Source organism: Triticum aestivum, chromosome 4A, assembly GCF_018294505.1.
Source record: "Triticum aestivum cultivar Chinese Spring chromosome 4A, IWGSC CS RefSeq v2.1, whole genome shotgun sequence".
Taxonomy (NCBI): domain Eukaryota; kingdom Viridiplantae; phylum Streptophyta; class Magnoliopsida; order Poales; family Poaceae; genus Triticum; species Triticum aestivum.
The window spans coordinates 70,247,423-70,318,890 of record NC_057803.1 but is presented as its reverse complement, the minus strand read 5'-3'; the positions used below and the strand labels follow the sequence as shown (position 1 = coordinate 70,318,890).

The following is a 71,468-nucleotide window of genomic DNA, read 5'->3' as shown; positions in this document are numbered from 1 at the left end:
GCTGTTGATTTACTCCCCTGCATCAAGCCACCCTCGTTCCTAAGTCGCCGACACCGCGAGTCGTCGTCTCTGCTCCCGCTGCAACACGCTTCCTCGAGTCGGCCTTGTACGGCCGTACCTAGCCCGTGATTCAGAGATAAACTCGGTTTTCGCCGGACCCCGCTTCGTCAAACGCCGCCTCCGCGGCGCTTGAGTCTGAGCCGCCACATCGTCGGCTATCTTCGCTTCCACGGACCCTCAAGTCGCCGCCTCGCGTGGCGGGCCCTCCGTCGCGGCCGCGGTTTTCCTTCACCTGCGGTCTACCGTCGGGTTTCTGTGCCCCGCGCGTCGGCTCACCACTGCTGTCAACTGCTGCTGTCCACGCACGTCGGCTTACCTCAGCCTCCGCTGTCCGAGCCACCGCCCCGACCTTCAAGTCGCCTTTGCATGAGCCGCCCTCGCTGGAGCAGGTGTCGAGCCGCCGCTTCTACCACGGTCGGCGCGCTTTGCTCCGTTTCACGGCAGGCCTCCGCTGAGTCACCGAGCTCTCCAGCCGTTGAGTACTCCCCTCACATGCCGGCGCGCCAGACAGCACGGCCCAAGTCGCCTCGCTGACTCGTCTCCACTCTGAGCTTCTTCGGCCTCGGGATGCACCTAGCCAAGCCACCGGCCACCGTCGTTGAGCTGCGATGTTAACTGGCCGAGCAGCCTCTCCGCCGGAGCCAGTGGCCTTCCTGAGCACCTGCTCCCCGGCATCTCTCACCCTGGCGAATGCGCCATGATTCGCTTGGCCGTCTCTGAGGCGCTTGCCTCGACCCGCCGTCCACATGCCCGGACAAAGTCGTTCTCCGGTCGGCTCCGGTGTACCCCGCTCGGCCTTGCCTCTAAGCCGTCGCGCCCAGTGGCTTCAAGCCGCCGTCTCCATCACCTGACTCGCTGACGCACCCAATGAGGGGAAGCTTTAACCCGGGGGAATAAAGAAAGAGTCAGGCTGCCAAAAAAATCCAATGGTCAACACGACCCGGAAGGTCCCTTCTGAGCCGCCCGATGCCCCGTTAAGTCGCCTTGCCACTACCAAGTCGCCATGCCTGTGGTCCCGAGCCGCCAAGTTGCTTTACTATTCGCCTGCTCAGCTGCCTCCCCGTTGCCGGTTCTGCCCACACTGCTCTGCTCTATGCTCTGTGCTGCTCATCTTGTGTGGACAAGGAAAATAAAGGAGGAGGAGGAGTTGACCCGGTGGGTAAAGAGAAGCTGTGGCAATATTTGGCAAGATCCTCGAGGGGGTCAACGAGTAAAACTACTCTTGATTTATATGGATCAAAGGGAATTTAGTAACAATGTTGAAAGGTTGTTTACGGACGTTACATATGGATCATCTGTCGTCCGGACAAATCAGGTGATATCCATCTAAGTCTATTTTATTAGTACATATTATTTTTCTTTGAGAACAATTACTCTCGTTTGTGCAATTTCTTATGCAGAAAAATTTATCATTACAAAAGAGGCCATCAAGCTATGGCCCTTGCCTACACTGGATTGGTCAATGGACAGGGTCAATTATAACCCGCTGAGATTCAAAATATTCCAGCAATCTACTGGTCATAATCATGGTCAAGTACGGAGAGTCTCAAGCCAACTCCTCGAGTAGTCTTAAGACTCGGGGGCTACAATGACATGACTCGGTGGAATTGGCCAGTCTTAGTGAATTCAAGAAGCCCGGGTCATTGGAGGGAAAAGTAACCTAGCCCCGGAGACTACTGCTATATTGATGAAAAGAATTAATTTCTCACAAGTTCGAGTTCTCAGAAAAATTACAGGGACCAAAGAGAGTTGGATGCATAGCACAACTCAAACATAGGTTCCCGGCGAGCATAGCTCACAAATAGGTCATTTGGGGGCTTCCTGTTCAAACATAGGTCGTATTCGAACCAAAGAGAACATAGCTGTCGGTACCCTCTTGATCGGCGCAATGTCAAACCCACTAGGGGGCTTCTTGATCATATTCGAATCATAGCTTAACCCCTTTTGGGTCCGACTTTGATCGTATTCGAATCAGAGTCGTTAAAAAACTCTCAAGGTCATTTGGGGGCTTCCTGTTCAAACATAGGTCGTACTCGGACCAAAGAGAACATACTGTCGGTACCCTCTTGATCGTCGCAACGCCAAAACCACTAGGGGGCTTCATGGTCGTATTCGAATCCTAGCTTAACCCCTTTTGGTCCGGTTTACAGATCGTATTCGAATCAAAAGCCTCATATTTTCTCTGTTTGGCTTAAGTTTTTTGAAAACAATCTTTGGTTTTGTCTTGAGACCTTTTTGTTCATATCTGAAGCATATATGTGGTTTCGATTAACCCGGCTTGACTTTGGATGATAAGTCGCCATATATGACAATCATAAACATTTGGAAGTTTTGGCTTCTAAAGATTGGGTTATCACCCTTACTGCATAGTATCCTAAACCGGTAGTATTCAATATCACAGGAACCGGTTTTCCAAACCGGATTATATTATTCAAATATTTAATAGCCAACATGGCTGGATTTTTATTATGGTTATCAATATCCAATATTATGATGGGTGTCTTCAAAGTCACTTCAGCGCAATGGTTATTATTTTATTAATGGACATGATTTATTTTTACAATGGAGGGAATAGTCCCGAGTCGCTGCAGGCTTACGACCCGGCACTTGGGGGCTACATTATTCAAATTGAGATTACATCAAATATGCAAGTCCCATGTCACTGCCAGCATGCACCATGGCACTTGGGGGCTAATGTAAAGTCATTTTTTTATCAACTTACTGAAGACCCTGTCGGATCACGGGTTCTGGCAAAACCCTTAAGGTTTGAGCACTGGGGTGCGCACGAAGATCTCCCCCAACCGATCCGCGTCCTGGTTCAGCTAAGATCTTACGGACTAACTCGACGAACTCACAGCACAAAGGACACAAGATTTATACTGGTTCGGGCCACCGTTGTGGTGTAATACCCTACTCTAGTGTGGTGGTGACAGATTGCCTCTTGGGCTAAGGATGGATAGTACAGGGGGAGAACAGCCTCCTGAGGTTGAGGTGTTCTTGTGCTTGGCGAACTTGTGTGTGTTCTGGTCTCTCTCTATCTCACTTTGAGGCTTCGTTTCCGGTCTCCCTCCCTACCGATATGGTGGTGGCTAGTCCTATTTATAGAGGCCCTGGTCCTCTCCCCAAATATTGAGCGGGAAGGGAGCCAACAACAGCCAATTTGAAAGGGGACAACTAGTACAGCTTATCCTGACAAAAGTGGTCTTTGCCTACCAAAGGCTCTAGTGGTGACGCCGTCTTGAGCTCCACGGTGACCTCCGTCTTGCCATCTGGCTGGTCTTGGTCTTGTTGCACTGATATGGAAACCTTTGCTTGACGCCTCGGTACCCCGCGCCTGCGCTTGCCCCCTTAGCACCAAAGAGGAAACAAGGACGATGCGTGCGCTGGCGCCCGCCTGGTCTCGATCGTCATGGCTCACGTCACGAGAACCTCGCGAGGTTTGCCTGGCCTTGAACTCTCCGCCCCGCGAGCCAGCTTGGTGAGGCTGCTCTTGAGGAGGTCTTGCGTCGTCCGCCTCGCGAGGGTCTTGAGTGCCTTGTTGATTAAGATGGGTTGTACAGGCCTGCTAGCAAAGCCACGCCATGGGCCGCAGGCAGGCAAGTCTCGGGACCCCCGTTCCCAAAACACCGACAGTAGCCCCCGGGCCCAAGGCGCGCTCGGGCTTGGCTTCGAGGTGAAGCCAAAGGTCAAGTGCGGAGCACCGCGGGCCCCAATAGCTTGCGGCCTTGGTCAACGCGTGGCCGTTGATTGGACGTGGGCGTCTCCACTTCCCCATGCTGCCTCGGCAACTGCCCGACTTGACAAGTCCCTGGATTCACCTCCCGCAGTTCTTCGCCGCTGAGATGCCACCGAGGGGCCTTCGCGAGCTTTGGATGCAACACGCTGACTGCGACGCCCCAGCGACTGGAGTGGAGATTGGAGCTGTTGCCTCCAGGAAGATCTTCATGACCCGAGGCTGGGGCGAGATTGCCCGAGTCTGCCACGCGGAGGGCGCCCTCGCGATCCAATTCGAGTACGACGGCGCCTCCGTGCTGTTCTTCAAGGTCTTCGACGAGGAAAGCCGCCGCCTAGAGTGCTGCCCTGACGAAGGTCACTAGGACGACGCTGCGGCGGGCGCTGGGCCTGCCGCAGGCCTCGCCTGTAGCTCCCCCAGCGACAGCGACGACTCCTGGTGGTCTAGCAACTGTCTTGAGCTCGTGGGGTCTTCGGAGACGAGCGATGACAGCTACGTGCCCCCGAGCTCCCGCCGAGCCCGGAGCAGGGCTGCGGCGTCCAGCCGCTGATCTGGATGGGGTTGGCGCCGACATCACGTGTCCCACTGTTGATGATGGTGTCGGCCTGCATTGACCGTGCTATGTCACCACTTCAGAGTGCCGAGCTCTTTGCTCCACCACCTCGGGACCGGCTTGGGGGATGGAACCTTGTCCCACATCAAGCTCGGACCGCGTCGTCAATACCGAACACATTAACCAGCTAAGTTGCCTTCATGCTCCAAGTTTTAAATTTTTAACTTGTGTTCGGTTCGACCAAGCATTATACCTTTTTGGAAAAAAAGTTGCTTGTAAAAAATTTCCATGTCCAAACTTTGTTTGTGACGCACAAATTCAAATACCCAGTTCACTTGGGGGCTTCCTTCATGAAGCCTTTCCTCTTGCATATGATTATACTTGTACGGCTTCGTTCCTTGTTCGTGTATTACGCCACAATATGCACCATATTGACTTAAGCGATTTGCAAGCTGGGTTGCCTCGCTCATGTGTTTACCCCTATGTTCCCGATTGTTCGGCTAGGGAGTAAAGGGAGCACCTCTGCGATTGTCACGATCGGGTCATCCGAGCCGGACCTCAGACTGGGTGAAGCCGAAAGCTAGCGCTCTTATAGTTTTCAATGATGGTCGACACACAATGGAACTCATGAGTACAAAAAATCTGTTGCACAAGTCTCATAGTAACAATGAGCACCGAAGAAAGGTATCGGTGGGGGTACTATTTTCTTCAAAGATGCTTCTTACACTTCGAAGTAATATAGCATAAGTTCCCTGAGCGCGCTTTGTCTGTTACGGCCTTATGGCCTGATTGCCTGGTTATTGGAAACACCGTCGATATTCTCGATAGGTGGAGTACATAACACTTTTCGGTCCTTGACCAAAGAGGGAGAAGCCGACGGTCGGTTAAGACGCATTTAAAGTTCGGGTGAACATAGACATGATATAAGTACTTCGGTACATGCAATCATTCTTTTACCCAAGTCACTTGGGGGCTCTTAAGTTTATTTGAGCCGTTTTATAATAAGTGTTTTTCTTCTTAGTCGTTGCAAAGTTTTTATTATTATTATTGTTATTATCTATCATTCCTTTTTTCGACACAAGTATGTGGTCACTAGCTGAGGAGGCTAATTTTTGTCTTGAAACGCTAGAGTTTAGTTTGCTAAACTGGCCTAATGAGAAGTACCCCGCCTTCGGGATAGGAGGTTGAAGCCGTAGGCTGACCCACTTGAAGTCTTGAGATAGGATGTGTCATGTTAAAGCACGGCAGAAGCACTTTTTTTTCAAGTCCAATTTTCGGATTGGCACCGAACACTTGATCTAGTTCGAACATTAAACTTTTGAATAAGTTTTTTGGCTTTTCGAGCCTATGGCACTTTTAAACTATTTGTGCGTTTCCAGCATTAGTCTCGCAGTGCAACGCCGAACACCTTTAGGGATTCGGCAAAAACATTCTCGGATATTGCTATATATGCATTGATTTCGAATGGTGTCTTCGGTCAATAGTTGGGTTGCCCGGCTCCTGTGCTTGCCTCCTACGTTTCGCTTTGTTCGGCTAGGTGTGCAAAGGGAGAACCACTGTGATTGTGCTTCCAGCTCGCAGGGTCAAGCACGTCAGTGGAGAAAGCCGAAAATTGACTATCACAGTAAGCGTAAACTGGTCAGTGATCCAAGGACTATGTTAAATTACGGGCCATTCATAACATCGGCAGAAGTGTTTACGGCTTGACCTCAGATGTCGCCGAACAGTAACCGGGGGCTCATAGCTAGCATCCCCAGTTTAAAGCTCCTATGACTAAGTGAAAGTTTTAAACCCTGCATATCTGATTGCCTCGTTTCCGCTAACACAACTACCTTCGGGCACCGAGACGTCGGCTAAGGGTTGCTTTGTTATTGCGGAAACACCCTACATAGTATCTACCAAGGGGTAGAAGACGATGATGGGCCACTTTCAACTGATAAACGGTCACAATGGAGTCAAAATAATGATGTAAAAGTACTTGCATACATAGAATCATTACACATAATCTGTGATTTTACTCTGGATATTGATCCTTAATTCGGCCACTCGTGCCCACATTAAGGCTCGGGGGCTACTGGGCTTTGCACTCATTATTTACAAATATTAAAGGGGCACATCGATCCCCTGATCTGGTGTTGCCACCCGACCAGTGTTTCGGGGGCTACTGCATTGCCTATTCAATGCAGAAAATTCAAAGGGCTCAGTGTTCGGTTTGATCAAACTGTGGGAAGCACGTCTTCGGACAGCAATAAGTACCATCTGGACCTATCTGGCATCAAGCTATATATCACGGTGACTTCTCACGACCCTCTCTTAGGGGCCCGTTCGCCGATCACTATTATCTCTAATATATTACACTGTGTTTTTATTCCTATGTATGCTGCCGAGCTAGGAGTTGATCCTCAGGCTGATTTCGCGCATCGACCTGAGTCTTAGGGGCTACTAGGAACAACGGTTTTATGCTTGCCTTCAGGTGCATCTCGGGTTTTAGACTGACACACACCTTGAGGGCTACTGGATATACATCGGTAGAGAATAAACTGCACCAGTTAAAAATATTCACAATAAATCAGCCCGCGGTCGGGGTGGTGCACCACCTTGGAAGCAGTCCGGCATAAAGCTCGGGCGCTAGCGGCTAGCTCCATAGAGGGCATTTCCGGCATTAAGCTCGGCTAAACTCCTTTAACTTTTTTGGACCGAGATGATCTATGACATCTTGGATATAATTCGGCGTTGGAGCTTGGACACAGTCCGACGTTGGAGCTCGGATACATTTCGGCATTGGAGCTCGGAAGCAGTCCGGCATTGGTGCTCGGCTGCAAAAGATACCTCGAATGCTGTCCGGCATTGGAGCTCGGACGCAAGAGGACACTGCCTCCCGGGAACAACTTCAAACCCGAGGTGTGGCATAAAAATAACGAGGCATTGGTAAAGGCCGGAAACTTAAAGGGGCTCCTCGGATACCCGACGTGTAAACTCGTCGAATGCATTTCGGCGATCCTCAAGATCGAAGATGAGAAGATTTGTTGAACTAGTTTTCAAAACCGACAACCAAAGATGAAGAACAGTTCGGAAGAATCGAGGAGCGTCCCTAACTTGAAGACCGGTTCAGGGGGCTACTGACGGTGTCCTGGACTAGGGGGTACTCACCACGTCGTCTCCCGATCTGTTAGATTGGGCCGAGGACCCCCATGGCCGTATACTCATGGGCCAGTTCGGACAGTTGCTGCATACAAGGAAGATTCCGCAAGACTTGGCGATCAAGACAAGGACTCCACCCCACCGGCGTATTCGGCTAGGACTCTTGTTATCCTAGGCCTCTGGTGCATTATATAAACTGAGGCCAGGCTAGTTGATAGAAGATATACAACAATCATTCCATAGGCTAGCTTCTAGGGTTTAGCCTCTATGATCTCGTGGTAGATCAACTCCTGTAATACTCATATCATCAATATCAATCAAGCAGGATGTAGGGTATTACCTCATCAAGAGGGCCCGAACCTGGGTAAACATCGTGTCCCCTGCCTCCTGTTACCATCGATCCTAGACGCATAGTTCGGGACCCCCTACCCGAGATCTGCCGGTTTTGACACCAAGAATGATTGTGGAAAACTAACAAATAAAGACTCAAATAATACAAGATGCTCCAAGCAAAACACATATCATGTGGTAAATAAAAACATAGCTCCAAGTAAAGTTACCGATGGTAGTAGACGAAAGAGGGGATGCCTTCCGGGGCATCCCCAAGCTTTGGCTTTTAGGTGTCCTTAGATTATCTCGGGGGTTCCATGGGAATCCCCAGGCTTAGTCTCTTGCCACTCCTTGTTCCATAATCCATCAAATCTTTACCCAAAACTTGAAAACTTCACACCACAAAACTTAAAGTAGAAAATCTCGTGAGCTCCATTAGCGAAAGAAAACAAAACACCACTTCAAGTTACTGTAATGAACTCATTCTTTATTTATATTGGTGTTAAACCTACTGTATTCAAACTTCTCTATGGTTTATAAACTATTTTACTAGCCATAGATTCATTAAAATAAGCAAACAACACACGAAAAATAGAATCTGTCAAAAACAGAATAGTCTGTAGTAATCTGTAGCTAACGCAAGATCTGGAACCCCAAAAATTCTAAAATAAATTGCTGGACGTGAGGAATTTATCTATTAATCATCTGCAAAAAGAATTAACTAAATAGCACTTTCCAAATAAAAATGACAGCAATTCTCGTGAGCGCTAAAGTTTCTGTTTTTTTTACAGCAAGATTAAAAAGACTTTCCCCAAGTCTTCCCAACGGTTCTACTTGGCACAAACACTAATAAAACACAAAAACACAACCAAAACAGAGGCTAGATAAATTATTTATTACTAAACAGGAGCAAAAGGCAAGGAATAAAAATAAAATTGGGTTGCCTCCCAACAAGCGCTATCGTTTAACGCCCCTAGCTAGGCATAAAAGCGAAGATAGATCTAGGTATTGCCATAATAATAAGATAGATCATTAAAACTCATTTCATATTCTCTATGTTTGGCAGCAAGTTTTCTTTGAGGCAAGCAAAATTAATCAAAAGGGCTAAATTTAATGGGACAAAAGTCCCCAAGATCAACTTTGGGAGGTATAGGTTCCTCCTTTGGCCCTTCGTATTGCACAACCAATTCATCATTATAAGCATTTTTTGACAGAACTTTGTGAGCCTATACTCGAGAGAATATCCTAGTTCATTATTTCGAATAGCCAAATCATTATTAAGTTCAGAAATTCTATCAACTAGAACATTGGTAGGAACCCTTTTCTAAGATTTTCATTGAAAGCAACAGAGTCTAGAGATTGAAAACGCATTATTTCTTCTTGATCAAAAAGGATAGCCTCTATGGGAGGATGGCAAGCGTCCACCCTATAATGCGCAAAGATTTCTTTGGCCTCTTTTATTATAACTCTAAACTCATGAGCCAAAAGATAGTAGTGGCACACTTAACAGAAGAATGCTCAATATTAGAAAATTCTAAGAAAATCCTTTGTATGCAAGGATGCATGTGCATAAATTGTCTTTCAAGTTCAACTACAAGCCTGGCGATAGCGTCCGCAAGACTACTAGTTCTATGAAGGATAGAACTACCCATAGAAGGCAAAACACCGGCACAAGTAAAGAAATCTTGGATAACTCATTTTCCAATAATATTACCACTACCAATTCGGAATTTTTTTGTATGTAAGATAGGGGGTTCTTCAGCAGGAGCATCCGAATTTTTCATGATATTATTATTGTCCCTATCGACAATAATTTCCCCGATTTCAGACATAATGGCAGAAAGTGCAAGGGGCAAAAAGAGGCAAACAGAGAAAGAGGAGGAGGAGGGAGAGAGAGAGAGAGGGCGAATAAAACGGCAAGGGTGAAGTGGGGGGACAGGAAAACAAGAGGCAAATGGCAAATAATATAATGCGGGAGATAAGGGTTTGTGATGGGTACTTGGTATGTTGACTTTTGCATAGACTCCCCGGCAACGACGCCAGAAATCCTTCTTGCTACCTCTTGAGCACTGTGTTGGTTTTCCCTTGAAGAGGAAAGGGTGATGCAGCAGAGCAGCGTAAGTATTTCCCTCAGTTTTTGAGAACCAAGGTATCAATCCAGTAGGAGGCCACACACGAGTCCCTCGCACCTACACAAACAAATAAACTCCTCGCAACCAACGCGATAAAGGGGTTGTCAATCCCTTCATGGTCACCTACGAGAGTGAGATCTGGTAGATATGATAAGATAATATTTTTGGTATTTTTATGATAAAGAGAAATAAAGATACAAGTAAAATAAATGGCAAAGGAAATAACTAAGTATTGGAAGAATAATATGATGGAAAATAGACCCGGGGGCCATAGGTTTCACTAGTGGCTTCTCTCGAGAGCATAAGTATTACGGTGGGTGAACAAATTACTGTTGAGCAATTGACAAAATTGAGCATAGTTATGAGAATATCTAGGTATGATCATGTATATAGGCATCACGTCCAAGACAAGTAGACCGACTCCTGCCTGCATCTACTACTATTACTCCACACATCGACCGCTATCCAGCATGCATCTAGAGTATTAAGTTCAAGAGAACAGAGTAACGCTTTAAGCAAGATTACATGATGTATAGGGATAAACTCATGCAATATGGTATAAACCCCATCTTGTTATCCTTGATGGCAACAACACAATATGTGCCTTGTTGCCTCTACTATCACTGGGAAAGGACACACAAGATTGAACCCAAAGCTAAGCACTTCTCCCATTGCAAGAAAGATCAATCTAGTAGGCCAAACCAAACTAATAATTCGAAGAGACTTGCAAGGATAACCAATCGTACATAAAAGAATTCAAAGAACATTCAAATATTGTTCATAGATAAACTTGATCATAAACCCACAATTCATCGGTCTCAACAAACACACCGCAAAAGAAGATTACATCTAATAGATCTCCACAAGAGAGGGGGAGAACTTTGTATTGAGATCCAAAAAGAGAGAAGAAGCCATCTAGCTAATAACTATGGACCCGAAGGTCTGAATTAAGCTACTCACACTTCATCGGAGAGGCTATGGTGTTGATGTAGAAGCCCTCCGTGATCGATATCCCCTCCGGTGGAGCTCCGGAAAAGGCCCCAAGATGGGATCTCGTGGATACAGAAAGTTACGGCGGTGGAATTAGGGTTTTGGCTCCGTATCTGGTAGTTTGGGAGTACGTAGGTATATATAGGAGGAAGAAGTACGTCAGTGGAGCAACATGGGCCCCACGAGGGTGGAGGGCACGCCGGGGGGGGGGGGGTAGGCGCGCCCCCCTACCTCGTGCCTTCCCGGTTGATGTCTTGACGTAGGGTCCAAGTCCTCTGGATCATGTTTGTTCCGAAAATCACGTTCCCGAAGGTTTCATTCCGTTTAGACTCCGTTTGATATTCTTTTTCTGCGAAACTCTGAAATAGGCAAAACACAACAATTCTGGGCTGGGCCTCCGGTTAATAGGTTAGTCCCAAAAATAATATAAAAGTGTACAATAAATCCCAATAATGTCCAAAACAGGATATAATATAGCATGGAACAATAAAAAATTATAGATACATTGGAGACGTATCAGCGTCCGCCATGGAGACGATGAAGCGACGTGACGCGGAGCGATGAAAGGGAAGCTTCGGCGCACCCCTACCTAGCACGCCAAATGTCGGATCACGGGCTCCGGCAAAACCCTTAAGGTTCAAACACTGGGGTGCGCATGAAGATCTCCCCCCTACCGATCCGCGTCCTGGTTTAGCTAAGATCTTACGGACTAACTCGATGAACTCGCAGCACAAAGGACACAAGATTTATACTGGTTCGGGCCACCGTTGTGGTGTAATACCCTACTCTAGTGTGATGGTGGTGGATTGCCTCTTGGACTGAGGATGGATAGTACAGGGGGGAGAACAACCTCCTGAGGTTGAGGTGTTCTTGTGATTGGTGAACTTGTGTGTGTTCTGGTCTCTCTCTATCTCACTTTGAGGCTTCGTTTCCGGTCTCCCTCCCTACCGATATGGTGGTGGCTAGTCCTATTTATAGAGGCCCTGGTCCTCTCCCCAAATATTGAGCGGGAAGGGAGCCAACAACGGCCAATTTGAAAGGGGACAGCTAGTACAGCTTATCCTGACAAAAGTAGTCTTCGCCTGCCAAAGGCTCTGGTGGTGACACCGTCTTGGGCTCCACGGTGACCTCCGTCTTGCCGTCCGGCTGGTCTTGGTCTCGTTGCACTGATATGGAAACCTTTGCTTAACGCCTCGGTTCCCCGCGCCTGCGCTTGCCCCCTTAGCACCAAAGAGGAAACAAGAACGCTGCATGCACTGGCGCCCGCCTGGTCTCGATCGTCACGGCTCACGTCACGAGAACCTCGCGAGGTTTGCCTGGCCTTGAACTCTCCGCCCCTCGCGAGCCAGCCTGGTGAGGTCTCTCTTGAGGAGGTCTTGTGTCGTCTGCCTCGCGAGGCTTGGCCCCTCAAGAGGGTCTTGAGTGCCTTGTTGATGAAGATGGGCCGTACAGGCCTGCTAGCAAGGCCACGCCGTGGGCCGCAGGCAGGAAAGTCTGAGGACCCCCGTTCCCAGGACGTCGACAGACCCGACTCATCCCATTGTAATGAGCCGGCCCTTGGGGGATACCAATTGCTCATGTCAATAATTCAAGGTACACAAGCCTCAGTCCATTATATTGAAAAATCCGCTACTCAGTTGGTAGAGTAAAAAGCTCTTAACCTTATGGATGTGGGTTCAAGCCCCATGGTGGAGATTACATCATATGATGTTATTATCAATGAATTATATACAAAGTCCCAGCTCAGTATTATCTTACTGAGCCGGCCCTTGGGGGCTACACGTTGCTGCTCAAGTCTACATGATCATATTTACAAAGTCCCTGCTCATTATTGCATAATGACCCGGCCCTTGGGGGCTACAAGTGATATGAATATAATGGAGATCTACATCTTCAAGCAGGCTGAAAATCAGATGAGTATTTCAAGGCCAATATTCTTCACAATATTTTTCTGTGAGAAACCAATGTCATCAAATTGATTATGAAGTTGGTATATTGACTCAGACTTCCCACAAGAAGGAAATGACAAGGACTTAAGGATGATCAGGTGTCGGCTTACAAGAGTCCTTAACCTAGAGCATAATCTGTCAAAATTGTTCTTGTGTTTGTTTTACAAGATCAGCTTAACATGGATGAATCCAAATTAAACTGGGGGCTAATGTCGGGGATATATCCTGCGGTGTGACCCGACCGGAGACATAACCCGGCTGGGACTTGATGTTTCATTGGTGACTCAGCAGACTATAAGCCGGCGGGAACAGTTAAGCAGGTTAAGCCGGCGAACACAGTTAAGCATTGTAAGCCAGCTGACACAGTCATGTAAGCCGGCATACACAATCATGTAAGCCGGTAGACACAGTCAAGCATTGTAAGTCAGTAAATGCAGTCATGTAAGCCGGACAGTTAAGCCAGGCAGATAAACTAGACAGTTAAGCCAGATTGTAAGCCAGATTGTAAGCCGGATTGTAAACCGGCTTACGTTAAGAAGCCCAAGACATTAAGAAGCCCAAGACGTTAAGAAGCCCATGGTGAGAAGCCTATGGTAAGACGTCAAAATAGGTTAAGTCCTAATCTGAGTTTGACTCTACATGTAACCCGCCCCTTCATCTTATATAAGGAGGGGTGGGGCACCCCAAGAGAGGGGGGCAAGAAAAGAATCATTAAGGCTAGACACAAAGAGAAGAGAGCCGGATTAACGGCGTCTCCCTCATGAGCATAATGAGACCTAGCCACAAACAGCATGTAGGGCTATTACCAGATGATGTTTCCCGGGGCTCGAAGCTGTCTAAATCTTTGTCTTATGTGTTGCCTCTCTCGTCCCGATCAACCCCTCTCAAGCTACCACATAGATGCGTTGGTCTCACGACTAAGTCCTCACACTAGGACATCTGCCATGACAATTCCATGACATGATCCATATGTTTAATGCTATGGTTGGATTTATCTTAATTCTTCTTTCGTAATTGTGGATGCTTGTGAGAGGAGTTAATCATAGGTGGAAGGCTTGTTCAAGTAAGAACAACGCCCAAGCACCGGTCCACACACATATCAAATCATCAAAGTAGCGAACGCGAATCAAACAAACATGATGAAAGTGACTAGATGAAATTCCTGTGTGTCCTCAAGAATGTTTTGTTTATTATAAGAGACCATTCCGGTATGTCCTTTGCAACAAAAAGGATTGGGCTACCTAGTTGCACCTATTGCTACTTTTGTTACTTATGACTTGTTACAAATTCTCTTGCTATCAAACTATCTGTTACCAATAATTATAGTGCTTGTAGAAAATACCTTGCTGGAAACTGCTTGTCATTTCCTTCTGCTCCTTGTTGGGTTCGACACTCTTACTTATCTAAAGGACTACGATAGACCCCCTATACTTGTGGGTCATCATAGATGGAAGCATTAAACACACGATGAGGTGTCATCACCTTCTGTCCTCTGGGAACAGACCCTGTCTTGTCAAAACCGACTTAGGTGCCGCCTGCCGAGGCATGAAACATCTCAGAACAGGTGTGCACCACGCGACGGCATGGGTGAGTGAGTCACCCCTTGTGTCATGTCCACTGTCTGGCATGCATGTCGGTAACGCCCCGGACACACCCGCCGGTGGTCGTTACTCCTGGTGGGATCTAGACTGGCCCTATAGATCAATACTAGTATTTTTCTATGCACTTTGTCATCACTTGTGCGCACCCGGGAGCAACTTCCTGGTCGGTCGCTCATCCTGAAATTACTCCAAGCTGAGCACGCTTAACTTTGGAGTTCTGTCCGAATGAGCTCACGGAAAAGTTGTCCGCAAACATCCGTGTAACCGCGAGGGTCAGCTCTGATACCAACTTGTAACACTCCGGACACACTCGCCGGTGGCCGTTACTCCTGCCGGGATCTAGACTGGCTCCACAGATCAATACTAGTCTTTTCTGTGCACTTTGTCCTCACTCGTGCGCACCCGGGAGCAACTTCCCGGTCGGTCACCCATCCTGAAATTACTCCAAGCTGAGCACGCTTAACTTTGGAGTTTTGTCCGAATGAGCTTCCGAAAAAGAAGGAATTCCTTATTGATATGAGTAGTCTATCATCCCTAATAAGCAACGCTATCACACTGTCTATCGGCCGCATGGCGCGAGAGCTCTGCGAGCGCAGAAACACTACGCCACACGTAGGTGAATAGATAACTTGCTATCGAAGGCTAGTCGAGTGTGCGCCAACTGTGGACAACTGTTGTCGGGCGAGGTCGTTCCCAGGTCTTGGCTATCCATCGTCGACGAACGTCTTGGTTGGGTACCTGTTGATCTGGTGGACGGTGGAGGAGGATCCAATCCCTATTATACAAAGATTTGCATGCCACCACCGATCCCAAGGCGTGCTTGATATATCTCCTTGTTGATATTCTTCATGAAGATCCGCATACCATCAGGAAGGATGATGGCACGCAGAGGCGCACAGTGGGTGTGTGACGCATCTTGTCACGACACCGGCAGGAGGAGATTAGAAGCACACTGGGCTTCTAATTATGAGGATTGAGGGATCTAGGTTAAACTCTAATTGATCAACTAAGACCGATTAGAACTAGAACTAGAGGAGGCTAAAAAACTTACGTGTTCAAAAGTGCCCAAAACATCTATTATATATAGGTTGGAGGGGGAGAGGGCTTCACAAGGGGAGGGGAATTTCCCTCCTCTGCTGGCCAAGAGGAAGGGGGTTTCCCCTCCAATTTGGCCTCCCTCTCTCCTTTTCATGCGGAGAGGGGCGCCACATATATTGGGCACATGTGGCCCACTTGGCCTTTTAAGGCCATTGACATTAAATTAATCACAAAAGCCTCCCAACAATTACCAGAGACTTTTATTATTAATTTAATATATCTGAAAACATTTGCCACCTATATACTCAACTATTACCGAGTATTTGTTATAATAAATTATCATGATATAATAATCAACTTTCTTTTTCTTCATTCAATTATATGCCACCTCATCAAAATTGTCTAGTTGTCATGCATGATACTAGTTATGATACTCCCAGTATGTAGCCTAGCGGCCGATGGCGATACTAGCAAATGATCGATGTCATGGACAACCTAGAGCTACAACGTGACTGACGTCATGAATGTGCTTGTGTGAAAGGAGCTGTGACAAAAGACATCGGCGGCCAAGTGCTTGGTCGACAATGTTGTGATGTATTGATACGTCTTCAACGTATCTAAATTTTTTGATTGTTCCATGTTATTTTATTATCAATCTTGAATGTTTAATCATTTTATATCATTTTTTGGTACTAATCTATTGACATAGTGCTTAGTGCCAGTTCCTGTTTTTTCATATTTTTTCCATCGCATGAAATCAATATCAAACGGAATCCAAATGGCACGAAACTTTACGATAATTTTTTATGGGCCAAAAGGAAGCAGATGGGCCCTAGTTGCACATGTGGAGAGGGGTGCCATCTATATTGGGCCCATGTGGCCCACTTCACCTTCTACCACTTGGCCTTTTAAGGCCGTTGACATTAAATTAAACACAAAACCCTCCCAACAATTACTAGAGCCCTTTACTATTAATTTAATATATCCGGAAACATTTTTCCACCTATATACTCAACTATTACCGAGTATTTATTATGATACATTCTCATGATATAATAATCAACTTTTTTTTCTTCATTCAATTCTATGTCACCTCATCAAAATTGTCTAGCGGTCATTTATGATACTAGTTATGATACTCTCACTACGGACAGCCTAGCGGCCGATGGCGATACTAGTGGACGCTCGATGTCGTGGAAAAGCTAGAGCTACAACGTGACTGATGTCTTGAATGTGCCTGCGTGAAAGGAGCTATGACGAATGTATCTATGTCAATGCATGATTTTCTTGGAATCCCGCTCGAATCAAGATACTCTGTGGGAAAACTCAAGTAGGTTTGAAGAGTTTTTTGCCGTTGGATTAATCAAGTGCACCCATTATCGCCAGTGCATTTTTATGATCTTGATATATTGTTGTGTCCTATGTGTAGCAATTTGTATTAGTACTTAGTTTGTATTTTTGAAACAAAATGTGTAGCCGATATTATGCTTAACAGAACTCGAGGTTGTGACATGGCGCCGAGCTTTACGGAGTAATAACATGTTCCTACTTTTCTTCAAATTTATGTGTAAGCTATTTCATAATATCAATTACATACTTTTTCTTGAACATCAGTACAGACACAAGCGTTCATATACACGTGCGTACACTCATCCCTATGAACACACACACCCTACCCCTACGAGCAACTTCGAAAGACTGAGCCGGCATATCATCTTGAGATTTATGAAGTCGCCGTAGGCGCCTCGTCGTCGACGGGAACGTCTCCTCCCACTGAATGCGCATCGTCGAAAATTCTGAAATAAATCCAGAAATAAATGCGAGCACCAGGATTTGAACCCTGGTGGGCTGGGATACCACAGTCCCTCTAACCATCCAACAACAGGTTGGTTCGCATCAATTACATACTTTTGATACTGTATTTCAGTGAAGAAAGAAATAATATTCCATATGATGCTATTGTCTGTGGATTAACTATGTCAAGATGGACGTGACCATAATCTTTCTTCCTTTGGACCTTCGGGCGAAGGAAAAAATTGCTATATTGTAATATCAAATAGTTTCTTATTGGTTGGTCGATAAAATTACTAAAACATGATTGTTTGTTTCATTTATTTGCACGGTCACCATAGCAATGCACGTGCAATTCGCGAGAGATAGCTCTCGTCTCGTGTAGTAGCTTTTTCCCCCTCGCATAGTTGTTGGACCGGCCGATTTGTCTGTTTTTTGTTCACTCGACGCTTGCACATGATAGTATTTTGGCTGTCGTGGTGGTTTTGTTCCGTTTTGTGTGGTTTTTTGTTTTTTTTCTTGTTTTGTTGTTTTATTCAGTTTGTTTCTTTAGGTTTTGTATGTTTCTACACTGATTTTCTTCAGTTTTTTTGTTTTTCTTTCCTTTTTACCAATTTTCTTCATTTCTTTTCATGGTCTTCACTGGTTTTCCTTTTCTTTCATTTTTCTTTGTTGTTCTTTGTTTCTTTCTCGGTTCTCGCTGGTTGTTTTGCTTTTCTTTTTCTCTTTGTTTCTTTCTTAGTTCTAATTGGTTTTCCTCATGTTTCACTGTTTTTTCATTGTGCTGCACTGGTTTTCTTCGGTTTAATTTTTATTTTCTGCTTCTTTTTCAGTTTTTCTTTGTTTCCTTTTTTGTTTTCATCAGTTTTTCCTTTCCCTTTCCATAGAGAATAGGAATATTTTTTATACCTATTTAACATTTATTCGAATACATCTAACAATTTTTTGTGTCCATGTTGAACATTTTGAAAAAATACATGATTAACATATATTTTTGTGTCAACTTTTTTAATACACATTCTACATTTTCTATATACATCAGGAACATTTTTATACACATATTTAATATTTACATATTTTTGTTTACACCAGCAACATTTTTATATACACACTTAATATTTTTTAAATACATGATTAACATTTTGTAAATGTATACTTTTTGTATATTTCTCACACACACTGTACATTTCATATATATATATATATATATTTGTATATATTAACAATATTTTTGTATGCACATTTAAAATTTTTAGTGCATGTTCAACATTTTTCAAATCTGTATGTAAAGTGAATTTTATAATATTCATTTGTTTAATATTTGAAGTATATGAAAAGGTAAAAAAAACTCAAAAATGTAAAAGAAAAAAGAAAGAAAACGCTCAATGCTTGCGGTCCCCACCAGGCCGGCTCATTCTGGGCTACTTGACGCGCGAGGTTGCACCGTGTCTCGTTACCAGAGAGACATAGTCACGCCCCGGGGCAATTACCTTTTTCCTTTTTGAGGCAAACTCCGGGGGGAATTACCTAATATGACCTGATATTTGAGCGACTTCTTGTCATTTTTTTTCATGACTCTTTGAGATTCAGTTGAGAATTTCTGAAAAAGCACATGGGCCAAGCCCATTTTAATTATAACGACATCATATTGATTATTGCTTTTTCCTGACAAATAATCAGATAATAAGATGCACTCTGGCTTTCTTTTCTCTAAGGAAAAAAAAAGAGATTCCTCGCGTAGAAAAAAGCCGAACGGACTCAAAATATCAACCACGATGGCGGCGCGACAAAGGGCTGGACGTTCATTGACGGCCCTTGGCAGCCAAGGAAAAGGAGCGAAGACCAGAACACGCAAAAGGGGAAACGAAGAATCACGAAGACAATCGCAGCCGTCGAAACCACCCGCCCCACGGGCTATATGAGGCCACCACAGGCCCGCGATAAACCCTAGCTCCATTCACCCGCCCCCGAAAGCCCTAGCTCCAAGCTCCCTCCCCACCCGCGGCGGCCGCCTCCTCCCCCTCCTCCTCCTCGCGCCTCCAAGCCGACCAACCCGTCGGGAAAATGGTAACGAGCCCTCTCCTCCTCCTCCTCCCGATTCCGTACCTCGTCTCCGCCCGTTCCGCCGTCGCGGATCGAGCCGAGCCCCGCCGCGCGCGTGCTGACCGCCGGTTGTTGTTTCTTTGGGGGTGCTTTGCAGAGTCAGGAGACGGTCAACCCCAAGGCCTACCCGCTGGCGGACTCGCAGCTGACGATAACGATCCTCGACCTCGTCCAGCAGGCCGCCAACTACAAGCAGCTCAAGAAGGGCGCCAACGAAGGTGACCAATCCCTGGCGGTGCGCCTTAGTTGTTAACTGTTGATTTCAATCCCCGTGATCTGAATTTGTGTGTTTTTTGTTTTCCCCAGCGACCAAGACTCTCAACAGGGGAATATCGGAGTTCGTGGTGATGGCAGCTGACACGGAGCCGCTCGAAATCCTCCTCCACCTCCCGTTGCTTGCGGAGGACAAGGTATAAATTCTGTGCTTATGCTGCATCTTATTGCTGTAAATTTGTATGATGTAGCTTGCGTGATGTGGTTATAGCGAGACCGTGTAATGTTTTTTTAGTTTAATAAAGCTCGTAATACTGTGCTGTGTTGATGGTTATCAGAATACATGATGTGCTAGTAATACTGTATACTGTATGGTTACCAATCCGCTAGGATTGGAAGTTTGAGTATGCCTACTCAGACAAGAGGCTTGCTCATGCGAGCAGTTTTAAGAACAGTGTATGTGGACCCGCTCTTAACTGTTTGTATCAGCACACAGCTACTGGAAAAATTCTAGGGCTTTATGTGAAAAATCAGTGTTTTTTAACATCAGTACTTCAATTTTGTTTCTTTAGTGAGTTGTTGCATCCTGTTACATTGGTACTTCATCACATTGAAGCAGAGTTCAGTGTATCTGTTGATAGTTTGATACTCAGCCTTGCAAATCTCATCGCAGTGGAGCTGATTTGCTGTTGTTCATTAATCTTGACATTTATGTGTTGTATATGTTTCATCCCATGATTTAACCGTTTGCTACTTAATCTTTTGCATCTTCCTTTTGCTTTTGCACATGAATGAATAATGTTTATTTGTGTTTGTGACAATGGATGAAAGTAAAACTTATTGAGCTCATCTGTTGTATGATGCAGAATGTGCCATATGTCTTTGTCCCTTCAAAGCAAGCCCTTGGGCGTGCTTGTGGAGTTACCAGGCCGGTCATTGCTTGTTCAGTGACCAGCAACGAGGGTAGCCAGCTGAAACAGCCCATTCAGAGTCTTAAGGTGATCCCTTGCCACATCTTCTGATGTCTGCTGATTTTCTATACAACTGCCTGATTGTTTTACCCTAGTGTGTACCCTTTCTCCGAAAATTGACCCTGTTTTAAATTTTGTGAATCACAGGATGCTATCGAGAAGCTTCTCATATGATTTATCAAGACCTTTCAGTGTGATGGGCCTCTGCGACACAGTTTTTCAGAGGCTTGGACTGGTGATGGTGTCTTGTCTACTAGGTCTTTGTGTTTTTTCAGCTATATTTTGCAAGACTGTTATGTTAAATCATGCTGCCATTATGTCGTCTTCTTATATTTGTGACTTGTGTAATCCATAAGACACATGTGTCATGGCAGTTGAATTTCTCCCTAGACTCAACAAATGTTGTAACGGGTAATGGTTTATGAGTTTGAGAATTGGGAACTACTAGCTGCTTGTGTGCGATTGCTCATGTCGTGGGTTATCTTTGTGCTTGTTCTGCTCAGTCTATCTGCTATAATCTGCAGCTTTGCTATTGCTGTCTGTCAAATCCAGAAGTGTCTTATTTGGATTCTATAACCTGTGAATTGGAACTTGTTCCTATTTCCTTGTAGGTTCATACCGTTTTGGTTTGCTCTCATCCTGAAGGAATATGATCAGCTGTTTAGTTAGCCAACAACTTCTGTTGGTCTGTATTATGAGTAATGGCTGTAATGACGTCCCATGGATGGTTATGGATTGCTCTTCGATTTCAGAGAAATGAAGCAGACCCGTGCTTATGACTATAATAAATGGGGGAATGTTTTTGGTTTGGGGAATTTAGCTCATCTAGCAGACCCCCAAAACCTTTATATTTTCAAAAAATAGATTTATATCTTTGAAATGTTTTCTTTCTTGCCTATTGACAATGAGGTCAGTACTTTTGCCGCCCCCCTAGCGTCCTAACCCCCCACTTCCAACTCAGTTGTCGAACTTCATTGAGAATGTTGGCCTGGAAGTCGACGACGGCAAGGAGGACCTATTCGGTGGCGGCGACGACCCTGAAAATACCGCCACGTTGGTCGACGACGACACGAATGTGCGGTTCCTGGTCCGTGCTCCTCTGCCAACGCCATGGGTCAAAGAGGCCTGCTAGGTGAGAGCCTTTCATAGGATGGTGCCGAAAAGCCTATCATATCAACTTACTTATACGGAATGGAATGAATTTCACTCCCATTTCTTGGAGTTGAGGATGGGCACTTGTCTTTTATACCGGTTTCTATACTAAGTCAGGAGCGATAGCGAAAGCCGCCTATAGGAGTCGAAGGACGAAAGTCCGTTAGACCTGATGAGCCTCCAAGCCATAGCAGAAGGACGAAAGTCCGTTAGACCTGATGAGCCTCCAAGCCATAGCAACCTCTTGGGAAAATTACAAGCACCACGTTGCAAATGCACGAGATCAAAGAAATCTAGGAGTCGACGTCAAGGTCCCCTTTCCCTCTCTTGCCTTTCTTCTCCTCTCTATGTGGCTGCCCCGCGCTTGCCCTTGGTTTGGTTTCGACGATTCGCTCTTCTTCCCTCTCCCTGATGTGGTTTCCTTCCTCACGAAGGAGCACAAGACACCGTTGTGTGGTGTGCACGCCGATTGAGCATCACCGGCTAGTTCGTCGGTGTGAGGCCTACCACAACTGCGACAGTGAGTGTCCTTCCATCTCACTTGCCCTCCTCCATACACGGTGTGTGTGTGTGTGTGCGCGCGCGCGTGCGCGTGTGCGTGCGTGTGTGTGTGTGTGTGTGTGTGTGAAAACATTTTGCCATGGCAAATTCCTTCTGTGATTACAAGTAAACATTACTATTCTCATGGCAAATTCTCTGTGGGTTTTTCTACATGCCATGGTATTTTTGTGCTAGGTACATGGGAAGTCCATAGGTTTCTGTAATGTCTACCTGGCAAAGTTGATGAAATTCGAAAGCATGTCACATGACAAATTGATGGAGACATCAATACCATCGTTACACTCACTATACATACCAGACCAATTACTAAAGCTCGCGCACGCCAATTAAATTACCGGGTACTTTCATTTCTTGATAACAGTTCTAATGTTCGTGAGAATATGATGCTGGCTAAATTGGATACATTTGTTTTGTTTACAAATGAAGGGCCTAGCTTGGACAAGAAGGATGAACATTGGAGCAAGATCAAGCATGGAGATAATGGCATGCGCAAGGGGAACAAGAATGGAGTTTCAAGTGATGATTTCAGGACTTTGAAGCCACCATAATGAGTGCATGAAGGATTGGACAAAATATACAAGATGTCATTTCATAAATTTCATCCAAAGGCTATTATAGGTGTTGTGTCACCTTATTATTGGGACATGCCCATGTAATTTTAAAATACTTCACTATAGGCTATTATTAGAGTCCGTATGCATGGGGAAACGGAGTTAGGGTTGGTTTCGGACCCCTCCTCCAAGGGGTCATGAAATTCCCCCTATTCCTCCATATATACAACACTTAGTGCATCGTTTGGACTTTGGGTTTTGTTTAGATTAAAAGTTCACCATAGCTGCAACTTCGCGTACTTTGTTTGTGTTCAACGACCAAACAAAGACGTCACAAAACCCCACCTTCATTAATAAAGTGTTCATTTATATTCGCAATATCCAGATTGCAATTCTAGTTTCTTGTTTGTTCTTCGTTTGCGTGCAGGAAACAGACCCTCGTGATCAGGTTGATTGTGCTCTGGCGTGATCAATAACCTCTCGGAGTTGGTTTAGTGATTGCTAAGGCGCGACGTCCTCGCGCGATCGTACTCGGATCGTCAGTCTACTCTACCAAAAACTATAGCCACCATCTGCTCGGAAGGCGGGACACCTCTCGGAGTTGATCAGATTGATTGTGCTCTGGCGTGGTCAATAACCTCTTGAAGTTGGTTTAGCGATTGCTAAGGCGCGACGTCCTCGCACGATCGTACTCGGATCGTCAAAGTCTACTCCAAAAACTATAGCCACCATCTGCTCGGAAGGCGGGACACCTTAGCCGCTATCACAAAATTTACACATTATGGTAATGTTTCACAAGGCAAAAAAACTTGTTTTACATGGCAATTTTCGCTTATTTGGTGTGCAAGACATGACAATTCCAGGAAATGTTGCTAAGAGTCACATGACAAACGTAGGAAATTTTAGCGCTTGCAAGACAACTCTAGGATTTTTTGCTCTCCACAAATGGCCAAAAGAAAAGGTTTCTTATGGTCACGTCACAATTTTGAAACATCTTTTTTTTTCCAAAACACAACAATTTTAGAAAGTATTTTTAAATATCACATGACAATTCTAGGATTTTTTTTGTTCCCACTCATGGCAAATTTCAGAAAAATATGTTAATGCTCACATGGCAGCTATATGAATTTTTTGTTCCACACGCATGGCAACTTTGAAAAATGTTTCTTATGCCACATGGCAACTACATTTTGTAAACTAGTGGACCCCAGATTCTGGAGTTCTAACAGCAAACTTGTGTACCATGGCAATCAAATTTGTCATGATATTTTGGACCATGTCAATTTTTTTTGCACCATGGCAAGTTCACTTTATAGACTGTGGCAAATTTAGTTTACAGTCGATGGCAAATATACTTTATGAACCACGACAAATTAAGCTTTTTAACCATTTTATAATTTTCTTTTTGAAGCACGGCAAATTTATCAAACAATGTGTTGTAAAATTTCCTCTATCATGTTTTCTAACAATACATGAAAATTATATCAAACAATCGACGACAATTCTTTTTTGGACCACAACAAATTGCTTTTTGTTCTCTGTCATGGAAAACTTATATATTTGGCCATGGCAAATTTATTTTTGGTACCATAGAAAATTCATATTTTGGACCATGGTCAATTATATTTTCAGAACATGGAAAAAATGTTGCACAAACCATTGTAAATTCAATTATTTACACCGTGGCAAATTTATTTTTTGAATATCCACATGGCAAAATTGTTTCATGAGACTATTTTCATAAAAAAAAATTCAATTTTTGGCCATCATCTTTACAAAACAATGACAATTTAGGTTGAAACATAATCGTTAATTTTCTTTTCATGTTTTAACATATGCCATATTTAGTTTCTCATGCATGCCATTTATATAAAGCAAACTTATGGTCAAACATACCCCACTGTTATGCTAACTTAAAACTTTTTTTTGGATTTTCTTTTTCAGTTTTGCTAAAGCACATATAGATGTGCCATAAGTATTGCACATCTAAATTCTATGTCATTGATCTTACGCGGAGATTCATGTGGGTAACTTTTTCCTTTTCTTTTTTTTTTGCGCTCGATTTAGTCACTTAGATGTGCAATAACTAGGGCACATCTATATGTGCTCTAGAGAGACTCTTTGTTTTTTCTATCTAATATCTAATGACCTAAAGCGTGATAGCTCAATTTTAAATATGAAGTTTCGTACCACACATAGGCTTTTTTTCTTTTGTTATTATGGTCCAAATCATGGAAAATTTTCTACAAATTTTAACCCTCTATATTTTCATGGCAATTTTACCATGCATGAATTTAACATAAGTAGGCAGTGAATCTGATAATTTTAACCATCTATATAACCTTCTAGGTCGGTTCCGCGCCGCGGGGGGGCCCACCACGCGAACACGTTTCGTGTGCAACGCGAACACGCCACCCCCGCTCGCTCCCCGCTAGGTGGGCCACCGCGCGGCCTGGCCAATCAGAGCGCGCCGCTTGCCGTGCCCCACACGCATCGCCGCGCGGCGGCCCCCGCCCGCGCCCCTCGCTGCCACCGGGCCCCGCGGGATCTGGGCCCTACCCGTCAGCGACTCCGTGTAGAGGCCCGATAGGTAGGCGAGGCGGACCCGCCAGTTCCCCGCACGACTCGGGCACCTCCCGTCCGGCTATATATACCGCCCAACCCCCGGACCCTCGAAGAGGCTACCCTTTTCTTCCGTTCCCATCTCGCGTAGCCGCCGCTAAAATTTCCCCTCTCCTCCCCGTGAAACCCTAGCCGCCACACAAGAGCCAAATCCCTCCCGCCGAGAGGCCCCAATCCGCTCCGCCGGATTTCCCTCCCGCGAATCGAAATTTCCCTTCGGTTCGCGGTCGATTAGGGCGGGCCTTGCCGTCGCGCTCTTGATTCCGAGGGTTCGCGCGCCGCGCCGCGGGATTCACACCGGCCGCCATGTCGAGGTGCTTCCCCTACCCGCCGCCGGGCTACGTGCGAAACCCAGTGGCCGTGCCCCCCGTTCCCGTGGCGGAGACGACCGCTAAGGTTTGTTGAACCATCGGATTTACAACACGCACGTCCTCGGATCATGTGTTCTTGCCTGTTGGTTCCGATCAGATCTGTTGGGTGTGCGCGTGCGATTTGGGAATCGCATGCGGGGGGAGGCTAGCCTTGCCGCCGATGCGTCGGTTAGATCGATTGCCTGTTTCTGCTGACCTAACCCCGCGGCCCGATCTCGAGCCTGCTAACCTCGATTGCGTGCTTAAATTGGAAATAACCTGAATGCGAACAAAACGTGGTCTGTCAGATGCGCCTTCCAGTTTCATTGTTACATGCCTACAGTATTTGATTGATTGATTCTGTACCCAGATTGACGCCCATGATGTCTTGATTTGTCAATCGCATTGCTAGTTTTGAGACTAAATTCTCTGTGAAAAGTACTTCCGGAGATCCGTCCAAATTTAGCAATGAGAAAATTCATATTTTCCTGGGCTTTCTCTTGCTTGGATTCGGTTACCAGCACCAATTAACCACCAATTAGTGTGCTCACTTTGTGATGTCACTTATGTGTGGTTCTATTGGCGCTACTTGCCTTGTCCTGTTTGCTATCTTGTTTGTTTTTGTTCATGTGTGTGTAGTCTCACAATCTTGACACTTGCCATTTGAGTTGTACATGTATTCTTGTCTAAAGTTTTCTTTGTGGTCTATTTTGCTGTCTCTGCTCTGGAATTTGATGTCTTAAAATTGACTTCCTTGCAGCACAATTGCTATGTTTTCTGTCAACTGTTCTCTGCTTGCTAACACGTCTTCTGGGTAGTGTCATTAGTAGTTGTGCCAATTTTGATGTGCTCTAATTCCTTTGACTCTACTATAACTGTGTAAAGAATATACAGAGTATATATCAAGGGTACTGAATTATTATTTGTGGAAAGATTCATGTATTAATTTCTAACTGTAACTTGTAGCACTTCTGTGTTAGTGCTGCATTATTTATGTGTGTGCTTGTGTAAGTTTGAAACTTCATTACCATACTGCAATATGCTGCATTGCATTGCCATCGTCTGTTCTAAATCAGAACTGACGATTAATCTGGTGGCTGAAGCTCCAGAAAGAAAGGGAAAGGGCCGAAAAGAAGAAAGAGAAAAGGAATGACAAGAAAGCTTCCCATCAGGGTGGTGGTGAGACAAAACATTCAAAACGTAGCCATAAGAAGAGAAAGCATGAAGATACCAGCATAGCCGGCCTGGAGTCCAAAACTGCACCCAAAGAACTATTTGATCAGTTGGAGAAGAGTGGACTCTCAGAAGAGTATGGGGCCCCTTCTTTCATTCAGACAGTACATGGATCACCAGAGAGCTCTCAGGACAGCAGTAAGCGAAGAAAGGTGGTGCTCCCAGGCCCTAGTCAAAATAAGAATGGTGAGGCTTTCAGGCCATATTTTTAGGTTTCTGTTGATTTTAGTAATCATTCTCTTCTAGAGTTACTGACCATGAATTATGATTTTGCAGGGACGGTACTTCGCATTAAGATAAAAAGAGATCAGGATTCACCGTCAGCCATGTTGGATGGTTCTAGGGTTCTTCCGCAACAACCTGTCCAACAAATGGCTACACCTTCATCCTTGTTGAGTAAGCAGAATGCAGTTCAACCTCGCAGGGATGTTATGGTAAAGTCAGCTGCCGGTTTCCAGCAAAGCATCAAGAGGGATACCCAATCTGTGCCAAAACAAATGGATGTAAAACCCCCTGCAATGATCTTGCAAAGAGTTCCTTCCATGACAAATATTGCTCCAAAGGTGGATCCCCCAACCACAGCGAAGATCACACCAAAGATAGATGCCCCAACCTCAGCAAAGATCATGCAAAAGATAGATTCCTGGGTGCCCGTTAATGCTACACCTTCATCTGCCAAGGTGAAAGGAAGTGCTGATCCTTTGCCTACGCAGCTGACACGACGAGTTGTTCCTCCACCTGCTAAGGTGGCACAGAGAGTCGACATTCCTCCTGCCAAGGCGGCACAGAGAGTCGACATTCCTCCTGCCAAGGTTATTGACATTCCTCCTGCAAAGGCGCTGCAAAAGGTTGATCCTCTGGTGCCATCCAAGGTGCTCCGAAGAGATGCTCCTCCACAGAGTTTGCCTGTGTTGCCGAAGGAAACAATAAAAGTTGCTTCTTCCCACCAGCCAGACAGGCAGCTGCAGCCCGTTCTGCACAAACCGAAGGTGCCTGTAGTCTCTCCCCTCATCAAACAGCAGCAGTCAAGCACCTTGGCGAAAGAAGAGCCTTGTTCCTCTGGCAGGAAGACTGAAAAAATACCAGAGGTTAAGCAGTCAAAGTCTGATCGTAAGAAGAGCCGCAAGGCTGAGAAGGAAGAGAAGAAAGAGAGGAAATTCCGAGATCTTTTTGTTACCTGGAATCCACCTTCCTTGGAGGTTGAGGAGACCGGGAATCTCGGCGACCAGGATTGGTTGCTCGGCGGTGCAAAGAAACCTGATGCCAGCAACAGCAGCTGCAAGGCAAGTGATGGTTTGGCGCCCATGGAGGTGGAGTTTTCATGGCAACCAAGGGCTATTCATCTGCCTGACCTTCATATGTATCAGTTGCCATATGTTGTTCCCTTTTAGGTTTGTGTAGGAAGACTGAGGTTAGATGAGAAGTAGAAGAGATGTTGGGAGATAGCTGTGCCGGTGTGGGAGATAGTGTTCCCCCACGGCAGTTTTCCAGCTTTGTTTCCTAGTTTTTCTTTTCCAGGACGATGGATTTGGCAACCTTCTGTAGTGTTGTTAATCTATTTTTGGTTTCCAAGCAATTGATCTACGGACAACCTTGAACCTTGAGTTTTAAGGTTATTGTAATGTTGTATGACAATCTTGTTACCCCTGAAATGAATACATCATTCAGATAAACTGAGAGGAATCGTGGCTTTGTGTCCGAATTACAGCATCAGGCACACTGAAAGGCATCCGTTCCATTTTTCACTTTGTTTTTTCTCTGTGGGTGGCATATCTATTGGCTATCATGTCCCTGGGTGCCGGAAATGTGGCACCTGCTTTGTTTATGTTATGTACATGAGTTTGTAACTCAACAAAAGACAACCAAACTCATCCAAAAAGGAGAAGAAAAGGGAAAAAAAATCAAAGGTCAATCGAAGCTGGATGATCGGCTGCAGCGTTCTCTGAGGTACTCCTCGAGCGGGCTGAGGTTGGTGTGCTCGGTGCTGGAGATGGACTCGGCGTCCTCCACGTCCAGCAGCGCCAGCCCTAGGTGCGACCTCACGTTGGCCGCCGGGTAGGTCTCGTCGTCCACCACGCAGTCCGGCTCCGACGCCGCCAAGCTCGTCGCGTCCTCTTCTCCTCGTAGTATGCTCAGAATCTGCAACACACAGCAATCGGCACGAGAATGTTATTTTTTCCTCTTCTGAAGATGAAGTGCCTGCTACTCAGATAGAGAGAGACGTATTTTCCCTCTTCTTCTGAAGAAGAGCCTGCTACTCACTAAGAGAGAGAGACTGACCTGCGATATCGGGGGCCTAAGGCGCGCCGACCTCCCGAGGCAGAGCGACGCCGCGACGCCCATTCGCCGCACCTCCACCTCGTCGTGCTTCACGTCCAGGCTCGGGTCCAGCAGGTCGGAGATGTCGCCGCCGTTGAGGATCGGAGTCGCCTGTCACGCACGTCAAACAGACCAACCGCGTCAGCACAACCCCTCTCTCTCTACACGAGCATGATGATATGATAACAACGTTTTTTTATAAAGACAATGATATGGTAACAACGTAACACAGTGAGGTGGTTATGTGGGCTTGATTGGGATCGCGAGGGCTTACCCACATGACGAGACTTTGGTGGTGGCCCTTCGGTGAGCCGTCGCCGGTGATGGGCCTCCGCCCGGTGAGGAGCTCCAGCAGCACCACCCCGAACGCGTACACGTCCACCTTGTCCGTCACCTTCCCGTACATGAAGTACTCCGGCGCTAGGTACCTGCGCCCGCAAGGATTTTGATCTTCGTCACCCCAACACGGCGCCACTTCAGACCGAAAGAGACTCGTCCGTGTCTGTGTACAAGAAGAAGACGTATCCGAAGGTGCCGACGACGTCGCTGTGCGTGAGGGACGACGGGCTGGACGGCGCCCAGATCGCGAGCCCGAAATCGGACAACTGCCACCGTCGGTACACAGTTCAGAGTTCACGTCTGTCAGTACAAAACACAGACAAACAAACTGTATATTCCTGAATTTAAGAGCACAGTACTACCTGGGGCTCGAAGTCGTCCGTGAGGAGGATGTTGGAGGACTTGACGTCGCGGTGGATCACCGGCCGCGAGCAGCCGGAGTGCACGTAGCTCAGGGCCTCGGCCACCCCGACCGCCGCCCGGTACCTCTTCTCCCACGGCAGCGCCGGCTTCGACCTCTTCTTCCCTGCGAAATCACATGCCCAAGGCCGCTGTAGACCATCGACGCAGCCAAAATACAGTAGCGTAGTTTGTCGTGGTGTGCAAGCGTGGTGGCGTACCGTGCAGGTTGTCCTCGAGGCTGCCGCGGGGGAGGTAGCGGTAGACGGAGATGAGGTTGGGGCCTTCCACGCAGACGCCGACGAGCGGCACGATGCGGCCGTGCTGCAGCTTGGTGATGATGTCCACCTCCCGGAGGAAGTCCTTGGACGCCTCCGCCGACGCCCGGCACAGCTTGATCGCCACCCGCTGCCCGCTCGCCAGCCCGCCCCGGTACACCCGGCTGTGCGCGCCCTTGCCCACCAGGTTGCCGGGGGAGAAGTGGTTCGTGGCGTCGTACAGCTCCTCGTACCGGAACCACCGGCACCGGGACGGCGCGCCGGCGAGCGCCCGCCTCAGCTCGGCCGCCAGCCCCTCCTGCGCCGGTTCCGGGGACGCCGACGGCGAGGAGCGCCGCGGCAGGCTCATCACCCAGTGCACCACCGACTGCTTGCGCGTCGTCTCGTGGTCTCTCGTCGTGGCCTGCGCTGCGGGAGGCGCGCGCCGGAGCAAAGGCCAGCCGAGCTTCTGCTCTGGCGCCGGCACGCGCACGACGAGGGCCTTGGCGTCGGCGGCGTCGTGGTCGTCGCAGGGCTTCTTGGGCTGCGGCGGCGCGGCGCACTGGCCGCAGCCCGTGGCGTCGAAGTCCATGGACCGCGCGCTCCGGCGGTTGGGGTTGGGGATGATCACCTTGGGCTCCATGCCGACGCTGGGGTGCAGCAGCGTGCGGAGCACCGGCTTGGGCTCTGCTCCTGCAGGACGACGAACGAAGCCACCCAACGCTTTAATCCGTCAATCAATCACCCACTCACCAACCGAAATCAATTCGCAGCTAACATCGGGAGTCAGTACTCTACTGACCAAGTGGCGGCCGGGGGGCCTCCCTGACGAAGATGGCCTTGCCGCCCTGGATGGCGACGACGCTGGTCGTCGCCGGGAGCTTCCTGGCGCAGTACTTGGCGAGGCCGGTCGAGCCACTGATCGAGCACACAGGTAAAATAATCGATTACTTTTGGTGTGTGCGTTAATGAATCGTGCAGAAAACAAACAGTTGGATCACGCCAAGATTGCTGCTGCTGGGAGGTGAGAGGTGAGCATCGGCACTGACTGACCCGAAGGAGTACTTCTTGTTGGCGCCGATCACCACCACCATGGCCGCGCAGAGCTTGGCCTCCTTCACCAGCACCTTCTGGATCGAGCTCCCCGGCGTGACCCGCCCCACGAGGACGATCTGACGGACATGAAACCATACCATCAATACCAGCACATGAGCGCAACCGCCAGCGACATTAATGGCGGTGAAGGCATCGTGCTTGCTTGCTTACGCACGTCTTTCTTGCTGCAGATGGCCTCGTACTCCGCCAGGTAGTCGTCCAGCGTCCTGATCAGCGTCAGCGCGTTCGTCTTGCACAGGTCTCCTTCGATTCGAGGCACAGGGAAATGCTGCCATGAGTCGAGCTGCAACGCAAGCAAAGGTTTTTGACGGACAGGAGATGGGATAGGGGGCAGGGTACCTACCGGATTTGCGGTAAATGTGGACGGCGACGACGCGGTCGCCGCTCCTGGCCGCCTGGTTGAGCGCCCACTGCAGAAGCTCCTTGCCGACGGCGTCCATGTGCAGCCCCACCAGTATGCACCGCCCGACGCCCTCCCCCGCCATGCTCCCCCCACCAGTGGCAGCTCGAGAGAATCACCAGGAACCACACTTGCCCCCCATGGCGATCGATAGATAACACTCGCCACAGCACGCAGTCGGCGGCTCAACTACTAACCGCCGTGGACCTCCCCCGTTGGCCGATACGAGCCCCGCTTACCGCAGCCAATGCAGCACCACTACGACCCGGAACCTCCCCCTCCCTCCGCTGGAATAGAAAATGGCGCGGCTGTCGTCGCAGGGGCGGCCTCCCGGAAAGCGAGCCCCGTCCCGCGCGCGGAAGCCAAGCCTCCCGCCCGCTTTACAGCCGATGGATGATCTAACTCGAGCCGAAAGGGGAGTAGGGGGCGAGGGGGATGAACCGACGGACCGGGGAGGAGGAAGATACAGTACAAGCGCAAGGAGCCAGGGGGAAGCGGCAGATATATCCTACCGCTAGGAGTTCGAGCGGGCGGAAGATGTGGCGGAGCGAAGGGGGGGAGGCGGGCAGCGGGCGGCAAGCGACAGAGGTAACTACCTAAAATCTGGTTGGGTTGTCAGGCCTCAGCCGGGGCGATGGTATATAAAATTTCACCCTTCATGGCGCCGCGACACGCTACGCCGGCGGCCGTCACCATCGGCAGGCGGGGCACGGGGCGGGGGCGGGGGCGGGCTCCGCCCAACCACTCCAACCACGAATGCCGCAGGAAAGACACGAGGCCGCGCGGGGCAGGGGCGGGGCTTGGGTTGAACGGCCCGAGACGGTCGTCGTCGCGGTCCGCGGCGGCGAGCGGGCTGGCTTTGCTTGGCTGCTGTCTTTTCTGCCGCCGGTAGGCCGACGGCTAGGAAACGGAGACGGCGACCGAGACACGCACTCACGCAGACGCAGGTGAAGCGAAAGAGAGCGAAGTGGAGGTGATGCAATGCTATGGGATGGATGGGTAGATAGATATGGTCAATTGGGAGAAGAGTATTGTGTGTGCGCAACAGGATCTGTGATGATGCGACGGAGAAAGGCGAGGAGCAGGGGACGGGAGCTTCTCGGTGGAGGAGATTGGAGGGGTGAAGGAAAAATGATGGAAGATGGTTAGGGGATTGACCGAGGGAGGAGCTCCGTTGGTGATGATTTGTACTACACAAACTGGGAAGGAAAATGGGAGTGGAAAAGGAGAGGGATAATAGTCTCCGAATCCACATGGCTACACGGGGAAAAGATGGGGAAAAGGGACATGGTTGTACTCTTTCGGAAAGAAAAAGGCATCTAACTAACTAGTCGTAGCATTTCTTGGGATTATTAGACTGTAACATCTGAATCGCATTCGGCACATGGTTCATCTTTCCGCACGCATGGCAACCAAATTTGTAAAACGGGGTGCTTCGGTAGGACTGTCCTACTACTGCTAGTAGTAAATAGTTACTGGTCTGTGGCCTCGTTGCGAAGATGCCAATGCTTGCAGATGCACTGGGATTAGCGTTCCTGGTGCTGCCGTATCGCACACTGCATTGCAGATTGAGTCATGCACGCAGGGTTGACCGGCGGAAGCATCATCCTTCGTACGGGTCGTTTTCGTTTTAGTAATTTCTTTTCCTTGGTTCAACATTTTAATAGTAATTCATGTCTGATCTATGCCCAGATGCGGACCATTGGTAGTTTAGTATTATGTTGATTTTCAACGACGATCAACATCCGTTCATGTTACGTCCATCTGTATTATTGCCACGTCAGGACATCTGCAGATGGCTCCTTAACCCTACCCCGCTCCCGCTCCCGTGGGGCGCCGCCACGCCGCACCGTAGCGCCCCCGCCCCCTTCCTCTTCCTCCGGTCCTCTCCAACGCCATCTCCCCTACCGCCGCCGCCGGAGGACTCACATGCAAAGTCTGTGTGCGGCAGTGGTGGCGGCGGTGTTTCTCCTCAGCCAGATCCGGTTAGGGGGGGCAGCGGTCCATGCCCGCCAGACCTACGGCAGTGACGCGGGGCGGCGGCGGCCAGTTTCGGCATGGATCGACGACGATACCAATTTTAGATATAAGAGCACTTTACATTATCGAGTTTGTAGGTGTGAGTGCTGACTTCAGATGAATTGACGTATTTGCTTTTTAAATCTTTATTGAATAATTAATAAAGATGACTGCATACATCGATTGATGCAGAGACCGGGAGTTTAACCTTTTCTTAAAAAAAGTATATCTGCAGATGCGGGACGGGAGGCGTGTTTCAGAGCACTCTACCCAGTCCGAATGGGGTCACTCTGGAATCTGCGCTCACTGATCGATCATGCTGCCGATCGACTGGCGGTTCACGCAATGTCACTTTCATGTCACTCAACACATCTTCAAAATACGCCTACAAATACACGTGTTCTATCTACAAAGAAAAAGAATGAAGTGCACGAGCAAATCGGGAGCGAAAGTCTTTGCGACAAAATGAGTTAAGCAAACCGAATGTGTCGTACCTGTCACACAAGTACAAAGAGCTGACCGGTACGCAAAAACTTGGCTTCCATGACACGATGATAGAATAGATGCGACAGTGTATTGTGCCAGCACGTAGTGTACAAAACCCAACTGTTTGGAGTACAAATACTTCCTCCGTACTTTATAGCAATCAAAACGCTTTTATATTTCTTTACGAAGGAAGTACTTACGAAGGAAACGTCTAGTGTAATCACAATAACCGCGTCGGATGTTTGTCAGCCGTCACGCTTAAGAAACAATTCGATCGCAATCCCTGCAAACGTGAAACATGCGTTATGCTGGTCATTGGAAAGTAACTTTCATTACCAGCATGCATATGTACGTTAGAGCATTTCTGATAATTACCCTATTTGACGGCATGAAAAAATTGTTCATGTATTCCCTTCGTTCAAAATAAGTGATCCAATTTTGTATTAACTTTAGTATAAATTTAGTACTTCCTCCGTTCCTAAATATAAGTCATTATAGAGATTTCAACAAGTGACTACATACGAAACAAAATGGGTGAATCTATACTCTAAAATGCGTCTATATACATCCGTATATGGTTCATAATGGAATCTCTAGAAAGACTTACATTTAGGAAAGAGTATAAAATAGGGTCATCTATTTTGGAATGAAGGGAGTACAATTTAGGGCAAAAAAAAGTGTTTTTCTGCACAAAAAGTGGCGTCTTCAACAGCTGACAAACAAACAATAACGAGACGGGAGGCGTGTTTCAGAGCACTCTACCTGAATGAGTTCATTGTGGAACCTGTGTTTCAAAAGATCATGCTGCGGCTCAGGAAATACCACTTTTACCCCTCCAAATACGCCTATACAAATATAAACAAAATGAAAAACACGTGGGAAATCGGGAGCGAAAGTCACTTTGAAGATGAAGCTCGTCATAATTTCTTCTTCCAAATTAAGTTAAGCAAACCGAACGTTAGCGGCATGTCGTGCTTGTCACACAAGTCCAAAGTCCAAAACACCATAATGCACGCATGACACGAAGATAGATGTCGACAGTGTTTTGCCACTAAAGTCCTGAGTCTACGTGGCACGCAAAATCCAAAGAGCGAATTTGAGTGCAACAGGTGACGCGCGCCGAGCGTAAGAACAATGGCCGCATCGGATGTTTGTCACCCGTCGCGCATAAGAAACACATGGACCGCGATCCCTGCAAACACCACAAATGTTGATCTGATACATGCGTTATCCGCACGTTACGAGATTACAAATTTAGGATGACGGCTAGGCGCACAATAAGGCCTTTTTTGGTTCATAGGATAGGAATTTTATAGGAATAGGAAAATTATAGAAAATGAGGTAACATGCATGTCAATTCTTATAGAGAAAGAGATGTCATTTGATTCATAGGGTAGGATTTTTTTCATTGAGTCTGGGCTAATGTTTTTTTCCTTCAAAATGTGAAGGATTGATTCCTATCCTATATAGGAACAGGAATCCGTTCCTACAAACCGAAGGGCTTTAAAGAAATTTTTCCTTTGCAAATCTCATCCTATAGAATTCCTATAAAAATCCTACAAACCAAAGGAGGCCTAAAGATCCCGAACCAAAATGATATAGTTCCGACGTCCGCTCAGATCGTTTTTCGCGCAAAACGCTCGGTGGGCGTTAGATCGAGCGCACGGATCTTGACGCACACACGTTTCCATTTTTTTGGGTGTTCTATGTGGCATCGGTAGCAGAGTTGAACAATGTGCAAAACTCCTGTCAAAAGATTGAATGGTGGAGTTTTATCTCCACATCCTTACAAATGCGGCATGGATTTCCAGTTTCATCTTTGTAATCATACGTTTGCCATGTTTTATAGGAAAGTTTTGCTAAAGTTTGCCATGTGTATCCCTGAATTCTTATACAAGTTTTGTCATGTCATCTACAAAACATGGCAAATTTCTGAAATTGTTAGCTCCGGTCCATGGCAAAATTACGAGAAAATGTTCTAAAAAACATGGCATTTGTTTTTGTAAAGTGACATGGTAAATTATGAAAGACCTGGAAAAATTCAAAAATATTTCTTTTACTAAAATATGGCAAATTTAGGGGAAAATGTACTGGTCATATGGCAATCTTAGGGATACATTTTTTGTTTTCTATATCCAGGCAAATTTGATAATTTTTCTTTTTTTTGTCACATGGCAATTTTATACAATTGTCTTTCCTAAAACATGGTAATTTGATATATATTTTTTGTAATGATATCCATGAATTCATAAACAAGTATTGCCATGTTATGTTTATAAAGCATGACAAATTTCTGAAATTGTTACTACTCGTCCATGGCAAAATTGTATTGGTCACAATGCAATGTTAGGATTTTTTTTCTTCTAAATCATGGAATTTTTTTACATTCTTTTCCATTTTGTCACATGCCAATTTTATAAGGTTTGTATTTCCTAAATCATGAAAATTTCCGAAATTTGTGTAATGGTCACATGGCAGATTTAGAATTTTTTTGTTCTACAGGTTATATTTTGAAACTTAGAGAGTAAAAGCTAACACATCCCAACACATAGCCAAAATAGCCACCAGCAAGAGCTTGAGACTCAGCCCAGCTTCACCCATATCCATTCCTTTTACACTTATCATGTATACAAAACACACGCATTTACTAATTTACACATAATAATCGTAAATCTTAGGTTGTTCATACATATATGTGATTCGTCGCGCCATTCGCGCAAAGGCCAACTGCAATAAAAAAAGCTAAGCAACCTATGAACGACATGTTCTATGAATGATATGCAAAGGGCACCTAATTCCTTGGATAACTATGAATAAGAACAAACACAACTACACCAAGAAGCATATGTATAACCACAGTAGGAAACATACCTACAACCAATGTTATTCGTCACTAACATATTGCTTTGCATAATCATAAGATAGCTAGAACGATACCATTTGACCAGGGTCCGTGACTGTTAGGGCATATTTCCCCCTTAGTCATTTGGTGGTTGACGACAATGCATATGCGGAGTAATCATGTGCATTATGCATTTCAGATAATCTATCATATGGCATAAGACAATCCGTGCCCCTCGGAATTTAAAAGTGAAGACGGTTATTTTCCGCGTTTCTTTTTCGGTGGATTTGAGTCGTAGGAGAACCGTACTACTAAGAGGGGGTCCGCTTCGGAAAGGTTTGGGTGGAATCATCACGTACACATTCTCATATGCACCCTTGTTCTTTTCCCACATCGATGGAGTTGCTCCTCTGTTCCTTGTGCATAGATCCTGTGGGCCCCAAGCGGTAGTACCGCTCAGGCGAGCGGTAGTACCGCTTGTTAGCGGCAGTACCGTGGTCTAGTGCCACGTGTAGTACCGTTGCTTCTGGGTGCTCGATGTTCGTGTCGGGTTGCACGCCAGTGGGTCAGTAGTACGAGCGGTAGTAATGCAAATGATTCCAAATATCTGATCTTTATTTTGTTTGCACAGGAAATGGGCTATTTATGGACGAAATCAAACCAATACATGGAATGAAGTAAACTGGAGATAGAGGAGATGAAGTGGGAGGTGCGGCAGAGGAGCCTGAGCAAAAGACGACGTTCCGTATGACCACACCTGCTCGTATGGGCAGTCGTATGGAGTGCCAACTGAGGTGTCTGATCCACCCGAACAACCTTTATAAAGGGCCCGATGCCAAATGAGCAACGGAGGTTTGCAGAACAAGCCAGCCATCGACATCCTCACAGAAGCCATCTCCATCAACCCTAGCCGCCATTTCCCATCTCCATAGCCTAAACCTTCACACCACAATAGTTCTTAGTCATCTAGCCATACCTGTAACCGTGTATCACATCAGGCATCCACTGTAAGACATATTATCAATCAATCAATCTTCATGATGTGTTCTTCAATGAGTTCTTTGTGTGATATGATATTCATGTGTGAGTGGTTAGGAAAGGTTGTGGGTTGAGGCAAGGGCCTTGCAACCCGATGTATTTGTTGGAGGGATCGATGGAAGTACTTTGAATTAACATCCCGTATGTGTAGCATAAAGTTGCTTCATAGTTGCCTCTTGTCTTGCTCACGTTCTTCATCCCTGTAGGTACCTAGCATTATGGAGAGCAACTCATGATAAGGCCAAGGGCAAAGAGACCGTGATGTGTTATTCTAAATACCAGTGACATAAAGGTATAGTACAATAATACGAACCCTATCTCTAGGGTTTGAAGAGGTGTAGTCATTAAACACCCAATGCTTTTGTCCGATTATTTCTGTCTTAATTATCGGGCAACCCTGCATGACGGATAGGGCCTTCGATTGGACAACTAACTCTTCATGCAGGATGTGTGCCGGTCAAGACATAATTTGGACACATCCCCCACTTTGATACATAGCAAGCACATCTTGATGGGTGACTTCGAGATCACAAATTAAGATTATAATGGTCCTGATACAATATATGGTTGTAAGCATAAGTCCGCATACCCATGCCTATTTTTATTATAAGTGTTTTCAGTGTCAGCTTGATTTTGATATGGTCAAAAGATGAAATTTAAAGGGCACCGTCGTCTCGTGGGTTCGATAACACAGTGTCACCTCTGGGGACAAAATCGAAATCCTTTCTGCTCCTTTACCGAATCACCAAAGGGACTAATCATGCAACCCCCCTGGGTGAAGATCACCATTGAAGAAAGTTGTGACCCTCCAGCGTAATCTTCTTTCCCGTCATGGCGGGTTGAGGAGAGTGAGAGTGTAGAGAAGTTTGGTTATCAAAGCGGTGGTGCCCGGGCTGCCAGACCACATGGCGAACTGCCTAACTCTTATTGAAGGAAATATGCCCTAGAGGCAATAATAAATTTGTTATTTATATTTCCTTATATCATGATAAATGTTTATTATTCATGCTAGAATTGTATTAATCGGAAACTTGATACATGCGTGGATACATAGACAAAACACAATGTCCCTAGTAAGCCTCTACTAGACTAGCTCGTTAATCAAAGATGGTTAAGTTTTCTAACCATAGACATGTGTTGTCATTTGATGAACGGGATCACATCATTAGGAGAATGATGTCATGGACAAGACCCATCCGTTAGCTTAGCATATTGATCGTTCAGTTTTATTGCCATTGCTTTCTTCATGTCAAATAAATATTCCTTCGACTATGAGATTATGCAACTCCCAGATACCAGAGGAATACCTTGTGTGCTATCAAACATCACAACATAACTGGGTGATTATAAAGATGCTCTACAGGTATCTCCGAAGGTGTTTGTTGGGTTGGCATAGATCAAGATTAGGATTTGTCACTCTGAGTATCAGAGAGGTATCTCTGGGCCCTCTCGTTAATGCACATCATGATAAACCTTGCAAGAAATGTGACTGATGAGTTTGTTGGGGGATGATGCATTATGGAACGAGTAAAGAGACTTGCCGGTAACGAGATTGAACTAGGTATGAAGATACCGACGATCGAATCTCGGGCAAGTAACATACCAATGACAAAGGGAATAACATATGTTGTCATTACGGTATGGCCGATAAAGATCTTCGTAGAATATGTGGGAAACAATATGAGCATCCAGGTTCTGCTGATGGTTATTGACCGGAGAGGTGTCTCGGTCATGTCTATATAGTTCTCGAACCCGTAGGGTCTGCACACTTAACGTTCGATGATGATTTTGTATTATATGAGTTATGTGATTTGGTGACCGAATGTTGTTAGAAGTCCCAGATGAGATCACGGACATGACGAGGAGTCTCAAAATGGCCGAGAGGTAAAGATTCATATATAGGAAAATAATATTCGGACATCAGAAGTGTTCCGGGAGTACCAGGCACATATCGGGTCACCGGAAGGGGTTCCGGGCAACCCCCGACAAACTATATGGGCCTAATGGGCCAAGAGAGGGATAGACCAGCCTCTAAGGGGCGGGTGCGCCCCTCATATGGGCTGGCCAAATTGGATTAGAAAAGGGGAAGGAGGAAAGGAAAAAGGGAATAGGATTCCCCCTTCCCCCTCTTCCCTTCCTACTCCGAATAGGAATAGGAAAGGGGGGAGGCCGAATTGGGAGGACCCAAAGAAGGATTCCTCCTACTTGGGGTGCCCCCTTGGCTGCCTCCCATACCCTCCAACCTATATATATATATATATATATATATATATATATATATATATATATATATATATATATATATATGGGGGGGGGGCACCGCTAGAACACACACCAACAATTGTTAGCCGTGTGCGGCGCCTCCTCCACAGTTTACTCCTCCGGTCATTGTCAGGGAACGCAGTATTTCAAAAAATTTACCTACAATCACACAAGATCTATCTAGGAGATGCATAGCAACGAGCGGGGAGAGTGTGTCCACGTACCCTCGTAGACCGAAAGCGGAAGCGTTTAGTAATGCGGTTGATGTAGTCGCACGTCTTCGCGATTCAACCGATCCTAGCACCGAACGTACGGCACCTCCATGTTCAGCACACGTTCAGCTCAATGATGTCCCTCAAGCTCTTGATCTAGTTGAGGACAAGGGAGAGTTTCGTCAGCACGACGGCGTGTTGACAGTGATGATGAATTTACCGGCGCAGGGCTTCACCTAAGCACTACGACGATATGACCGAGGTGTGTACATGTGGAGGGGGGAACCACACACGGCTAAGAGAAGACTTGGTGTCCCTTTGGGGTGCCCCCCTCCCACGTATGTAAAGGAGGGGGAAGAGGAGGCCGTCCCTAGAGGGGGCGCGCCAAGGGGGGAGTCCTACTTGGACTCCCGGTCCAAGTAGGATTCGCCCCCCCTTTCCTATTCCAACTAGGAGAAGGGGGAAGGAGGAAGAGGGGAGAAGGAAAGAGAGGGGGGCGTCGCCCCCTCCTAGTCCAATTCAGACCAGCCATTGGGGGGCGCGCGACCACCCTTGAGGCCCTTCTCTCCTTTAGCCCATTACTTCCGCGGGGGGGGGGGGGGGTCCGGTAACCTCCTAGTACTCTGGAAAATACCCGAAACACTTCGGAACCATTCCGGTGTCCGAATATAACCTACCAATATATTGATCTTTACCTCTCGACCATTTCGAGACTCCTCGTCATGTATGTGATCTCGTCCGGGACTCCGAACAAACTTCGGTCATCAAATCACATAACTCATAATACAAATTGTCATCGAACGTTAAGCGTGCGGGCCCTATGGGTTCGAGAACTATGTAGACATGACCAAGACATATCTATGGTCAATAACCAATAGCGGAACCTGGATGCTCATATTAGTTCCTACATATTCTATGAAGATCACTTTATCGGTCAAACTGCATAACAACATACGTTGTTCCCTTTTTCATCGGTATGTTACTTGCCTGAGATTCGATCGTCGGTATCCTCATACCTAGTTCAATCTCGTCACCGGCAAGTCTCTTTACTCGTTCCGTAATGCATCATCCCTTAACTAACTCATTAGTCACATTGCTTGCAAGGCTCATAGTGATGTGCATTACCGAGAGGGCCCAGAGATACCTCTCCAATACACGGAGTGACAAATCCTAATCTCGATCTATGCCAACTCAACAAACACCATCGGAGATACCTGTAGAGCATCTTTATAATCACCCAGTTATGTTGTGATGTTTGATAGCCGATGTCTACTACGCAACTTTATTCTTGTAGACACGTGTTGGGTCTCCAAGCGCAGGGTTTTGTAGGACAGTAGGAATTTTCCCTCAAGTGGATGACCTAAGATTTATCAATTCGTGAGAGGTGTAGGATGAAGATGGTCTCTCTCAAACGACCCTGCAACCAAATACAAGAAATCTCTTGTGTCCCCAACACACCCAATACAATGGCAAATTGTATTGGTGCACTAGTTCGGCGAAGAGATGGTGATAAAAGTGTAATACGGATGGTAGAAATATTTTTTATAATGTGAATAAATAAAAACAGCTAGGTAGCAAATAGTAAATGGGCACAAAAATGGTATTGCAATGCTTAAAAACAAGGCCTAGGGTCCGTACTTGCTAGTGCAATCTCTCAACAATGCTAACATAGTTGGATCATATGATTATCCCTCAAAGTGAAATAAAGAATCACTCCCGAGTTCCTATTAGCAGAGAACAAAAGATAGAAATTGTTTGTAGGGTACGAAACCATCTCAAAGCTATTCTTTCTGTTCAATCTATTCAAGAGTTCGTACTGAAATAACACAAAGCTATTGTTTCCATTCCATCTATCCTACACTACTACAGGATGATACGTCTCCGTTGTATCTACTTTTCCAAACACTTTTGCACTTGTTTTGGACTCTAATTTGTATGATTTGAATGGAACTAACCCGGACTGACGCTGTTTTCAACAGAATTGCCATGATGTTGTTTTATGTGCAGAAAACAAAAGTTCTCGGAATGACCTGAAACTCCACGGAATATCTTACAATAAATAATAAAAAATCCTCGCCAAAGATGAAGACCAGATGGGCCACACCCTTGCCACGAGGGTGGGGGCGCCCTCCCTAGGGCGCGCCCCAAACCTCGTGGGCCCCCTGGAGACCTCCTGACTCCAACTCCAACTCTATATAACTGCTTTCGGGGAGAAAAAAATACGAGAGAAGAAATCATCGCGTTTTACGATACGGAGCCGCCGCCAAGCCTTAAAACCTCTCGGGAGGGCTGATCTGGAGTCCGTTCGGGGCTCCGGAGAGGGGGATTCATCGTCGTCGTCATCATCAACCATCCTCCATCACCAATTTCATGATGCTCACTGCCGTGCGTGAGTAATTCCATCGTAGGCTTGCTGGACGGTGATGGGTTGGATGAGATTTACCATGTAATCGAGTTAGTTTTGTTAGGGTTTGATCCCTAGTATCCACTATGTTCTGAGATTGATGTTGCTATGACTTTGCTATGCTTAATGCTTGTCACTAGGGCCCGAGTGCCATGATTTCAGATCTGAACCTATTATGTTTTCATCAATATATGAGAGTTCTTGATCCTATCTTGCAAGTCTATAGTCACCTATTATGTGTTATGATCCGTTAACCCCGAAGTGACAATAATTGGGATACTTACCGGTGATGACCGTAGTTTGAGGGGTTCATGTATTCACTATGTGCTAATGCTTTGTTCCGGTTCTCTATTAAAAGGAGGCCTTAATATCCCTTAGTTTCCATTAGGACCCCGCTGCCACGGGAGGGTAGGACAAAAGATGTCATGCAAGTTCTTTTCCATAAGCACGTATGACTATATTCGGAATACATGCCTACATTACATTTATGAATTGGAGCTAGTTCTATGTCACCCTATGTTATGACTGTTACATGATGAACCGCATCCGGCATAATTATCCATCATTGATCCGATGCCTACGAGCTTTCCATATACTGGTTTACGCTTATTAACTTTCCCGTTGCTATTGTTACAATCACTACAAAATACCAAAAACATTACTTTGCTTTCGTTACTCTTTTGTTACCGTTACCATCACTATCATATTACTTTGCTACTAAACACTTTACTGCAGATACTAAGTTTCCAGGTGTGGTTGAATTGACAACTCAGCTGCTAATACTTGAGAATATTCTTTGGCTCCCCTTGTGTCGAATCAATAAATTTGGGTTGAATACTTTACCCTCGAAAGCTGTTGCGATCCCCTATACTTGTGGATTATCAAGACTATTTTCTGGTGTCATTGCTGGGGATGATAGATCTATTCTTTGAGTCACTTGGGATTTATATTTGCTTATCATTATGAAGAACTTGAGATATCCAAAAACCAAGATCTATCCCTCAACTACGAGGGGAGGTAAGGAACTGCCATCTAGCTCTACACTCGATTCACCTTCTGTTTTAAGTAAGCTTGCGACACCTACACCTACTTCTGCTATTCGTTCTGATATGTCGCATGTTATTGATGATGCCACTTCTGCTATGCATGATACTTATGATGAAACTACCTCTATGCCTGATACTACTGTGCCACTTAGTGATTTTCTTGATGAACAACTTGCCAGAGCTAGAGAAATTGAAAATATTGAATCTGATGATACTGATGAAAGTGATGATGAAGAATCACTAGTTATTCCTAAGGGTTATGTTTTTGATCAAGAAGCTTCTTTAGCTATTTTAGCTTGCAAAAATAGAAATGAACTCAAAAGATTATTAGCTAAATGGATTAAGCAATCTCTAAATGCTAGAATGAAACCTGACCCTGCTTTTGCTACTTCATCTATCTTTGTTACTGATAAGGATTATGAATTCTCTGTTGAGCCTCATATAATTACTTTGGTTGAATCTGATCCTTTTCATGGTTATGAATCTGAAATTGTTGTGGCACATCTTAATAAATTGAATGATATAGCCACCCTGTTCACTAAAGATGAGAGAACTTGTTACTTTTATATCCTTAAAATATTTCCGTTCTCATTAAAGGGTGATGCTAAGATATGGTTTAATTCTCTTGATCCTGGTTGTGTGCGTAGTCCCCAGGATATGATTTATTACTTCTCTGCTAAATATTTCCCTGCTCATAAGAAACAAGCTGCTTTAAGGGATATATATATATATAATTTTGTGCAAACCGAAGAAGAGAGTCTCCCACAAGCTTGGGGGAGGCTTCTCCAATTACTTAATGCTTTGCCTGATCATCCTCTTAAGAAAAATGAAATACTTGATATCTTTTATAATGGACTAACCGATGCCTCCAGAGATTACATGGATAGTTGTGTTGGTTCTGTTTTTAGGGAAAGAACACCAGATGAGGCTTAAATTCTATTGAATAATTTGTTGACAAATGAAAATAATTGGACACCTCCGGAGCCAATTCCTGAGCCTATTCCTAAACCAACTCCGAAGAAGAGGGGTATTCTATTTCTCAGTCCTGAAGATATGCAAGAGGCAAAGAAATCTATGAAAGAAAAGGGTATTAAAGCTGAAGATGTTAATAATTTACCTCCTATTGAAGAAATACACGGTCTTAATTTACCTCCTGTTTAAGAAACATATAATCTTAATTCATTACCTATTGAAGGAACTCATGGTCTTGATAACCCGACACAGGTAGTAAAGGTAAATTCTCTCTATAGATATGATAAAGCTGTAATCCCATTTACTAAGTTTGCTAGCCCATGCTTAGATGAGTTTGATAAATTTATGGCTAAGCAAGAAGATTTTAATGCTTATTTTGGTGGACAATTGAAATACAATTCAAATATGCTTGAACACTTGGGTGATTATATGGCTAATGTCAAAGGTGAACTTAAACTTATTAGTAAACATGCTTCTATGGTTACCACTCAAGTAGAATAAGTACTTAAAGCTCAAAAAGAATTGCTCAATGAGATGAATAGTAAGAAAAATGATTATGCTGTTAAAGTGGCTACTAGAACTGGTAGAATGACTCAGGAACCTTTGTATCCTGAAGGCCACCCTAAGAGAATTGAGCAAGATTATGAGAGAAATAATATTGATGCACCTAGTTCTTCTAAAAAGAAGAAAAAGAAAAATGATAGAGCTGTGCAAACTTCTAGTGAACCTATTGCTAAACCACCTGATAATCCAAATGATATCTCTATGTCTGATGCTGAAACACAATTTGGTAATGAACATGAACCTAATGAAAGTGTTAATGATGATGTTCATAATGATGCTCAACCTAGTAATGATAATGATGTAGAGATTGAACCTGCTGTTGATCTTGATAACCCACAATCAAAGAATCAACACTATGATAAGAAAAACTTTGTTGCTAGGAAACATGGTAAAGAAAGAGAGCCTTGGGTTCAGAAACCCATGCCTTTTCCTCCCAAACCATCCAAGAAAAAGGATGATGAGGATTTTGAGTGCTTTGCTGAAATGATTAGACCTATCTTTTTACGTATGCGATTAACTGATATGCTTAAAACAAATCCTTATGCTAAGTACATGAAAGATATTATTACAAATAAAAGAAAGATATCAGAAGCTGAAATTTCCACCATGATTGCTAATTATACTTTTAAGGGTGGAATACCAAAGAAACTTGGAGATCCAGGAGTACCTACTATACCATGTTCCATTAAAAGAAACTATGTTAAAACCGCTTTATGTGATCTTGGAGCCGGTGTTAGTGTTATGCCTGTCTATTTATATCGTAGACTTGACTTGAATAAGTTGACACCTACTGAAATATCTTTGCAAATGGCTGATAAATCAACTGCTATACCTGTCGGTATTTGTGAGGATGTGCCTGTTGTAGTTGCAAACGTTACTATTTTAACGGACTTTGTTATTCCTGATATTCCCGAGGACGATAGTATGTCTATTATTCTTGGAAGACCTTTTCTTAATACTGCAGGGGCTGTTATTGATTGCGACAAAGGCAATGTCACTTTTCATGTTAATGGTAATGAGCATATGGTACACTTTCCGAGGAAACAACCTCAAGTTCATAGTATCAACCAGAAAAATTCCATCGATTATATTTGGAGGTTTTGAATTTCCTCTTCCTACTGTCAAGAAGAAATATGATATACTTATTATTGGGGATGTGCATATCCCCGTTGAGGTAACCTAGTGTTATTCGAAATTTCTCCGGTTTCATGTTAATCGGAATGAGTTTGTTAACAAGACTTGATCAACCTTGTTAGTGGATTCCTTTTGATGATCATGAGATGGATGAAACTAGAAGCACAACCTTCTGTACCCCACTTTTACTTTCTATTATTTATATTAAATAAAATAAAAATAATTATTTATCTGTCTGTTATCTGATTATCCGTGCAATATAAAAATACCTCGAAAATAAAAGTTCTCCAAATGCCCTGAAAATAAAATATGATTTTTCTAGAATATTTGATGATTTATGGAACAAAGAACACACCAGGGGGCCATCCACCTTGCCACGAGGGTGGAGGGCGCGCCCACCCCCCTAGGGCACGCCTCCTGCCTCGTGGGCCCCTGGTGGCCCTCCTCCACTTATTCCTGCACCCATCCTCTTCTTCTTCCTCCCACAAACATGAAAAACCAGCTCAAACCCAAGTCCAAGCTCATTTTGCTGGCATTTTCGATCTCCTTGCTCAAAGCACCTCTCACAAAACTGCATGGGGAGATTGTTCCTTGGTATGTGACTCCTCCATTGGTCGAATTAGTTTTTGTTCTAGTGCTTTATTCATTGCAAATTTTTGCTGCTTAGGTGACCCTATTCTTGAGCTTGCATGGCAAATTTATATGGTCAAAAGTAGTTTTGATGCATGATATAGGCTCTAGGAACTTGTAGGAGTAGTTGCTATCAATATTATTGAGTTTGGTTTACTTTTATTTTGAAGTTACTAAAAATTTCAGAATTTTCCAGAAAATGATGAGGAGATTATTGAGGGGCTCATCGAGCCAAAGCTCGAAGGAAAAGGCACCGAAGCCTAAGTATAATTTGCCGCGCACCGCGGAGGTTCGGGCGCGTGAATGGCCTTCCGAGGATTTCTTAAGAGCAGTAGTGATTTATGAAGATTTTCACGAGTTGGCTCATAATGCAGGCCTCACTGCTTTCCTCCACGACCAATGCGATCAGCACGTACCTTGTTCCGTTGACGGCTATCCACGCCTACCGGAACCCTGCACCAGCCGAGGAGCCAAAACTAGAACCATAATTTGATCCTTCACGACAGTCTAACTATCAGTGGGATCCGGAGATGATCGCCAGCCAGTGGCAATCGGAGCCTTCTTCCTCCTCATTGCAGTACGACCCCAACTATTATTAGGGATATCAGCCAGGCCAGCCGTGGCCATAAACCAACTTAGGCCAAAAGCCTAAGCTTGGGGGAGTACGTATTTCTCACCGACATTACATTTATGTTCACACACACTCATTGCTAGATGTCGGTGCTCATACTTTTTCATTGTATCATCCATGCTAGTTTATTTCCTTTTATGCTTTCTTCTTGTGTGATTAATAAACCTTAAGAAAACCAAAAAATTAGTTGTAGCTTTTAATTAATTTACTTTCCATGCTTGTAGTAGTAATTAAAAAGAAAACCCAAAAAGATTTCCCGTTCTTCTTTTGCTTGTTGGGAGCTTTCCCGTGTAAATAGTTTTATTTCTTTTCTTTTCTTTGGGGGTCAGTAGGAGAAGACCATGATTAAATTGTTGAAGTGGCTCTTATATGCTTTATTGTTGATTTAACCAAGAGCCCATATTGCTTTGTCTTCTCCTGTTTATTGAATGCTCGCAGATTCCAGCTTAGTCCAATGCATGTGCACTCTTATTATTATTCACATCGTTCGGTCGTGCAAGTGAAAGGCAATTATGATGATATATGATGGACCGACTGAGATGAGAAAAGCTGGTACGAACTCGACCTCTTTTGTTTTTGTAAATATGATGAGTTCATCGTTCTTGATTCAGCTTGTTATGAATAAACATGTTTGCAATGATAATTAGAGATCATAGTTTCTTGTGCCATGCTTGATTAGCTATGAGTTATAATGGTTTACCTTGCGTGCCAACATGCTATTAAAATGGTTATGATGTGGTATGATAGGGTGGTATCCTCCTCTGAATGATTTAAGTGACTTGACTTGGCACATGTTCACGCATGTAGTTGAAACAAATCAACATAGCCTTCACGATATTTATGTTCATGGTGGCTTATATCCTACTCATGCTTGCATCCAATGTTTATTAATTTTAATGCATGTACATGGCTGTTGTCGCTCTCTAGTTGGCCGCTTCCTAGTCTTTTGCTAGTCTTCACCCGTACTAAGCGGGAATACTGCTTGTGCATCCAAACTCCTTAAACCCCAAAGTTATTCCACATGAGTCCACTATACCTTCCTATATGCGGTATCTACCTGCCGTTCCAAGTAAATTTGTATGTGCCAAACTCTAAACCTTCAAATAATCATCCTTTTTTGTATGCTCGAATAGCTCATGTATCAACTAGGGCTGCCTATATCTTCCATGCTAGGCGGGTTATTCTCAAGAGGAGTGGACTCCGCTCCTCACTCACGAGATAAATGGCTGGTCACCGGGATGCCCAGTCCCATGCTTTATGCAAACTAAATCAAAATAATTGCAAACAAAACTCCCCCGGGACCTGATGTATGTTGGAGGCACTCGTTGTTTCGAGCAAGCCATGGATTGATGTTTATTGGTGGAGGGGGAGTATAAACTTTACCATTCTGTTTGCGAACCGCCTATAATGTGTGTAGCATGGAAGATATCGCCATCTCTTGGTTGTTATGTTGACAATGAAAGTACAACGCTCAAAATATTATTCACCTCTAGTTAAAAACCGAGCTCTGGCACCTCTACAAATCCCTGCTTCCCTCTGCGAAGGGCCTATCTATTTACTTTTATGTTGAGTCATCACCCTCTTATTAAAAGCACCAGTTGGAGAGCACCACTGTCATTTGCATTCATTACTGTTAATTTATATTGGGTGTGACTATGATTGGATCTCTTTTACCATGAATTACAATGTCTAGTCAGTCCTTGATCTTTAAAGGTGCTCTACATTTATGTTTTGTGGTCTCAGAAAGGGCTAGCGAGATACCATCTTGTTATATCATATTATGATTGTTTTGAGAAAGTGTTGTCATCCGAGTTTTATTATTATGACACGCTAGTTGATTATGCTATTTATATGAGTAAACTTGAGACCTATGCGTTATTGCGAATGGGGTTAGTTATAATCTTTGCTGAAAACTTGAATTCTAGCTTGACATATTTATAACAACAAGAGCAAACAGAGTTTGTAAAAGTTTTTCTTTATTTCTTTCAGTTTGTCAACTGAATTGCTTGAGGACAAGCAAGGGTTTAAGCTTGGGGGAGTTGATACGTCTCCGTCGTATCTACTTTTCCAAACACTTTTGCCCTTGTTTTGGACTCTAATTTGTATGATTTGAATGGAACTAACCCGGACTGACGCTGTTTTCAGCAGAATTGCCATGATGTTGTTTTATGTGCAGAAAACAAAAGTTCTCGGAATGACCTGAAACTCCACGGAATATCTTACAATAAATAATAAAAATCCTTGCCAAAGATGAAGACCAGGGGGCCCACACCCTTGCCACGAGGGTGGGGGGCACCCCCCCTAGGGCGCGCCCCCTACCTCGTGGGCCCCCTGGAGACCTCCCGACTCCAACTCTATAAAACTGCTTTCGGGGAGAAAAAAATATGAGAGAAGAAATCATCATGTTTTACGATATGGGGCCGCCGCCAAGCCCTAAAACCTCTCGGGAGGGCTGATCTAGAGTCCGTTCGGGGCTCCGGAGAGGGGGATTCATCATCATCGTCATCATCAACCATCCTCCATCGCCAATTTCATGATGCTCACCGCCGTGCGTGAGTAATTCCATCGTGGGCTTGCTGGACGGTGATGGGTTGGATGAGATTTACCATGTAATCGAGTTAGTTTTGTTAGGGTTTGATCCCTAGTATCCACTATGTTCTGAGATTGATGTTGCTATGACTTTGCTATGCTTAATGCTTGTCACTAGGGCCCGAGTGGCATGATTTTAGATCTGAACCTATTATGTTTTCATCAATATATGAGAGTTCTTGATCCTATCTTGCAAGTCTATAGTCACCTATTATGTGTTATAATCCGTTAACCCCGAAGTGACAATAATCGGGATACTTACCGGTGATGACTGAGGGAGTCTGTATTAGGGGGTCTCCGGACAGCCGGACTATATCCTTTGGCTGGACTATTGGACTATGAAGATACAAGATTGAAGACTTCGTCTTGTGTCCGGATGGGACTCTACTTGGCGTGGAAGGCAAGCTAGGCAATACGGATATGTGTATCTCTTCCTTTGTAACCGACCTTGTGTAACCTTAGCCCTTTCTGGTGTCTATATAAACCGGAGGGTTTTAGTCCGTAGGACAACATACAATCATACCATAGGCTAGCTTCTAGGGTTTAGCCTCTCCGATCTCATGGTAGATCAACTCTTGTAATACTCATATCATCAAGAATAAATCAAGCATGACGTAGGGTTTTACCTCCATCAAGAGGGCCCGAACCTGGGTAAAACATCATGTCCCCTGCCTCCTGTTACCATCCGCCTTAGACGCACAGTTCGGGACCCCCTACCCGAGATCCGCCGGTTTTGACACTGACATTGGTGCTTTCATTGAGAGTTCCTCTGTGTCGTCGCCATTAGGCTTGATGGCTCCTTCTATCATGGATAGCGATGCAGTCCAGGGTGAGACTTTTCTCCCCGGACAGATCTTTGTGTTCGGCGGCTTCGCACTGCGGGCCAACTTGCTTGGCCATCTAGAGCAAATCGAAAAGTTACGCCCCTGGCCACCAGGTCAGATTTGGAAGCTTAAACTACACGGCCGATATCTGCGGAGACTTGATCTTCGACGGATTCGAGCCTCTGCCTTGTGCGTCACGCGGTCACGATGAGTATGATTTAGCTCTACCATCAGACAGTGTTCAGGAGATCGCACCGGCAGCCGCTCCAACCCTCAATTCGGAGCCACTTGCGCCGTCCATGGACGGGTGGATGGACCCCGCCACGGAAGCCCTATCCTCATCGGCGATCGAGCCGAACATCGACCTTACCCTGCACGAGAGCCGTGTTGTCAAACTGCCGGATCCTTCTCCGGCCACGGGCTCCGAACCGCCTGCGCCCGTTCCTAGCGAATCCGATTGGGCGCCGATCATGGAGTTTACCTCCACGGATATTTTTCAAGACTCGCCCTTTGGCGACATACCGAACTCATTAAGGTCTCTCTCCTTGTCAGGAGGATCCTGGCCGAACTATGTCCGGCAGGATTGGGATGCGGATGATGAAGAAATTCGCGGCCCACCCACCACCCACTTAGTAGCCACTGTCGATGACCTAACCGACATGCTCGACTTCGACTCCGAAGACATCGACGGTATGGACGACGATGCGGGAGACTAACAGGAACCACTGCCCACAGGGCACTGGACAGTCACCTCATCATACGATATATACATGGTGGACACACCCAAAGAAGGCAACGACGACGAGACAGTGGAGGATGACCCCTCCAAGAAGCAACCCAAGCGCCGACGTTAGCGGCGCCGCTCTAAGTCCCGCCAAAGCAAAAGTGATGATACCGGCACAGGAGATAATAACACTCCAGATAGTGCCGAAGATGGCAACAATCCCCTCCAACACGATCTAGGACAGGAGGATGGAAAGGCCAGCCCTCCAGAGAGAGCGGCAGATAGAGAGGCGGAGGATGATAATTACATGCCCCCCTCCGAAGACGAGGCAAGCCTTGACAATGCCGAATTCGTCGTGCCAGAGGATCCTGTCGAACAAGAGCGCTTGAAGCGCCGGCTTATAGCCACGTCAAACAGCCTTAAGAAAAAGCAGTAGCAGCTTCAAGCTGATCAAGATCTGCTAGCTGACAGATGGACTGAAGTCCTCGCGGCCGAGGAATATAAACTCGAGCGCCCCTCCAAGAGTTACCCAAAATGCAGGTTGCTACTCCGACCGGAGGAAGAAGCGTATGACGCGGCTGATTGGCCACCTCGTGGCCGCGATCGAGAGGCATTCCAGCCAAAAACTTAGCCTGCACCCCGACGCCATTCAAATAAAAAGGCATGGGGAAATACGCCAGACCTGCGAGACGTATTGGAGGACAAAGCAAAACATGCAAGATCAATCTACGGATCACGAGGGCGTGCCACTATGCAAGACGATAAACGTCACTCCGGATACAGTAAAAGTAAGTCCGGCCGGGCCGACCACAGTGGACACGACTCATTCGAGCTGCGTCGCGACATAGCCCAGTACAGAGGCGCCGCACACCCCCTATGCTTCACGGACGAAGTAATGGATCATCAAATCCCAGAGGGTTTCAAACCCGTAAATATTGAATCATACGACAGCACAACAGATCCTGCGGTATGGATCGAGGATTTCCTCCTCCACATCCACATGGCCCACGGTGATGACTTACACGCCATCAAATACCTCCCACTAATGCTCAAAGGACCAGCGCGGCATTGGCTTAACAGCTTGCCAGCAGAGTCCATTAGCTGCTGGGAAGATCTGGAGGCCGCATTCCTCTACACCTTTCAGGGCACTTATGTGCGACCACCAGATGCCGATGACTTGAGCCACATAATTCAGCAGCCAGAAGAATCGGCCAGGCAATTCTAGACTCGATTCCTAACAAAGAAAAATCAAATCGTCGACTATCCGGATGCAGAGGCCCTAGCAGCTTTCAAACACAACATCCGCGATGAGTGGCTAGCCCGGCACCTTGGTCAGGAAAAGCCGAAATCTATGGCAGCCCTCACGACACTCATGACCCGCTTTTGTGCGGGAGAAGACAGCTGGCGGGCTCACAGTAATAACATATCAAAGAACCATGGTACTTCGGATACCAAGGACGGCAATAGCAGGTCACGTCGCAACAAACATAAGCGCCACATTGACAGCGATAATACTGAAGATACGGCAGTAAATGCCAGATTCAAAGGCTCTAAACCCGGTCAGCGGAAAAAGCCATTCAAACAAAGCACTCCGGGCCCGTCCAGTTTGGACCGCATACTCGATCGCTCGTGCCAAATACACGGCACCCCCGACAAGCCAGCCAACCACACCAATAGGGATTGTTGGGTCTTCAAGCAGGCCGGCAAGTTAATTGGCGAAAACAAAGATAAGGGGCCACATAGTGATGACGAGGAAGAGCCCCGGCAGCCGAACATCGAAGGACAGAAGAGGTTCCCCCCACAAGTGCGGACGGTGAACATGATATACGCAACCCACATCCCCAAGAGGGAGCGGAAGCGTGCGCTCGGGACATATATGCGTTGGAGCAAGTCACCCCAAAGTTCAACCCATGGTCCTCCTGTCCGATAACCTTCGATCGCAGGGACCACCCCACTAGTATCCGTCATGGTGGATTCGCCGCACTGGTCCTAGACCCAATCATCGACGGATTTCACCTCACTCGAGTCCTTATGGATGGTGGCAGCAGCCTGAACCTACTTTACCAGGACACAGTGCGCAAAATGGGTATAGACCCCTCAAGGATCAAACCCACAAAAACGACCTTTAAAGGTGTCATTCCAGGTGTAGAGGCCCATTGCACAGGCTCAGTTACACTGGAAGTGGTCTTCGGATCCCCGGATAACTTCCGAAGCGAAGAATTAATCTTCGATATAGTCCCGTTCCGCAGTGGCTATCATGCACTGCTCGGGCGGACCGCATTTGCGAGATTCAATGCGGTACCGCATTATGCATACCTCAAGCTCAAGATGCCAGGACCTCATGGGGTCATCACAGTTAATGGAAACACAGAGCGCTCTCTTCGCAAGGAGGAGCACACTGCGGCCCTCGTAGCAGAAGTGCAAAGCAGCCTCTCAAGGCAATCCACCAGTTCGGCGTTTCAAGACCCGGACACCTTCAAGCGCGCTCCGAGTAATCGGCAACTAGACCACCTGGCACGATCTGAGCTCGCGTAGCAATGCGGCCCCCACCCCGGCCCAAGCCAAACGGTAAAACTTGTGCCACGCGTACATAATTACGCATTAATAATACCATGGGCACAGGCGGAGAGGGGGCACAACTACGGCACGCCCCAATACGCGGCTTAATCCGCACTAGGGGTTTCCCGCTTTGTTATTTTTCTCTTTCAGGACTTTAATCTCTGGAAACCCTGTCCGGCAGCATGATTGCCGAACACATGATGCAGCAACCAAGGAGGCAGAAAGCTACGTCACACCACGGAACTCCCAGGTGGATTACAATAACGAGTGAAATATTTGCTTTAATACTATTCCTCAACTTGCCTTGGAAGGGACATAGTCCTACTTTTTGCTTATCGCACTATGTGTATCATTCTGCTTTAATGCACCTTTTTGAATAAACAATGCATAACATTACAACTATTATTGCATTCTTGATTTTTATATATGTGTTCATTAATGACGCCTTGCAACCGTACACCTTGGTACGGCCAATACACCAGGGGCTTAAGTACCCCACATTATGGTGTGAGAAGTCCGAACACTTTCACAAGTGCGGCACCCCGAACTTATAGCATTATATGCATCAGGTCCGAATCATGTCTTTGGTCAAATGTTGGGTTTGCCCGGCTCCTATGTTTTGGCACCTTACGTTCCGCTCTATCGGCTAAGGCAGCACTAGGAGAACTACTGCGATTGTGCCCCGGTTCTCCTGGGCTAAGCACCTCAGTAGGGAAAGCTAAAACAGACATTCATGATAAGGCGAGAGACTGGTCGCTGTTCGGCGAGGTTCCGATTCCCTAAAGACTTATGCCGCTTAGAGCGAGGAGCCGGTCCTGTCCAGCTTAAAGGCGTGTATCGTGCCCCGAATTCGGCCTTCCGAATACTAGGGGCTTCACCGAAATTTAAAATTATAGAATTCTATGGCTAAATGAGAGTGATAAAGCATTATTAGTCTGGTTGCCTTGTTCGCTGTGCTGAGCACCTCCCTTGAAGGACCCAAAAATGGGAACAAGAGTGCTCAGGCTTATCCCGAACACCCCAGCACTCGTGGCATGGGGGCAGAGGCCGAGGACTAGCCATCTCTCAGATTGGATAAACAGCCAAACATAAGGTAATATTTTAAATTCAAACAAGCATTGCATAGCGCATATGAAACAAGTTTTCATCATACAGGATCACACAAGCAAGTTTACTCAAATATTACATCCTTTGGACATTCGTCCGCTACAAGACGGGCACCCTTCAGGACACCCTCATAATAAATTTTGGGGGTGCAATGCTCCTTGCCCTACGACGGTCCTTCCTTGATCAGCTTCACGGCGTCTAGCTTGGCCCATTGCACCTTCACACGGGCGAAAGCCCGGCGTGCACCTTCGATGCAGACGGACCGCTTGACGACTTCCAGCCGTGGGCAGGCATCCACCAACCGCCTCACCAGGCCAAAGTAGTTGTTCGGAAGGGCGTCGCCAGGCCACAGCCGGACTATAAGGCCCTTCATGGCCTGTTCGGCCGCCTTGTGTAGCTCGACCAACTGCTTTAGCTGGTCGCTTAGAGGCATCGGGTGTTCGGTCCCAGTATACTCAGACCAGAACAGCTTCTCCGGTGAGCTTCCCTCCTCGGCCTGGTAAAACTGTGCGGCATCCGACACGCTGCGGGGCAAATTTGCAAATGCTCTTGGAGAGCTCCGGATTCGGGTAAGCAATAGGTAATTTACTCTCACATGCTTGCTTTGCATATAGAATGCCTTACTCGCCGCTATTTTCTTCATCGCGTCAATCTCTTGGAGGGCTTTTTGGGCTTCGGCCTTGGCACTCTTTGCACTCTCGAGGGCCGTGGCAAGCTCAGACTCTCATGTCTTCGAGTCAAGCTCCAACGCCTCGTGCTTCGTCACGAGAGCCTGGAGCTCTTGCTGCACCTCGCCCACCCGAGCCTCTTGCCTTTCCCGCTCGGTGCGCTCCTTGGCCGCTTTATCTTCGGCCTCGGATAGCGCTTGCTTTAGGGTCGCCACTTCGGTCGTGGCCCCTGGCAATTATACGATGATCCTGTCATTTTGCAATTGCGTCTTCTTTTATATATACGTATCTATAGACAGGGTATTACTTATCCTTGTTCTCCTCGAGCTGCCTCTTGGCAAGGCCGAGCTCTTTCTTGGACCCCTCGAGGTCCTGCTTCAGTGCGGCGACCTCCGCAGTCAGTGCGGCTGATGCCAGCAGCGAAGCCTGCATACGCATATTAACATACTTATATTAGACTCATGCGATATTGTTTGATCCTCTGTTCGTCTTTTCTTTGTGAACATCGAACAGAGCATCAGGGGCTACTGTCTATGCGGTAATATTTTCCTATATTTTAAAAACTTACCTCAAAGCCTGTTAGAAGGCTGGCACAGGCTTCAATCAATCCGCTCTTGGCGAACTGAACTTTCTGGACCATCGCACTCATAATAGTACGGTGCTCCTCGTCGATGGAAGCGCTGCGAAGCGCTCCCAGCAGATTGTCTGGCGCCTCTAGATGGACAGAGGTCACCGGCACAGGCATCTTGCCCCTCTTGGAAGGAGTGCGCCTGCCCGAGTCCGCAACCACTGGAGGTTCCGGCGTGGTTTTCGGCTGAGGGCCGAACTCGGAGCCCTCAGGGGCCTTGTTCCCTCTACTCCCAGAGTCCGGAAGGTCGCCTTGAGGCGCCTCCAGGACTGTCTCCCCTCGATCCGGTGCCTCTTGAGACAATACCTCAGCGTCGTCCACAGGGCAAGGGGAGGTGGCGGTCGGAAGTGGATCGCTATCCATATCCGACGAGCCCAGGGAGCCGTCTGACGATACATCGATACGGGCTCGTGGCGGCCTGCATAATCATATTCGGCGTTAGGGGAAGTAGTGGGACAAAGGAATGCTATGAGTTACTCTGGTATCTGAATACTTACGACTTCGCCAGGGGCTTGGCCCTGAGCAGCCACTCGTCTTTGCCTTCGGCGGGGATGGTGGAACTGTTCGGAAGGAGAGTCCTTCCCTTCTTGGACCCTTCGGCCTCCCCAGTTAGGGCAGCCTTCCTTTTCTTGTCTCCCCCCAACTGAAGGGGGAGAATTTTCTTCTTCCTCCTCGTCTTCGAGGGAGGAGTGTGTCGCAGAGTTATCGGACGATGAGTCCGATGACGCCTAGCGTCGGGAACTCTTTCGGGTTCCCTTGGCCTTCTTGGTCTTCTCCGGCACCTTGTAAGGAGCCGGAGTCAGCATCTTTGTCAGGAGAGCGTCTGCTGGGCCTTCGGGCAAAGGAGCCGGACAGTCGATCTGTCCGGCCGTCTCCTTCCAGTCCTGTCAAAGGTACGGGAGCTTAGATCCCGCATAGAGTCAAACTATGAAAACAAGTATCTTGTGAGAGGTAAAACAGCTGACCGCGCTGGCTTGGCGCTTCACGCAGAATCCACGGTCCTCGGTAGTGGGAGGGGGAACCTCGGCACCCTTGAATAGCACCTTCCAGGCATCCTTGTGAGTTGTGTCGAAGAGCCTGTTCAGAGTTCGGTGCTGGGCCGGGTCGAACTCCCACAAGTTGAAAGCCCATTGTTGGCACGGGAGGATCTGGCGGATGAGCATGACCTGGACTACGTTGACGAGTTTGAGCTTCTTGTTCACCATATTTTGAATACATGTTTGGAGTCCGGTCAGCTCCCCCAAACTACCCCAGGACAGGCCCTTCTCTTGCCAGGAGGTGAGCCGCGTGGGGATGCCATATCGGAACTTGGGGGCCGCTGCCCATTTAGGGTCACGCGGCTCGGTGATGTAGAACCACCCTGATTGCCATCCCTTTACGGTCTCCATGAAGGAGCCCTCGAGCCATGTGACATTGGGCATCTTGCCCACCATGGCGCCTCCGCACTCTGCCTGGCGGCCACTCACTACCTTCGGCTTGACATTGAAGGTCTTCAACCATAAGCCGAAGTGGGGCTTGATGCGGAGGAAGGCCTCGCACACGACGATAAACGTCGAGATGTTGAGGATGAAGTTCGGGGCCAGATCGTGGAAATCTAGACCGTAGTAGAACATGAGCCCCCGGACGAATGGGTGGAGAGGGAATCCCAGTCCGTGGAGGAAATGGGTAAGGAACACTACCCTCTCATGGGGCCTGGGGGTGGGCATGAGCTGCCCCTCATCTGGGAGCCGGTGCGCGATGTCGTCGGGCAGGTATCTGGCTCTCCTCAGCTTCTTGATGTGTCCCTCCGTGACAGAGGAGACCATCCACCTGCCTCCTGCTTCGGACATGGTTGGAGAAGGTTGAGGTGGGAAGTGCGGACTTGGGCACTGGAGCTCGAGTGCACGAAAATGGATGAGCAAAGGAGGAAGAAGGCGTGGATGAAAAGGTGAATCCTTATCCCTTTATATGGGCGGATGAAACTATGCGTCCCCACTAGCCTGGTAAAACTCGCTTATCCCCCAAGCGCCGTAATCGATGGCGCGGTTGGGTTACCCATGACCGTATTGATGAGAATCCCGTAATTAGGGGAACACAATCTCTGCTTTGACAAGACGTGTCAAGAAAACCGCCTCGCGTTATGTGTGGAGCTGGTTAAAGAAGAACGGTTCGAATAATCACCGAGCCATGGCATGATGTCATGTTGCCAAAACGTGTCAACAGATTAAGATTTGTGGAAATATTATTCTCTCTACGGTGGTATGTGGAACTTATTTTCCAGGGTCGGACACTATCCTTGTATTCAAATTCTTCTGTGATGTGTTCGGAGGAGGAACCCGCCTTGCAATGCCGAAGACAACACTGCGCGTGATGACCCACAAGTATAGGGGATCTATCGTAGCCCTTTTGATAAGTAAGAGTGTCGAACCCAACAAGGAGCAGAAGGAAATGATAAGCGGTTTTCAGCGAGGTATTCTCTGCAAGTACTGAAATAAGTGGTAACAGATAGTTTTGTGATAGGATAAATTGTAACGAGCAACAGGTAACAAAAGTAAATAAAGTGCAGCAAGATGGCCCAATCCTTTTGTAGCAAAGGACAAGCCGGAACAAACTCTTATAACAGGAAAAGCGCTCCCGAGGACACATGGGAATATCGTCAAGCTAGTTTTCATCACGCTCATATGATTCGTGTTCGATACTTTGATAATTTGATATGTGGGTGGACCGGTGCTTGGGTGCTGTTCTTACTTGAACAAGCATCTCCCCTAGACACATCAACGGTTCAGATCGTCTTATACCCCTTCATGTATAAAACTTAAAAAAGGGTAGGATGGTCATTCCCCATCACCCTCCCCCCAGCCCCGCTCCCGCGACGTACCCGCGCGCGAGGCGATGGCTTTTTTTACACTCGCGCAAAGACGGCGTATTTTTGTATAGTGGGGCGATGGCTTTTTTTCACACTCGCGCAAGGACGGCGTATTTTTGTATAGTGGGGCGACGTACGTACGCGCCCGTCGGTGGTCAAACAACGTCGGTGGTCAATCCGCGACACGTCGCCCGCGGAAAATGCGTCGTGGCGCGTGGATAGCGGCCCCGCCGTCTTGTCCCATCCGTCCCCTCAACTGCCGTAATGCCGCCCTCGACTACCGTCCCGCCGCCTGCCGCCCCGTCGTATCCTGTGCGCATCAATGTCATCGACCCACCCGCCCGTCGCCATTACTGCCCGTCCGCCCGCCGCCCCTGCCGTCTGCCCTATAAAAACCACCGCCATCCGCCCGTCACCGCTCACACCATTCCTTCCCCCGACCCATCGTCACATACACCTCTGAAAAGCTCGCCGGCGAGATGTCGTTCCAGCGCGGCAGCAGCTCCGGCACCGGCGACGGACCGAGCGCGTGGCCGTCGAGCCTGAGCACGCCGGAGAGAAAGGAGCTGTACCGGTTTGGGCTCCTCGTGCCGCCGGGTTGCCGTCTGCCGCACGACTGGAAGCTCGACAAGGACGGCTACCCGAGGCGTGGGCCCGGCGCCACCGCGGAGGAGAAGCGGACCGGTGGCCGCAACAACATCACCAGCCGTCATGCGTTCTCGGACGGCAAAGACTACACCGCTGTCATTCGCGCGTGCCGGCTCGCGGAGTCCGGCGGCACGGCAGACCTCGTCCCGCGCCCTCGTCCAAAAGAACGCGGCCGTCGGGCCCCTCCACCACCTGCGCCGGTGACCGCCGATTCCCCCGCCCCGCCGGAGGTGGAACTGCCGCCGGAGTAGTTGGTTCTTCTGGAAGACGGCGATCCCGACGATACGCCGGGTTACCTCGTTGCCCTGCGGGCGTCGGTGGCTGCAGTGGCGGCTGCAGAGGTGGCGGCGGCTGCGAGGGAGGCCGCCGAGCAGGTGGCAACGATCCAGGCGGCGGCGGCGATTCTGCCGGTGGTCCCGCAGGCGGAGGTGGCAGAGTCGTCGGACGAAGACGACATCGACTGGGAGCGGCTAGCCCAGGTCAGCGACGACGACGATGACGACGACGGCGGCGGTGACGGCGGTGACGGTGCGGTCATCGATCTGCTGGGTAGTGACGACGAGGAGGAGTAGTTGTTTTTTTAAATGTTCTAAGTATGAACTCTGAATCGTTTATGTTCGGATGAACTTGTTTCGTTTCCGTAGTGTTTAATGGACTATGTAAAATATATCTATGTTCAATCAAGTTTATTCGAATGTTGTTTTAATTTGTCTTCAAAGCTTGTTCAAAAAATTAGCAAAATATTGAACGCTTATTTTGACAAAAATTTGAAAATTTTCCGACCCATGCATAAAAATGTTCACAATATATTTAAAAAATTTCTATCGAATATACATAGCACAAAATAAGGTATGCAATTACCTAAAAATTGTAGCAAAAAAAATCGTGAAAACACATAAAATATAAAAGAAAACTGAATAAAAAGTCAAAAGTGTTTCTAAATGTTTATAAAGTGTTTTAGAAATGTTCAGATGTTGTTAAAATATGTGCATATAGTAAAGCCCGGTGGATGAAAAAATGAAAATTAAGAAATAAAAAATTTAACAAATTAAAAAATAATCAAAAAGGTGAGATATTTTAATTCATTAATTAACATTTTCTGAAATATTTTTAAATTCATTAACATTTATGAATCCGAGAATTTTTAAATTCATTAACATTATCTGAAATAGTTTTAAATTCATTAACATTTATGAATTTTCTGGAAACGCGAGACGTGACAAAATTTTAGGGGTTTTCGGCCTAGAAAATCATAGAAAATCCATACGGACTCGAAACGCGGCAAATTTTTGCGTGCGTGCCCTGAATGGTCACTGTGGCCCGTGAAAAAAAATTGGGCACGTTTGGCGGATGCGAAGCGGAGACGTGCGACCGAGGGTCCCCTTCGGCCATACCGCAACCACCCCCTTCCACAGCAAGTACCTAAGCGGTTTCACGGAATGCACCCCACCTTTCGCAACGCGTGTGGGGCCCCACCCGGGCACCCCACGGCCAAAATGAACGAAATCCGATAACGAACGCAAGTTGCGTCACGTCCGGGCAGTATTTTAGGGGTTTTCGGCCCGGAAAATCGTAGAAAATCCATACGGAATCGAAACGCGGCAAATTTTTGCGAGCGTGCTCTGCATGGTCACTGTGGCCCGTGAAAAAAATTGGGCACATTTGGCGGATGCGAAGCGGAGACGTGCGACAGAGGGTCCCCTCCGGCCATACCGCAACCACCCCCTTCCACAGCAAGTACCTGAGCGGTTTCACGGAATGCACCCAACTTTTGGCAGCGCGTGTGGGGCCCCACCCGGGCACCCCACGGCCAAAATGAACGAAATCCGACAACAAACGCAAGTTGCGTCACGTTCGGATAGTATTTTAGGGGTTTTCGGCCCGGAAAATCGTAGAAAATCCATATGGACTCGAAACGCGGCAAATTTTTGCGTGCGTGCCCTGCTTGGTCACTGTGGCCCGTGAAAAAAATTGGGCAAGTTTGGCGGATGCGAAGCGGAGACGTGCGACCGAGGGTCCCCTCCAGCCATACCGCAACCACCCCCTTCCACAGCAAGTACCTGAGCGGTTTCACGGAATGCACCCAACTTTTGGCAGCGCGTGTGGGGCCCCACCCGGGCACCCCACGGCCAAAATGAGCGAAATCCGACAACGAACGCAAGTTGCGTCACGTTCGGATAGTATTTTAGGGGTTTTCGGCCCGGAAAATCGTAGAAAATCCATACGGACTCGAAACGTGGCAAAATTTTGCGTGCGTGCCCTGAATGGTCACTGTGGCCCGTGAAAAAAAATTGGGCACGTTTGGCGGATGCGAAGCGGAGACGTGCGACCGAGGGTCCCCTCCGACCATACCGCAACCACCCCTTCCACAGCAAGTACCTGAGCGGTTTCACGGAATGCACCCAAATTTTGGCAGCGCGTGTGGGGCCCCACCCGGGCACCCCACAGCCAAAATGAACAAAATCCGACAACGAACGCAAGTTGCGTCACGTCCGGGTAGTATTTTATTGGTTTTCGGCCCGGAAAATCGTAGAAAATCCATACGGACTCGAAACGCGGCAAATTTTTGCGTGCGTGCCCTGCATGGTCACTGTGGCCCGTGAAAAAAATTGGGCACGTTTGGCGGATGCGAAGCGGAGACGTGCGACCGAGGGTCCCCTCCGGCCATACCGCAACCACCCCCTTCCACAGCAAGTACCTGAGCGGTTTCACGGAATGCACCCAACTTTTGGCAGCGCGTGTGGGGCCCCACCCGGGCACCCCACGGCCAAAATGAACGAAATCCAACAACGAACGCAAGTTGCGTCACGTCCGGGCAGTATTTTAGGGGTTTTCGGCCCGGAAAATCATAGAAAATCCATATGGACTCGAAAGGCGGCAAATTTTTGCGTGCGTGCCCTGCTTGGTCACTATGGCCTGTGAAAAAAAATTGGGCACAAAACATGTTTGTTTTTCGTGCAAAGTTTATAAAAAATACACTAAATGACAAAATTATACAAATAAATAAATAAATACATATTCAATATTGTAGACTGGCCGTCGCCCACTTAATAATCGCCGCGGGCCCGACGTAGCAAAATATCTACCCAATATCTGCACGAGCCGTCGCTATCCGAGGGAATATTCCCGACAAACGCGCACGTCGCCCAATCACGTCGTACATGCCCTTTTTGCGTCGTACGTGCCGACGACGCGCCCGATCTGATCCCCTTCGCCCGCCGCCCACACTGTCGTTCCCCGCCCGACAGCGTCGCGCCGCCGTCAGCCTGCACTAGTCGACGTCACCACTCGCCGTCAGTGCCGGTCGTCAACGCCCGTCGTCACCCAGAATAGTCGACGTCAGCACCCTTCGTCAGCGCCGGTCGTCAGCGGCCGATGTCACCACTCGCCGTCAGCGCCTGTTGTGAACACGCCGTCAGACGCCGTCGTCAGCCGCTGTGATCGCCGTCGCCCGCTGTAGTCGCCGTCGGGCAGGTATATATTTTAAAATTTTCAACATTATATAACACATTAGCTGCGTGCAACGTCACATAGATATTTTTATATGCAGTATGGACATCGATGGTGTGATTGCATGTTCTGTAGAAAAATGGGTTACTCTTGTTAATAAATTAACATCAAGTCAGCGATTTACGTTTTACGAAACGGAGATGGAGGGCATGTTACGAATACCTTCGGTCAAGATGCGCGATAATTTGCTTGCACTTATGATTCAAGGTTACAATCCTAGTAGTAAAAAATTCATGGTGCAAGAGGCAGCCGGAAAAAAAGGGTTGATTTCATTGAGGCCTGATGATGTGTTTGCTATATTTGGTTTGAAGAATGAAGGAGTTGATGTTTCTAGTTTTTTGAGTATGGACCAAGGCAAAGCAATAAAAAAAAATCCAGCTAGTTTTGTTAACAAGAAGAATGGTAAAATATTGATTGATGATCTTATTGAGAAGATTGTGAGAAATAAAAACGCGGACGATGAATTTGTTCGGATGGCGTTTCTCGTCCTATTAGGGACTATAATTGCACCAGTGTCTGATGAGTACATTCCGAAGAATTATTATGCACTAGTGCAAGATGTCAGGCAGATAAAAAAGTTCAACTGGAACGCATTCACTTTGCGGTTTTGTTTGTCGGAGATTGGTACGGTCTTGCAGCCCGGTCGTGTTAGGGAATGGCCACGTGGCAACCTAGCACTTCTGCAGGTATGATTTATTTTTAAAATTGAATAGTTGTATTATGTAATAATAGTGTAACACATGCTAAATGGTTGTGTGTTTGTTTTGTAGTATCTATATTGGGAGAAGGTGCAGCCAAGCACCGGTCCAAAGTATGATCCTTTAGCGTTGTTGAGCCCCTTGATGAGGAATTGGACAGAAGCGGCAGTGAAGAAAAGAGACAAGTACGACTTTCAAAATGGTCGTGGTGTTGGAATGGTAATGCGTTAAATATTTATTTTTCCATTTAAAGTATGCAATTAATTATTAATTAAATATGATTGTATGATTCTTTATGTTGTAGATCGATGACACCATTACTGAAGAGTACCGCTTAAACAAAATAAGAATGGAACAGGCTAAAAAGAACAAGAAATCCAGTACGAGAAAGTCTAACATTACTGGAAGGAGAACAGGTGTGAGTACATCTGAGGCTTCAGCTACCCAGAACCCTATTATGGATCGGATTTTGACTGAGCTGAAGCACATTCGTAAGGATATGCTTCGTATGCCGGAGCTATGCGCACAGGTACAAGTTTTCTAATTTTGCCGTTCACAATGGTTTTCGATGTGTCACATAACTAATTACAACTAATTTTTAATCACAGAGGGTCATAGAGAAATTGAACAAAAGCGCTGTATTTTACAAAGTCGGTGATAGTGAAAAAGAAGAAGAGAATGAGTATGGTGAAAATAGTGAAAGTAGAAACTATGGTGGAAAACCTCGTAAGGAATTTGTATATAATCCTGACGTGGACAATTTCGAAACACTGGGAAAAAAGAATGTGCAAGAGGATGATGAAGATGATATTAATGATTCTGAAGAGAAGACACCTTATTATTGCACACCTGAATATTTCGATAGTTTCAAGGGTGATGAAGAAGATCCTATTGAAGTTCCTGAGGTGTCACATCCCTAGCTTCTGGTATGCACTAGGCTAGACCTCATGTGTGCATCATGTTTAACTTTTGAATGAACTTGAAATGGGGATTGCTCAAACCCTAGCATTAAAGGAATTCACTAGGTTCACCTAAAATACTTTCAAGTAAGTCCAAATGGCTTTCAAAAATGTTCATGATTTTTGACAAAGGTGAAAAACCTCTACCAAAAATGATGCCAATATTTTTGGGCCATTATGGATTTTTGAATAATCCATATTGTATTTGAATTGGGGCATTTAAATACTATTAATATTTTTAAATGCTCCAACAATTCTGAAAATAGTTAAGGGCCTCTGTAATAATTCATTTAATGGCCACAATTATTTGCAGGATTTATTAAAATGATTTGGGCTATAAACTAAATCAGAAACAAAACTACAGAAATAGAAAAGAGAAACAAAATAGAAAAAAAAGGGGAGAGAGGCTTACCTGGGCCACTTACCAGCTGGCCCAGCAGTTCGGCCCAGCAGACTGGCCACGCCAGTCGTCCCTCTCCTCTCGCCAGAAGGACAGCACGCGTGGCCGACGCGCGCGAGCACGCGCCTCGCCAGCTCCTGCTTGCCGCCGAGGGTCTGGATGCCTCTCCCGAGCGCCACGCAACCCTCGGGCCGCTCTCAACTCCCTCCCGTGCTCATCCCTTCTCCTGCTCTCCCTCTCGCTCCGCACCTCGGGCCCGAACGGAGCCGCCGCCACCAACGTCGATTGCCGCAGCCACCGTGCACCCCTAGCCTCGCCGATGCACCCAGGAGCTCCGCCTCGACCCCCTCTTCCTCCCCATCGATCCACAGCCCTCCGGAAGCCCTGCATCGCCACCATCGCCGTCGTCTTCTAGCTCGGACCCGCCGGCCATCTTCGTCAAATTCGCCGGCTCCGGACCGTCCCCAACCTCGCCGAGCATCTCTTCGTGACAGTGGTGAGCCCCCGGTCCTCTTCCCCCTAATCCCGCCTTCGTTTGCTTGCCGTAGCCGCCGCCCCCTTGCTTACCGTAGCCGTCGCCGCGCGGGCTCGTCGCCGGCGAAGCCCCGGTGACCAAATGGCCCCGCGCGTGCGTCCGTTGCACTCGCAACGACCCGTGGAGTAACGCTAGCGTGACAGCTAGCTCGTTTGCAAGCCGCAGCGCTAACCCCGCACCTACCTGAGCTCCGGCCGCCGCCTCGCTCGCCGCCGGCACCGATTCCGGCCGCCCCGAGCGCAACTGACTCCACCAAGAGCTTCGGCTCGTCCCCAGCTCCTCCTAGATGCCCTCCGCGGCCCATTTGGTCGCCGGAGTGGCCAAAACCACTCTCGCCGCCGCGTTGGGCTCGCCGGCGGCTAAACGCCGGCAGCCGACTTTGACTTTGACCACGGGTTGGCCTCGGTTGACTCTCCTGAGTCAATGACAGGTGGGGCCCAGCCCTGTTAACTATTAGGATTAGTTTTAATTAATTTTAGTTAAGCTAATCACACTGACATGTGGGTCCCAGTGTCAGGTTTGACCTGGACCCGGTCTGTTGACCTGCTGAGGTCAGCATGACGCAATGATGACGCAGATAATCATTTTCTAAAATAATTCAGAAAATCCAGAAAATTGTATAAACTTCTAAAATTCATAGAAAATTAACCGTAACTCCAAATTAAATAATTTATATATGAAAAATTATCAGAAAAATTCAAGGAATCCATCTGTACCATTTTCATGCATGTTAGAACAACTTATAGGTGCTGTTTAGCACAAATCAATTAAATGGCATTTGAATAATCACATATGGAGTTTAAATTTGAATCTTGTATTCAAACCAACTTCATTTAATCTGTTGCTAGTTGCATTAGCTCAAAACACATTCATTTTGCCATGTCATGATCATGCATCATATTGTGCATTGCATTGATTGTGTTCCCTTCTATGTTGCCGGTAATTGTCCCCTCTCGATAGACGTGATACCGATGATGTGATCGATGACACCGATGAAGAGCTATGCTATCTTCAGAAGTGCCAGGCAAGCAAAACCCCCTTGTTCATTCCGATACAATCCCACTCTCTCGCTCCTGCTCTCTTTTACTGCATTAGGACAACAACGATTCAACTGTTACTTGCTGCGGTAGCTGAACCCCTTTATCCTTTGCATGACCTGTCATTGCCACAGTAAATAGATGAAACCCACTAGCATGAGTAGGAGTTGTTTGAGCCCTGATGTGCCTACTCATTTATGTTTGTTGTCATGCCTGCTACTGCTTAGAGTTGAGTCAGGTCTGATTCATCGGGGATGAATCAGAGGCGTGTGAACATGTCCTACTGTGTGTGAGCTAAGTGTGTGAACACGATTTGGTAAAGGTAGCGGTGAGAGGCCATGTAGGAGTACATGGTGGGTTGTCTCATTGCAACCGTCCTCAGGAACTGAGTTCTGTGTTTGTGATCAATGATTCAGCTACTACCACGCATTGGGCCCGAAACCAATGGACCCTCTCGGCTTCTTGATCACCCTTGTCCTCTGTCCAGGAGTTGCAAGTAGTTTCTGGTGTTTGTAGTATGCTGGAGGCCGTGCGCAGTGCTGACCGTAGGGGTGGGCTGTGATGCGGTAGGCACGTGGCCGGGTAAACCGGGCGCCCGTTTGGTGTCACGGAACCCTGTTCACATCGTTTGGGGCTGTGAGCGAAACTCCGGCCGGATCTCCTCATGGATGGAACCCGAATAGGCGATAAACCTGGACTAGAGACTTGAGTGTTTAGGTAGGCCGTGGCCGACACCCACGTTGGGCTTCCGCTTGAAGGTTGCCGAGTACATGTCGTGTAAACGGCGGTAAGTGGTGAGAGCGTGTGTGAAGAAGTACACCCCTGCAGGGTTAACATCATCTATTCGAATAGCCGTGTCCGTGGAAAAGGACTTCTGGGTTGCTTATATCAGTTCATAGACAATTGAAAGTGGATACTCTAAAATACGCAAGATAAGCGTGAGTGCTATGGATGGCGTTCTCGTAGGGAGACGGGAGCGGATCCATAGTGGTGTATTGATATGGTGAATATGTGGACTCGTGTGCGCCACCTCAAAGAGTTGCTTGCAGTCGTAGTTCAGGATAGCCACCGAGTCAAAGCTGGCTTGCTGCAGTTAAACCCCACCATCCCTTTGTTGATAATGATGCATATGTAGATAGTTCTGATGTAAGTCTTGCTGGGTACATTTGTACTCACGTTTGCCTATTTTATGTTTTTGCAGAGAGACTTCAGTCTCACTAGTAATTCCGTGTGGTCTTCGACGTTTAGCTTGTTACCTCAGCTACGATCTTGTGCCTCGGCAGGATTGGTAGATAGTCAGGCTTCTCAGCCTTTTTCATTTATAGATGTCTGTACTCAGACATGTTAAGCTTCCGCATGTGCTTTGACCTGTATGCTCTGATTGTTGGGTCATAAGACCCATGTTTGTAATATCTCGCTCCTCGGAGCCTATTGATTAAAATACTTGAGTTGTAGAGTCATGTTGTGATGCCATGTTGTATTTGCACATATCGAGCATATTGTGTGTATGTTATTGAAATGCTTGGTATGTGTGGGATCTGACAACCTAGTTGTTTATCCTTGGTAGCCTCTCTTACCGGGAAATGTCTCCTAGTGTTTCCACCGAGCCATGGTAGCTTGCTACTGCTCCGGGACACTTAGGCTGGCCGGCATGTGTCCTTCTTCGTTCCTGTGTCTGTCCCTTCGGGGAAATGTCACGCGATGAATACCGGAGTCCTGTTAGCCCGCTACAGCCCGGTTCACCGGAGTCCTGCTAGCCCAGTGCTACAGCCTGGATTCACTCGCTGATGACCGACACGTTCGATGCTGGGTCATGGATGCCTGTCCCTGTAAGTCTGTGCCACTTTGGGTTTACGACTAGCCATGTCAGCCCGGGCTCCTTATCATATGGATGCTAGCGACACTATCATATACGTGTGCCAAAAGGCGCAAACGGTCCCGGGCAAAAGTAAGGCGACACCCGTGGGACTACCGTGCGTGAGGCCGCAAAGTGATATGAGGTGTTACATGCTAGATCGATGTGGCATTGAGTCGGGGTCCTGACAGCGTTGGTATCAGAGCTTGACTGCCTGTAGGATTACCAAGCCAAAATGGTCGAAGTTGAGTCTAGAAATTCTTTAGCTATATAAGGGAATTGATTGTGGGATGGAACGTAAGGCTCTTTTACTCCTTACACCTTATGCCTTCTGATCTGAGTCATCATCATCTCTTCTACGGGGATTAAGAACTAGGCTATCTCTTCTTTCTATCAGGATCACGTGTTACTAATCCGTAGACTTATAAGATGTTTGGACTTAAGCCTCTGTTCAGTTTTTACTGCTTCCGTATGTTAATTGTTGATCTCGAAACCGTGATATTGTGCTTCTGAGTGGTTATGCCACCATTTTTGTGAATGTCTCAAATCTTTTCTGAGCATTTACAGCCGTTATACTGTCCGAGTCATTCCAGGTTTCTAAATAGTCTGATGCATTTGCAAAATCCTTTCCCTCTGGTTTCGATGTTCCTTTATGCCAGCTCAATCACACTAATTGTTGAGTTGAGGTATTTTATTGCCTTGACATTTATGTTGGAGTTACTATTATGACCCTAGGTATTTAGGGAGTCACCTAGTAATCTAGCAACGTTTTTTGTTCCCAGTGTGAGATTCTGGCCTTTATTCTCGAAAGCATTCCGTGATGCTACTTAGTAGTAGGTATTCTATTCCTGGGTTTTGAACCCGAGATTCACTCTACTTACTTCATGTTGATAGTGTTGCTAGTTCCTTTAGGATATTAGTAACTTTGCGATAGTCCTCGAGGTTCGTGGTATATCCTTCTTCCAATTACCATGAACCATTCTTGGCAGGAGTTCTTCTGAACCAAAAGATGACAACAAGAGTGCTCTTGATGAGTTCTCCATTATATATTGTGGCTCTGCCAGTTCTACCTTTCTGCATGGGTTATCCGGAAGAAATATGTTGAACTTGGTTCGACATACTAATTTATGCATCCACAACTCAGAAAATTATATGTTCCTTTGAGTTGTTCTCTTTAGTTGCATTCTGACCCTCGTCTATCAATCGATAGTCAAGAGTATGCGTGCGTTCGTTTATCGATGCCTATTACTCTTGTGGTCCGTCAAGCCATTCTATCGCAGAATGACTAGGAGAAACAAACTCCAGTACCTCTTCCATATCCAGGATTGGGTCAAAGAAGTTGTGCTCTGCAGATCAAATTGCTAATCCAACTTTTGTTCTATTCTACCTTGGAGTATTACCATCTTTATATCGGGATTGTTATAGGAATTGCACACCATCCTATGAACTCTTGGTACAGTGATACTTCTTGCCATCATTAGTCATTCCTCGGTCTTCGTGTTGATGCAACCGGAATACCGACAAATGAATTGTGATGTGTGAAATCAATACGCCTAGCAACCTCGTTGCTGGGTAGTTAAAGGACAATAATTTCATTCTTAGTGTGTTGGTTACTGAATCATCATTCTAAGATTGATCGTGCTACCTAGTCCATTCTCCTGGTTCACTCCTCGATCGATGAGTTAGGATTATTTCAAATCCTTGCTCTATTGATCATATCGTCTTGCCCTGAAAAGCA

At 46.7% G+C, this 71,468-nt stretch overlaps 3 protein-coding genes across 8 annotated transcripts; 2 read left to right on the top strand and 1 right to left on the bottom strand.

Annotated features, from left to right (window-relative positions):
- Window positions 1–19,181: 19,181 nt before the first annotated feature.
- On the top strand, window positions 19,182–21,052 carry LOC123085205 (NHP2-like protein 1). The gene is made up of 5 exons (XM_044506816.1): window positions 19,182–19,385; window positions 19,519–19,639; window positions 19,728–19,831; window positions 20,501–20,632; window positions 20,753–21,052. The coding sequence occupies exons 1-5, from the start codon at window positions 19,383–19,385 to the stop codon at window positions 20,777–20,779; spliced, it is 387 nt and encodes a 128-aa protein (XP_044362751.1). The 5' UTR covers window positions 19,182–19,382; the 3' UTR covers window positions 20,780–21,052.
- A 4,500-nt stretch (window positions 21,053–25,552) lies between these two features.
- On the top strand, window positions 25,553–28,656 carry LOC123085204 (triadin). Of its 2 annotated transcripts, none has more exons than XM_044506815.1 (3): window positions 25,553–25,887; window positions 26,951–27,260; window positions 27,351–28,656. In XM_044506815.1, the coding sequence occupies exons 1-3, from the start codon at window positions 25,798–25,800 to the stop codon at window positions 28,463–28,465; spliced, it is 1,515 nt and encodes a 504-aa protein (XP_044362750.1). In that variant the 5' UTR covers window positions 25,553–25,797; the 3' UTR covers window positions 28,466–28,656. The 2 variants fall into 2 exon arrangements, with proteins under 2 accessions (XP_044362750.1, XP_044362749.1); XM_044506814.1 differs by having other exon boundaries at window positions 26,945–27,260.
- A 120-nt stretch (window positions 28,657–28,776) lies between these two features.
- On the bottom strand, window positions 28,777–33,047 carry LOC123085202 (pto-interacting protein 1). 5 transcript variants are annotated; one of them, XM_044506810.1, is made up of 10 exons: window positions 31,848–32,590; window positions 31,659–31,744; window positions 31,442–31,560; window positions 31,191–31,306; window positions 30,353–31,081; window positions 30,095–30,258; window positions 29,919–29,998; window positions 29,668–29,821; window positions 29,355–29,504; window positions 28,777–29,213 (listed from the first exon to the last, which is right to left on the bottom strand). In XM_044506810.1, the coding sequence occupies exons 1-10, from the start codon at window positions 31,987–31,989 to the stop codon at window positions 28,983–28,985; spliced, it is 1,971 nt and encodes a 656-aa protein (XP_044362745.1). In that variant the 5' UTR covers window positions 31,990–32,590; the 3' UTR covers window positions 28,777–28,982. The 5 variants fall into 5 exon arrangements, with proteins under 5 accessions (XP_044362745.1, XP_044362744.1, XP_044362748.1 ...); XM_044506809.1 differs by having other exon boundaries at window positions 31,659–31,747; window positions 31,848–32,582; XM_044506813.1 differs by having other exon boundaries at window positions 31,655–31,747; window positions 31,848–31,971.
- Between the last annotated feature and the right edge of the window lie 38,421 nt (window positions 33,048–71,468).

Excerpts from the sequence above, each read along its gene's own strand:
- LOC123085202 (XM_044506809.1), bottom strand. The coding sequence starts at position 31,989 with ATGGCGGGGGAGGGCGTCGGGCGGTGCATACTGGTGGGGCTGCACATG. Across the intron at positions 31,748-31,847 it reads CCACATTTACCGCAAATCCG|GAGACCTGTGCAAGACGAAC; the intron begins GTAGGTACCCTG and ends CTCGAATCGAAG. Across the intron at positions 30,259-30,352 it reads CCTCGAGGACAACCTGCACG|GGAAGAAGAGGTCGAAGCCG; the intron begins GTACGCCACCAC and ends GTGATTTCGCAG.
- LOC123085205 (XM_044506816.1), top strand. Across the intron at positions 19,640-19,727 it reads CAAGAAGGGCGCCAACGAAG|CGACCAAGACTCTCAACAGG; the intron begins GTGACCAATCCC and ends TGTTTTCCCCAG. Across the intron at positions 20,633-20,752 it reads AGCCCATTCAGAGTCTTAAG|GATGCTATCGAGAAGCTTCT; the intron begins GTGATCCCTTGC and ends TGTGAATCACAG.
- LOC123085204 (XM_044506814.1), top strand. The coding sequence starts at position 25,798 with ATGTCGAGGTGCTTCCCCTACCCGCCGCCGGGCTACGTGCGAAACCCA. Across the intron at positions 25,888-26,944 it reads TGGCGGAGACGACCGCTAAG|CTCCAGAAAGAAAGGGAAAG; the intron begins GTTTGTTGAACC and ends TGGTGGCTGAAG. Across the intron at positions 27,261-27,350 it reads CCCTAGTCAAAATAAGAATG|GGACGGTACTTCGCATTAAG; the intron begins GTGAGGCTTTCA and ends ATGATTTTGCAG.